A 71,575-nucleotide genomic window follows, 5' to 3' on the forward strand; every position below is an offset into this window, starting at 1 on the left:
GAAGGGAAAGAATCTTTCCAGCTCAGCAACAGCAAGTGGAGTCATAAAAATTAAACTCAAGTAAATAATTTTTATAAATGTTAACAATTAATATTAAATAGTTTTAAATATCACAGTAAACACATTCTCAATTCAACTACCAGTTATTGCACTCTTGAACAAAAAACCGAAAGCACATGGCTTCAGCCATGTTTACAATTTACATCAATTATAAAGCAATATATTTAACTAAATCTATATAATTATCAATTGAATATTACTTCCAATGTTATAATATTATTATTGTAATAACAGTTTACACCTTTTTATAGGAATTTATAAAGTAAAGAGGCAGATGGAAACAGATTAGAAAAATGGCCATACCTGAGAAGGGAAAGAATGTTTCCAGCTCAGCAACAGCAAGTGGAGTGAGGAGGAAAACAGGTGGCCAAAGGATGTAAGGTCAGAGGACACAATAGCCAATTAGAAAGTAGGTAGCACATCAAAGGAAGTCTTTGATGTGACCTATTAATAGAAAAGGGAAAATCCCAAAGAATGGGTTACCTGGCTAAGAATAGAGAAGAAGTGAAGGGAAATCCTTGTTGACAAGGGTACATGAAACAGAAGGAAAAGGTGAAGATGTACAGAGGCTGCATTCAACGGCAAGACTCGGACAACATGGAACAAATGAACATTTAACATTTGATGATATTTATGAAACATGATGAAATGAATTGTGATGTGATTCAGCACTAAAATAAAAGCACTGCTACATATATAAAGGCTGGTTGTTGAGTTGCCTGACACACAGACTTTCACATGACTGGATTTACATACATCTGTCTGCCATCATTAAGCTGATCAACGTGTGCTTGTCTATTGAACTGCTGACATTGTAAACAACCTTCAGTCAGTATATCTGCTCTCACTGTAATTGTCAAGACTCTGGTCAGTTAATATTTAATATTTGTGACCCAATAGTTAAGATTTGTGACTCAATTGCATCGTACTAGAATACTGTATTGTCATTCATTGTAGTTTGCTCATTGTTTATTCAATATATTATTGAATATTTTAGACGTGTCTGTGTTCTATTTTGCTGGCACAACGGGGACTCTTAAACCTTTTGTCACGGCAAATTATTAAGGTATCTAAGAGATCTAAGAACCACCTTTCAGACATTGCAGCCCTGACAAAGGGAATTCAATATCCCTTACTCCACAACACATGTGAATCCACATCGACTGTTTCAGGTGACCAATAGTCATCAGAACTCCTGTCAGGGCCCAAATCTCATCTTCATTCGTTTCTTTCTAGACACTTTCTTCTGTGCCCCTTTCTCTCATAGCTCTCTTCTCCTCTGTGTTCGTAAAAGAAACTATCTTTTTAATCATGTCGTCAGTCACAAACAGTTTGAACATAGCATCCTTAGAGAAGATCCGCATTTGACCACCCGATGCAGTGGACCTCGTAGATGTTTTGGATAGGTGTTTTGCCTGGTGGCAATTGAGTTGTTGACCATCTACTGCCATCTTTTCCAACTATAAACCTTTGTCCAGGTTCATGACTATGAGCAGTGTTTTCCTGCTCTGTATCACTGGATAATGTGCCATCACTGGAAGTGGACGGCACAAAACTGCTGTCTGATCCACTGTCTTCTGTGAAAAGTGGTTCTGCTTCATAATCGGCCTCATAGTTGCTTAAACTGGCCAATATCTCATTCAAACCTTCGTGGTCCTTCCTTCGTTATCTCATATTGATGCAACAAAAACCCACAGTCAGCTAGGTACCTGGCTAGCTATTCTCGAAACGTTCGTAGCCCTACGAACTTCTTAAGCCCATTCTCAACACATTGGCTACGAGCAAAGTTAAGAATTCTTAGGGCGACGAACGTTTCGAGAATAAGGGCCCTGGACTGTTTGGATGTAGCCCACAAGACCTTTAGCAATATCCCCGGGCCTGTCAGGCCCATGTATACACTTAACGTGGGTAAAAACTAACAATGACCAAAAAACATTAATTAGTAATTAAGTGTTGACGAAAACCTGTTTGGGACAAGTATTCACAGAACTTTAGGAATACATAAAATTTTAGCTAAAAGTTCTCATTCGTTTCTGAGATATAGGACCGGAAACACGCTCCCGGACCTCTCAGGCCCCAGGATACAAGGTAAGGGTTAATCACCTTTACACAGAAGGAGGGTTACTCTCGGTAACATTTACGCATATTTCTAATAGACCACACATGACATTTGTTGTAAATGACAGTGACACGTAAGTGCAAATGAGTGTGTGTGAGTGATGAGGTCTTTTGGTTTGATGTCGTTCTTTTCCACACCATCAAATAATATATATCTCAAGGCGGGGGTTCAAACCCATACACAGATGGGATGTGGCCACGTTGCCTTGTCAAAGCAAACAGTACATTCCATGAAATTTCACAAAATTTACTTACAAGTTCATGATGATATTAAACTATGGTATAAAAAAGTATATTATGAAGTCTCACTGCAAATTGTATTGATTCAGTCTACAAAACATACATTTTGAAATATAGTTTTGTTCTTAAAATCTAGATTTGAATTTGCCACTGTATCAGTCAGGTGGCCAGAAGAGGTGCGTTTCATAGCAACCATTTTGCACGTGGGCAAAGGTTCCATACAGGATTTCATATTTCACAAGCAGAGAATACGTTGTAGTGTGTCTGTCGGAAAGTGTATGGAAGCTCTGGCCTTATTTCAAGTAACATAATCTACCCAGTACGTCACGATATGTCATAAGGTAATGTAGCCATGTACCTTTCTACCTTGAAGTTCTTCAACATCTGGTTTAGAAACCACATGAGACATCATCCAAACCGAAAGTACTCAGTACCTTGGGAAGAACTAAGAGAGAGCTATGAGAACTGTTTCAAAATTCTGAAGAGCAGGAACTTCCGAAACCGGTGACTTGAGCAATGAAAGAAATGACAATACCATTTTTATAAAGCGAGACGGAACTATCTCAGATCTACAAATTCAATGAGTATTTTCTGTAACCCCAAGTTCACTTCTTTTCGATATAACAGCAAAACAAGTGAGTAGCAAAGATTTTATTATAAACTTAGCTGGAACCTATGGGAATGTGTGGCTTAAAATTCATGGACTCGGATAATCGATAATCGCTCTTTTCGCCATTTCGAATTATTAATACTACATATATTCAACTATGACCATAAGTGCAGAAATAGGTGCATTTTGACGGTGGATGAAGGTGGTGAAGAACGTGTCCCAGGAGGGATATGGTGCTGGGAAACTTCCAATCGAGGTTTGAGCAGCGCCTATAATTAATGATAGATGCGCATTGCTTTCAAGGCCATGCCCAGCTGCGTCTTTCATGAGATAATCTTTTTGGTCATGTTGACATATACAGTCTTTATAATACATAATCTTTGACAATACTCCAGCATAAAGACATGTAGTTTTAAAACAAGGAAAACCATCACAAACGAAAACAAAGACATTATTGGTTACAACCCGTTATAATAATTCGAAGTCAAACCTTCGGCGCTGTGAGCCAACGTGTACACCAAAAGGTTACTTGAAGCAATAGTTCTGAGTCTTTGAGTGGAACATTGAGTATTTCAGTTGTGCAGTTGTCGTAGTTGAGGCAACAGTTTTTCAAAATAGTTCCATGAAAACTGTTACACCAATGCGTTGACTCCTCACGGATGTGAATATAACCTCTTCCTGTTACTTTGTCGGAATCCGTGTTCCATCGAACGTGATACATTCGTCCCAGTCTGGCCAGTACGTAGCCTTCATCCGGTCACAGTAGGCACAGATGCGAGGGTAGCGATCTGAGGGCAAGTGATGACAAACAGAGGTAATGAAGGGTCTGATGATGAAACTGCAGACTGTCAACTTAAAGCGGGAAATTTATGGATGTCCACTTCTGTATTAGGAGAAAAAGTATTTTGTGGGTAGAGTCTTACTCGTAGATTCGTTACCAGGTGGATGACCTAATCCAGAAGTCAACATCCATAAATGTTCTCCATTTATGTGTTTCACTAATACATGCCACTCAAAGAGATTTTTAGTTCAACTTAATCTCTCTTTTCTTTACTTTACGTCGACTCCTTAAACTACTAAATGAACAAAGAATTGTTAGCACTTGCGTCACTTGGCGGCGAGAAAGAGATACTGCTGTGATGAACCTAATATACTCAAAGGCAAAAGTTCGTGTGATCAACACATTTGTTTATAGGAATGAGATTTCTTTTTATATTTCGTTCTTTCAAGAAGTCCGTGGAAAATAGGCATAAAGCGTGCAATTTGAAACGTGTGGCACTAAACCTGGAATCATTGTCACCCAAATCATTGTTTAGACGTCGATGGGTTAGAAAAAAACACACTTTTGGAAGGATCTGCTTGCCACGGCTAACCGAAAATGACAGATGGCGTGTCTTTGGAATGCTTGAACACCACAGCGCAAAGTTGCACGGCAGTTTAACGTGCACAGGATCACCATATGCCGCTTGTGTAGACGTTACCAACAAAATGCTGACGTTGCAGACAGTCCCCGAAAAGGCAGTCCATCTGTAACCACGCCACGTAACGACCATTGGATTCGACCGCACGGGATACGTGCTAGACGTCTTGCCAGACAGCAATTGTTCACATTACGTCACCAACGTCTACGACTGCAGCGGTGCAGACAACACCTGCGATGGAGAGCACGTGTGTAGAGTGTAGAGTCTCTTCACTGACGTTTGATTGGCTCTATGAGGCGCAGGTGTCAAACATGCATCAATGTTCAAAGTGGAGTGAGGGAGTTTGGTTTTACGCAGCTTTTAGCAATATTCCAGCAACATCACGACGGGGGACACCAGAAATGGGCTTCACACATTGTATCCATGTGGGGATTCGAACCCGGGACCTCGACGTGACGAGCGAACGTTTTAGCCACTAGTCTACCCCATGGTGGACATACACGTTCTCTCACTGTGACTTCATTAGCATGTGACCGCCATAAAAGTTAAAAATGTGTCATTTGCAATCTGATTGCGGAATGGTTTTCTTGCAATATTCAAGAAGTCTCATAATTGAAATATCAATTGTTAATTCACATATGAAGCCCTAACTACAAGTCAGTCACAATAATGAACTTTTGCCTCTGAGTATATATACGATCCCGCGAGGGAGCTCAAGATGGATTCAAGGACCTTTCTTGAGTCTACCCCTTCCCAGTATAAACACACTGACCCACCTTCAACAAGACGGACTCCTTCCTCTCCCAAACCAGGCATATTCCATCGTACCTGCGACAGCATACCGAAAACAGCACAGTCCACTTCCGTCGCTTTCTCGCCCATTAGGAAGGGCTTGTCGCCTGGTAAGAGATTGCACAAAACATTGCATTACAAGATTAGCAGTATGGTATAACAATCACACACCGTACATGCATGTATGGGTAGCATGCATTCGAGGTTCAATAACGATAGAACAATTTACATAATGAGAGATTCGTAAGAAACTGTTGCACATTGGAATTTCGAATTTTGTGTCCTCTCAAGTAGAAGGTCGGTGGTTATACCAGAAAATGTTGAAAATTGTTGTACCTGCTGTGAGTTTCGAAATTGTGGCATTGTATGTCAATGGGCAAATACTTTAAACCAGGCAAGTACCGGAGCGCAGACACAGATACTGACACATACACGCACGCACGCACACACACACTCACAATGATACACATCCGCGCGCTGCATTACATTAGTGAAATCATCTCAACCATAAACCACATATCAGCTCATCACTTCACTTCACGTAATCAATATATATCGTAGTGTTTATCGGTCGTACGAGGTGTCAAGTACTCTCTGTGAAACATACTCAACTCTTCGTTGTAAATATCTAAGGAATGTACATTACATTTAACCTTAAGGTAATATTCTTAAGTTAAACATGTAATGCAAGAAAGCATGTTTCACTTAACACTTTCTAACACCAGTTAGTTTTCCTTGTTTCACCTTACATTCACATCAATATTTTCCAGAGGAGACAGCCTGAACCTTGAGAGATGTCACCTGTTTATAGCTTTGCCCTCGCGGCTCATATACTCACGTCTGAATCGGAGTTACAGTTATTAGCTATTTTCTGTGCATTATTAGTATACTGTCTATGCAAAATCCGTACGTTACAATATCAGTACAATATTACCCAGGTAATATCCGTACGTTATTTTCTATTCAATATCCGTGCGTTAATATATATGCAATATCCGTACGCTATTATGTGCAATGTCAGTACACTACTATATATGTCATATCCGCATGTTATTATCTGTGCAATATCCGTACGCATTTTTTTCTACGGAATATCAGCATGTTATCTATACAATATTAACATCTACCTGTGACATATCAGCACGTTACTATATACCAATAACCATTATTTAATATCTATGAAAAACTAATACCTTATTCTCTATCCCGTGTCTTATACGTAATTATCTGTACAGTATCGTATCCTTGGATACTAACTGAACTCAGTTGAAGTCCTTTGACATGTGTTCGCATACGACACGTTTCAGAAAATGTGGTCATTTTGACCAACTTGTGAACACCCTAACAACAAAACGAAGCGAGCTGTGACCTTTCACGTAAGCCGCTAAAAACAATGTCATTTGATGTTTCCAGCTAAGAAATTCTTTGACTCCGGTTCACTTGCATTGAATGGAATTGTTATGGAAGACAAGATCGATACACGAGACTCGGTAGCGATTAATTGCCCTCGAAAGTTGTTTCCTTCTTTAGCTGATCCTATCTTTGTCAACTTGAAACATTAACATATGATTTATTAATGTATGCATAGTAAAGCATAGTTAGGTCTTTACAATGCATATCTGTGTTTATGAACTGAAAAGAAATTAACTAGTATTTGACAGCATTTGTAGGCTATATGGCCTTCAGGTTTACCCATAAAATCCGATATTGCTTGCAGATCATCGTGCATTATTTCCAGCATCTCTTCCAATGAATGCCTTCCCATGCCTTGAGCCCAGGCATACTTCGTCATTTTTCTGCTGATAAACCACGTGACCAGCCTATAGGGCATTCCCATCGCCCGGGTCATCAAAGACAGATCGAAATAGTGATTCCACCGTAGGCTCACCCCTACCCTGCAACAATGAACAAGTACTGTCTGATGAAATGAATGTCGAAACAGATCAGTATTACCAATAAAAACATAATATTAACAAACTGTTGGATTGTTATATGTCGGTAAGTACCAATTAAAATCCGGGTAAGAATCGGTCTTCAGAATATCCTACTTGTCGTAAGAGAGGTATAGGGGATTGAGTGGTCAGGCTCAAAGAGTGAGTGAGGTTTTACGTCACGTTTAGTATTCCAGCAATATCACAGCGAGGGACACCAAAAATGGGCTTCACACACGGTACAAATGTGGGGAATCGAACCCGGGTCTTCAGCGTGACGAGCGGACGCTTTAACCATTAGGCTAACCCACCGCCCCCAGGCTCAAGGTAAGTATGGCGTAACGCCGTCCCAGGCTCAAAGTGAGTATGGCGTAACGCCGTCCCAGGCTCAAAGTGAGACTGGCGTGACGCCGTCCCAGGCTCAAAGTGTGTATGGCGTAACGCCGTCCCAGGCTCAAAGTGAGTATGGCGTAACGCCGTCCCAGGCTCAAAGTGAGAATGGCGTGACGCCGTCCCAGGCTCAAAGTGAGTATGGCGTAACGCCGTCCCAGGCTCAAAGTGAGTATGGCGTAACGCCGTCCCAGGCTCAAAGTGAGTATGGCGTAACGCCGTCCCAGGCTCAAACACTTGGCTGTGGTTAATCGAATGCTCGTGAAATCTCTCGATCACTTGATTGTCTGGTCAAGACTATTTTTACCGACCGCCGTCATAGAGCTGAAAAATGGTTGAGTACGGCGTTAACCAACAACACCTAGAGCCAGTATGTGGTATTATAGACATGCTCACCAGTATAAATGTTCCTCTATCATCTTCTGCATGGCTCTTGCAATCGCCCTTTGTTCAGGGGTCAGATCCTTGTTAAGGTCGATATCAAACTTCTTGTTGAGGTATTTGATTATCATGGAGGAGTCTCCAAGCACGGTGCCATTATACTCGATCCATGGAAATTTGCCTGTACCCGGACAAGGCGTCAGTCCATACTTCCCTGGAATTGACTTCATCAGTTAGGGAACAGAGTTTTGCAGTTACCATGGATACCGCTACATACGGTTGGCAGTACATTCTTGCGCCAGACCAACCAGTGGTTAACAGCATGAACACCAATTCACATCCTGAGTTTATGTACGTCTGTTCACGCAACTACAGTGGATGTGACAGCATAATATCCAAAGTCAGACATCAGTGACTTTGTGACATTCGTGAAGCGTGATTGAGTGTATTGGGTTTGCCAGTGAGTGAGTCACATCGGTAGGATTTCAGCCATACTGTGACTAAAAGATGTTATACATTGATAATCAATGAAGTTAGATTGTGAAATATGTCTTCAAAGTTCGGTAAAACAACTAGAACATCACATATAAAACTAACATGTGACGTTAACTGTGTATCACGATGCATGGCCATACCATATAAACACGGGTTGTTGATCGCTAGCGACTAAAGGCAGGTCACCATACTAGGGACACTATCTGCATAGACCCTAGCTGGATTTATATCATTCCTTCAGGTGTTGGCGATTGTAAAGAGCTATTCTGAGGGGTATTCCAGAGAGATCACGACGCATCAACTTGCTTCGGCTGCGCCTGAGGAAATACAGAATTTACAAGAGCTTTACAGTCCCGTACACCCTTTCAAAACACCGTGTGACGAATTTGTTGCTCTTAAGATCTTTTTATGTTAGCTTGTCTTTGAAAACCAACATGCAGTCTTTTAGCAGACTCAAAACGTTTTGCCATGATTTTTCCTGAACGGTCATAAAGGGAGATAACTCGTGATGGCTTAGTTTATGATAAAACGATCAAATTTGAGGTTTTGTTAAACGACAAGTGAAAAATACGGAAACATTTAATTTTTTAAATATTTTTATTGACACAAACCACAACTAATAGTATTACCCCACCTCTCCAACATGACATGTTTTTAAACCATAGGTGTTATGGTCCTGTGGCTACACCATTCGTTGAATACCACGTGAAGATCCGGTAAGAATTGATCTTCAGCAACTCATACTTGTCGAAAGAGCGACTAAAGGGATTGGGTGATCAGACACGCTGACTTGCTTGATAAACCCTGTTCAAATGGTGTAGATCGATGCCCATGATGTCACTCACTGGATTGTCTGATGCAGTCACCATTAGTTACAGACCGCCACCATATAGCTGGAATATTACTGAGTGCGGCGTTAAACAACAAATATAACAAACATTATTTCTTGAATAACATTCAACAACATTCAGCTGATTCTAGTAATAAATTTGGAACATCACAACCAAACATTAATACGAACGGTGACCTAATGTGACATACGTAAAAATATAGATTAGTAAATGTTACACAACCTGATATGATATTTTTGTCATTCTGAAGTATGTCTCCAATTTCACAGCAAATGGTATCATACTGGGCGTCCACGGTCCCCTTCCTGGGTGGTGAAAGATGACAACATCACTGGGGGGACGCTTTTCCTGGCTTAACCTGGAAGTGGTCAGAAATGATGGAGGAATACCTCTCTGGAGTATAGAAGACACAGTACAGTTTTTAGCAAATTCGTGAGCTCTCCATGGTCATTGTCACCTGCAGTATAAAATGTCTCCGATAATTATAACTGAGGGAACTCATAATGTAGACAAATGTCCTTTCAAAATAACAGGGGGGCGGTGGGGTAGCCTAGTGGTTAAAGCGTTGGCTCGTCACGCCGAAGACCCGGGTTCGAATCCCCACATGGGTACAATGTGTGAAGCCCATTTCTGGTTTCCCCCGCCCTGATGTTGCTGGAATATTGCTAAAAGCGGCGTAAAACCAAACTCAGTCAGTCAGTCAAAATAACAGATCCGTTCGCTTTTCTTTGTGATACGGCCGTATACTACTACGCAACATGTGTTTCCGTGGAATACCGCTTTCCGCTGTGTCGCCAACAACGGTTTCTGCCATCTATGAAACGGAGCTAAAACTCTGTTTTTCTGTATACCTATTGTAATGCCATATTTCACACGTATCTTCGTCAAACCCACCCTTTACGGGGCGGGCTGCCTATTGTTAGGCCTCCTTTCACAAAGCACTAAAGTGATCGTAAATCACTAAGGTAACCTTAGTGCAATGTTAAAGGACGGGAGTTTAGGTTAAACCAAGTAAAGGTTGCTTGACTCATTACGAAAGCCGGTGAAAACTAAGTATGGACACATACAAACTATCGTGAAGCAGCCCGCGATACCCAAAGCATCTAATTGTGAATGTGAAACATATCGATCAGTTGAGGATAACTCGCGTCCTCCCCCAGCAGCTATCTGCGTGTAATTTCCCTATATTTGGTGTCCTTGTCGTAACGCAGCGCTATAGAGTTGTTGACCAGCTACATGCACAGTCTATGTTAAATATTATATGTGGTCAAGGGGGAAGTACAGACGTGTCCTTACCATTGACCCATTTTCTCTGTGCCTTCCGCCTCCGGGTTTCCGAATGTGCATAAACAATGGAAGGGAGGTAACTCTATATTGACACCACACAGTGACATGCGAGATGTTGGAAAATCGATCTCGCCTTTGTGCCCAAGTATGAAAAAGGTGTTTTATCTCACCCCTCTCGCTTGTCTACATGCAGTTCATTTATATACTATAAAGTAGTACATAGTTTTTCCTTTAGGAAATGTACTATTTTGAACAAAACAAAAATTAACATTAATCTTCTCAGAAATTCCCATCAATACGGATTATGAAAGAAAGCGATTGGTTTTATCTTTCTTTTTCACTCTGTGCCACGAGTATAGAAATATGCTCATGATATAGTCGGAATCATAAAGTCGTTTCGTGATGGTGAATGTCGAGCATGCCCACTTATAGCCGAGGACCGCGTCGTGGCTCTCGGCTAACCCACTTATGGCTATAAGATGTGCGCTCATTACACAACACACTAACATGTCTGTTTACATTGGTAGAGGATATTTATCAACGAACATAAATTATTCACCAACGACCACACAATACTGCGCTTATGTGTCTACGACAACGTGGCAGGACCAGAGAGTCGACATTACGATGAATACAAGGTATAGGATTGAACTTTCGACATCTGCGGTGCCTGCCCCCAAATTCTGGATGAAGCCGCCCCATCTTTCCATTGTGCACAGGTACATATATCAGTGCGTATGCTGTCAGTCTGTCCCGGTGATCTGAACCACCTACAGTGATACTGCAGCCTCCTTTCAGTTTTAGGCTTCACTGATCCAGCAGCTTCACGCCCCTTACCAACCAGTTACACTTCATGTTTATCCATGTTCATTGACGGGCTAATAGGCATGACATCACCTGCCCGACTTTTCCATCACCTGATATCCGGGTAATACAGCTTTGAGTTGAAACCTTGTTTAGAACCAGGTGATGTGTTCGGCGCTTATAGACCAATTTTGTAATCCTTGTTTTCAACCAGGTGATGTGTTCGGCGCTTATAGATCCATTATGTGATCCTTGTTTTCAACCAGGTGATGTGTTCGGCGCTTATAGACCCATTATGTAATCCCTGTTCAAAACCAGGTGATGTGTTCGGCGCTTATAGACCCATTATGTAATCCCTGTTCACAACCAGGTGATGTGTTCGGCGCTTATAGACCCATTATGTAATCCCTGTTCACAACCAGGTGATGTGTTCGGCGCTTATAGATCCATTATGTGATCCTTGTGTTCAACCAGGTGATGTGTTTGGCGCTTATAGATCCATTATGTAATCCCTGTTCACAACCAGGTGATGTGTTCGGCGCATATAGACCCATTATGTGATCCTTGTGTTCAACCAGGTGATGTGTTCGGCGCTTATAGACCCATTATGTAATCCCTGTTCAAAACCAGGTGATGTGTTCGGCGCTTATAGACCCATTATGTAATCCCTGTTCACAACCAGGTGATGTGTTCGGCGCTTATAGATCCATTATGTGATCCTTGTTTTCAACCAGGTGATGTGTTCGGCGCTTATAGAGCAATTATGTAATCCTTGTGTTCAACCAGGTGATGTGTATGGAGCTGATGGACCCATGATGTGATCCTTGTGTTCAACCAGGTGATGTGTATGGAGCTGATGGACCCATGATGTGATCCTTGTTTTTAACCAGGTGATGTGCCCGGTGCTTATAGACCCATTATGTAATCCCTTTTCACAACCAGGTGATGTGTCCGGCGCTTATAGATCCATTATGTAATCCCTTTTCACAACCAGGTGATGTGTCCGGCGCTTATAGATCCATTTATATTGTGTGACCCTATCGGTCACCAGCTAACCAACAGTAACTATGGTTATCAGTACCTGAGATCGACACCTGCCAACGCTCAGGTAAGCTATGCAACGCTTCACGAGTTTGAAGCAAATGCACGTGTTCTATAAATTAAAGTACGTTGTTTGTGAATCAACATAGAATATGCACATGGTTAACATTTTTACAATCGATAATATACATCTACAATTCTCACCTCATGTTTTAAGACACGCTATTCACGGCTTGTGTGTATATATATACCTGGTACCACAACTGCAGTAACACCAACCACTACCACTAACAGTCTACAGCTGTACAATTGTCATACACGTCATAAAAGTCCACGTTGCCTTGAAAGAAACTATAAGTAACTATATATCTTTGTTCATTTTATTCACAAAATGGTAGGAACATACAATAATATATGAAAACACTAACAAGAGACATAACAATATTCAAACAATGAACAAATAAAAGTACAGAGTAACGACAGTGTTGATGGAATAATCACGAGATTCCTGCAGGGATAACGAACGTACTTCATACAAGCTTAAGGCCGAACAGTTACAATGTTTCTCGTATTGACAGGCTCAAGTGACAATGTCTGTGAACAAATGTGTCTGCAACTTTGAAGGGCTAATTAGAAAGTCCTGCGGGTCGTCATATACGTTTCGAATGAAGTTAAAGATATATGCAGTAAAATCTGGAGACACGTTTGACCGTTATGAGGAGATTCCAATGTGCTCCATATCTAAGTATCTGAGAGGGTGTATTTTGACTGTATGTGTGTTCACTTCGAACTGATGCTAGAGGGAAGGATATCATTACTATGGTATTCACTGAAGACAATCGTAACATTTGGTTGAGTTATCTCTTTTATGCAAGATGTTGTACTGGCGCCAGACCATTAATGGGGTGATAGTGCAGTTGGTACTGTCTTTGAACTCAACACCTCCTCGTGGACACTATCATGTACATAGATGCACTTCCTGCTGACTACTCAGAATACTGACACCAATGTCTTCACTGGTGAAAGTCTATTTCGTTTCAATACTGAGATTCGAAATCACAGCTTCAGGGAAGTACAATGTGATTCAACTGAAATCTTAGTTTTCGTTGCCGGGAAACACGGATCTGACGCCATCCAAATACAGGTCACGTTAGAACGACCTTTCGCAAACTTTGACCGACCAATGAAATGACCAACATGAAGTCGACATTATCCCACAGAAAGAAGCTGTATCGGGCGTGTTATACAGCGCAATCTTCTAACTGGCGATTTCCATTTGAGACAACGTTTGGAGAAATTTAGAAATTAACACAACATTCTGTAATGTCGCCTAGATGAAATTCCGTACTTTCTATCGACGCTCCGTTTGTAGGCCGTTTTAATGTGACCATTTAGATCTATTTTAATGGAATTTCCAACCATTTATAAGATTTTATAATGTACTTAAAAGAACAAATCAGATAACTGTGCACTGTAATACTGAAGGGACTGACGAACAATACGTTAGCCTTATAAAAGTTAACTTGGATTTATGGCCCTGGTCAATTAGTCGAGCAGTGACATCTTTCCTATTTTAATGTTGGTGAACAGAATGCCTAAAATGGTACAAACACTAGCTTTTACTGAAAGGCAGAATATTGAGGCCAGTTGAAGGATATCAATCTATCATATATAACATCCCCAAAAATAAAAACATTTTCAGAATTTTAAAAATATATTCGTTATAACATATGTTATTACACATCAGTATAGAGTAATTTTGTCTTCGTATGTTTTGGTTTACAAGTAACTAAGTTCCGGACTTAAGTATAAGTGAATATGACGGAAACAATACTTGTTTCGGCCTTTGCTCATCATGATGCCATTCCGTCCCTCGACAAACAGTACGAATATGTACATTAACGACATCTGTGCACAACCAACAAGATCGACCACACGGAGTATTGTGGAGGGATCCTTAGTACGCGCGTAGTCGCCCCAAACGATTTCTACCATGAGGTAGGTCTCGAAGTCAGTCACACTGAATAACTTTCGTGGAACAACATTAGGCTGCTAGCGTCGAGTATGACTGTTAATAAGTTAAAGGTTATTATGCACATATATGTACATCACCAGCAACTGAGAGCTGCACCACGCAGCTCGGAGTCGAAGCATAACTCACAACATGTACACCAACACAATCACGCGAATACAAATGTCACAAAATCATGAGTGTCTGACTTAATGTACGAGTAAAGACTGCATTCCCGAAACAATCACTCGGAAACATTAATCTTTGGCTTCTTCAAATGGATACATCATGCATACGGCATCTACATTTAACCGAGTCATTCTCACACAGTTTATGTACTGAATTATTTTCATATCGTAACAAGTTGGTTAGGAACAGGCCGATCACCTGGAAAACCGTCAACCATCATTACGTATCATTGTTTAAGCTCTACTCTGATAAATACTTTTTGTTTCGAGTTAAGTTCAGTGTAATCAGTCTAACATAAATGTATTTATCTATTATTTACCTATTACTGTTTGTTCAGTGACTCTGGCAAACAAGCCTGACTTCGCATACGTCGAAATGGCCCGTAATCAGAGTCCTTTCTAACTTGATAGTGAAACTTGAAAACGACGGTACAATAACTTATTTCGCTGTGCCTATGTAAATATTCAAATATCCTGTATGCCCGTTTGACGATACAATTCGAGGCATAGTGTTTAGGATGCGATATGACTGGTTGGGTGATCCTCCGACTAACACTAACTTCAGACTTCTCATGAATCCAAACAACATGCGGAGAACTACATTCTCCTTCAGGCGGAAACTCTCATGTTCATAGCATATGCCCAATACAAGTGTTACATAAGATAATGCCTCTGATCCTCGGCACTCTCGTTTTACAAAGATCTCCTTACTCTGGACGGACAAGTGTTCTAACTTACATTGGTCTGATGGTTCCATATCCCCATGTATATGTCAATGATTGAGCAGTCTACATGACCGAACTAAAGTAAGACTGTCCATGTCAACACAATACCACGACTTTCACAGCAACAGTTTGTGAAACAAGCTGCTTAACTAATCTCCATGACAAAACTACAAACAACCTCTTAACCTATCAGTTGGGAATGTAAAAGGACAATCAAGATTAGAATTCGGCCAGTTCATGACTTTGTGGACTATTTTGAAGATAAAACCAAACTTTGGTACCATGCTACAAATATACTGTATCCATGATGGGAACTCATATAATGATCTTTGTGACATTCTGGTGGCTTCTAGACTATCACGTGCAAAACAAACCAATTGTTTGGTTAAACATATGTTTTCAACTGACATGATCAAATGGTGATCTTCCCCAAGAGCCAACAGAAGGCAGTGATGTTGTTAGAACTAAATAGCCTGTAGAAGTCAGTGAGCTAAAGACCCGTTTCCCTTTTTTTTCTTTCGCCCTTTCTTCTTTTTGACAACATTTTCTTTGGCTTTAGGATCTTTACATGCACACTCCGAGGTACAGGTTTTGGCAAACGGCATGACTGGGCCGCCAACAGTGGAGGGACAACAGTCACCGCCATCCCAGTCGCAGTGCTCCCGATTGTCCCGGCCGTCACACCATCCGTCGGACATGGACGCCTAGTTAAAAGAACAACAGTAACTGTTTAATGTCACAGAAATAATTTATGGTTTCCGTTAAGCTATGGTCTGTAAAATAGCCTGCTTGCCATACTGTAAGTTCAACTGGCCTAAGCTTATAAGAAACAATTGTCAACGATAACAATTTCAACCACCTTCAGTTTATGGAGTTATATGGCATAAATATATACAGTACAGGCAAACCAAAAAAGGCGTACCTTTTAGAGAACACTTTGTATAGACCAGTATTCTAAGAACACGTTTATAAATGAAGGATTTGGCCAAGCCAAACCTCTGAAATCAAGAAAACTTTCGTCACGGTCAGTGGCATTGTCTGTAAACATGGCAACTATATGTAACACCCACTTATTGTCATTATTGCCACCTTAGCTCTACCTGTGCTGACTTTAATGGTTCAACTGGGCAACATGATCACCGTAATAATGCCTATTTTCCCAAATGTAAACATTTTAATCCTCACAAAAAAGGTAATAATCAATATATCCTAATAATAATCCGAAGAAAATGAAGAATTTAAAACTGTTAAAGCGTCCGTTAAGAAAACGCGCATTAACGACGCGACGGATGATAAGGACAATGATTAGTTTTCAAATCATAAGGTCAGAACTGTTTGCTTAAGAGCTTAATCACACAAATAGAAAGATGTTTTGTCACCAAATATTTTCTTTTCAGAATAGGGCCCTGCTATGAAAAGGTTTCAATCAATATTAGAAAATAGCCGACGTCATCTTTAAGGTTTTCATAAATCATTGACATCAACAGTTTCTCTACTAACCTTACACATGTGAAACAACTGCTGTCAAATCAGACTCCACAGGGAGTACGTATGTGAAAAGTTAAGTTTACTGTAGAAAGAAAATGTACCATTGACTTAACTTTAAACGACTTTCTGACCTAGTTATCGCATTGCGTACGCTTACTTCAAAATCGGAGAAAACATTATGCATTCTTTATTCGAAAATCGAAAGTGCCACATGTCACGATAGCGGATGTCAATTATGGACATCATGCCGTCATATAACCTCCATTGAACTCGTGTAGATTACATATCTAGAGAGAGAGAGACAAACGGTAATTCTGTGATCCAGATATTTATATGCATAGATTACAGTTAATCCTAGTATGGGAGAACATTCTTAATATCAATGATAAGTTATGTATATACAAAAGATGTCAACATTTCCAGTGTAAAATGTGCAACATTAACGCAAGATCACAAACTACAGGACACTTACGACGCTGCACTTCTCTACGCATTTGACGTGCCTCGGGTTCGGGAACCAGTGAGAAGATCCCGTGCATGTAAAATTTGTGATGATCTGTCCAGTTGTTGGCACATTGAGGACATGTGTCTTCCTTCGAGCCGTCTTACCCATGTACACTGGTTCGTGGATAGAAAATCGGCATCGCACCCTGCAAGTGGCCCCTGGACGGACACACAAGATGCAAATTGTTGATACGTCTACCAGCTGTTTATACATATCATGGCTACCGTACCATCAGTAATTATCATATGTTGCGACTGAGGGGAGAAAGAAATATACACGGGTATTATCCGAACGTTTACATTTGATAGAAATAACACAAATATGTAATCCTACCAAAGTCATAGTTCCCATTAGGGCAGTCGATGACTTGATCTTGGAGGTGCGATGGCGGCTCGCATTTGGCAGCAAGATGTGAACGACAGGGCTTGAACTCTCCAGACCACATACCGTTAGACTTGCATATGATTTTCTGTTTGGGCTGGAAGGAATTAGACAGTGTAGTGGTTCTCGATCACATCGATGGGAAAAAGTGCATTTTGTATTTTGTCACAGTGAGCAATATTCCAGCTACATCGTGGTAGTTCAAAATAATCAATCCCGTGCTAGGTACACTTGATTTCGATTCTTCATTTGTGAGTTGGTTCCTCTGGATTCCCAACAGTTCCCATCTGGAAACTTCATGCGAATATTATGTATTAAAATATATGGATTACATATGCAAACACTTAGAAATTACCCGGACGTGTGTGCCTTTACCTGACTATCGTCTTTACATCTGAGAACACAGCGGCTCCGTGCTTTGTTACTGCACTTAAAGAGACCAGCGAGGGCTAGAGGTAAGGAAGGGCACTGAATCCTCACACATCGCGGTCCATTCCACTCTCCCTGGTCCCCACAGGTCAGCTGGTACGCTCGCCTGGAACCAGAATCCACAAAGCAGTTAATATAGGGGCACACTGAACCGAAGGACACCAGTGTATATACAGCCACACATGTTCACTAAAACCAAGGACACCAGTGTATATACAGCCACACATGGACACTGAAACATGCACGGTGGTATATCTAGAGGCATAGGCACACCTAAACCATACACACCAGTTTCTATTGAGTCGCACTGAATCCATAAAAAGTAGTTACTATACAGAAGTATAATTATTGGAACCCAAAGAAAAGTTTGCATTACAACATATAAAGGCACATAGCTACGATAGGTAGTTTATAAAGAGATAACAGCGGAGAAATTAACAGGCGATCTGCTTTAGTGTGCTCTGGGGACTAAGAGAAGTAAACAATCAAAAGACATTGTGCTGCAGATACTAGATTTGTCATATCTCGTTCTATGTTCGATGACCTACAATACATTGAGCGGACGCTGAACAACCTTATAACAAGATGTTGTATATATTTATTCATTTGAAAACACATAGTTTTCAACAGTTCACATTACACAGGTTCGACAACGGAAACATTAATTATGATACATGTAAGTGTTGCCTCAGAAACGAGGTTCAACCTTGCTGCAAAATATTATAAAGATGCACATGAAAACTGTGTCTGGAATGGCTGGCCATGTTAGTTGAGAAAACACTTTACGCCCTCACCTTTTGAATTTCTGTTTCTCCACGTGATATCCTTTCTTGCATTTAAATTTACAAGTTGTAGAAAGCGGTTTACGACCTCGCTTACACTGCTTGGTGATAAGTTTGGCGTGTGGGACCTGCAGAGGAGGGTAACACCGGATGTGGCACGAGGATGTGGGAGCCGACCACAACCCGTCAGCCTCACATCGTATGGTGTTGCCGAAACCTACAACAAAATCAATTGTTACATCTCATAACTAGAATGAAATGAGCCGTTTATTTTTCAGCTGTCGAAGCCGCCTGCTACCAATTTGTAGATCAATACGTTGTGGGGAACCTCTTTGTCTTACATATTAACCTTCCGTTCCATACAAATTACCAGTGAGTGAGTTTAGTTTTACGCCGCACTCAGCAATATTCCAGCTATATGGCGGCGGTCTGTAGATAATCGAGTTTGGACCAGACAATCCAGTGATCAACAGCATGAGCATCGCTCTACGCAATAGGGATACGACATGTTTCAACCAAGTCAGCGAGCCTGATCACCCGATCCCGTTAGTCGCCCCTAACGACAAGCACGGGTTACTGAAGATCGGTTCTAACCCGGATCTTCAAGAGTATATAAATTACCATACCATAAGTAAAACGTATGTGGGTCAAGTCTTGTACCTACCTTGCTGCCGAGCCGGTGGGTTGCACTTGAATGTACAATTGTTTCCGTGAGTTGTACCTGACGGACAGGCGGTGGATGCAAATGGAACAGCCGGTACCCCACAGTCTACAGGTACACAGGCCATGTGTGCCGCCGTCAACCACCTCCCGCTGGCGCACAGCGCGCGGTCACTGTCACCCTCCAGACGGTACCTTAAGTCAGATAATGTTCATAAACACCATATAAACATGATTCGATCATATAATCATACAATCTTCTTTCAATCAGTACTGTTTGTCAACCACACAATTAAATATCGATTGTTATTAAGATATTGCCCATACATTATGTATGAGCTGTCAAGTTCCTAGAATCGTCAGATGACATTTTTACAGCAGAGGTGTGCTTTCCCTGTTACAGGTGTTCATAACCTTTGTCATATTTGGGATTGCATTTTCTCAGTAAAGTGCAGTTTCTAGGTCTGTGGGGGTTGAGTCCCATTCGGGATTAGGAACCACGCCGTCAGAGTGAGGCACCTAATCGCCAGCACCCATAGTCAGCCCTCTAACCCACACAGCCACCGTGGTTTCGAGTGTGAGTGAGTGAGTGAGTTTAGTTTTACGCCACTTTTAGCAATATTCCAGTACTGCCACGGCGGGGGACACCAGAAATGGGCTTCCATGTGGGGAATCGAACCCGGGTATTCTGCGTGACGAGCGAACGCTTTAACCACCGCCCCTCCGCAGCTTGGACAAAAAGAGATGTCTGACAACGGGTAGTCTCCATCACGTACGTTCTGTACCCTTCTAATCAGTGAAATTGGCAGGGCTTCCATGGCCAGACGTTATAAACATACTCGGGTACTGTGGGTTTGAATCCCAGATGCAACTGGGAAGTACTGGGAAAGTATAACCCCAAACATAAAAATGTTACATCTGACACATTTCTAAAGGCCATTGTGTGTTCAATGTGATATTTGTCAGCTTATGTAGACGCTGGTTATGTTTATGATGCCTTTCATTAAACAAGAGCCAGTCCATTTCACAAACACAATGCTAATTACACACTCTATTATGCTACGTTGAGGGTATGAATCGTGCTACATTGAATCCTGGAATGTTAGCACCCTACCGAGCTGGTTTGTTTCACCAAAGTGCTTCATGACTTCAGACTTTCACCGCTTTGGACTCTATGGCATTAAGCAAACACAATGTGAAATAGCTTAAGTACTGTTCTGACAGCGTTTCGCCCAAAGCATTCAAGTAACATGACATCAGTGGACGTCCTTCCATACTGTGTCCCTAATGACTGACCCCTCCACGCAGTGTATGGTACAGGTGTGTCCCTCGGTGTGACCAGAGCACTGTGGCTGAGCATGTTGCAGAAGGAAAGGGGGGCACGTTGTGGAACAGTTCTGGGCCATGCAGCTTCCTGATCGCGGACTGTACACTTCCTGCCGGCCACATGTCGCTATCGTGACAGGGTCCAAGAGCAAGGACGATCGTAGCTTCACAGCACGGAAACTGATTCTGTAGAAGTTAAAGCTCAGCCGAATACCTGCAAGAAAATCACACATGAACACATCTGACAGCGACATATAATTCGGAGGCACTGCGTTATACTAGATCAATTGCATTACTTGTTGTACAAACGTCTGAAATATAGTACCCAAAGGGATTTAAAGCAAATGAAATTAAACAATAAAAACATTTTTAGTGAGAGTGAGTTTAGTTTTACGCCCCTTTTAACAATATTACAGCAACATCACGACGGGGGAAACCAGAAATGGGCATCACATATTGTCCCCAAGTGGGGAATAGAACCCGGGGCTTTGGCGTGACGAGCGAACGCTTTAACCACTAGGCTACCCCACCTCCCCAAACTCACAACTCTTTGAAAAAGAAACATGAACATGAGCCTATGGCAAAGTTTCGTCATATTACATGATGAATGTTTTCTCTAAACTGGTCTTAGCACGTCGTCCCTGGAGAATCATATATCCATCACATGTACTTAACGAGATCTGACAAGTCGAATGTATGACTGTCCTTAGAAGTTGATAGCTATTGTTGCACTTAAATGAGTACCTTTTTTGTATTTCAATAAGGTAACAAGATTGTGATCAATGCAAAAAGGGTCCTACCCAAATACATACACATTGCATTCGACGAGGGTTCAAGAAGAAAAAAGGTCTACATCCCAACATTTACGTAATTTTACCACTAATGAGTCGAACTGATATCACCACCGTCCTAAACAACTCCACCACTGCTATTAGTCCTCAAGGTAGGCCAAATAAGATTGCAAATTTTTAAATCAAACATTGACGCTGCTTTTTATTCGTTACTTTCACATTAGTTTGTAGTCCCAGTACAGTACAGTAAGTAGAAACACTCATTTTAATTCGTTACTTATTATAAGGCATTTGGCTTCTAGATGAAGCTCAGTATTTTCAAGGTCAATGCCAAGGTTTCTTTCCGCCGACATTTCGCTGCAGCTGCTTGAAACCATGGGTCTAACTCGGCATCCGTGTGTTCAAAATCCAAACGTCCCTATTTGCCTTCTCGGTCCGCTTCAATAACCTTTACCTTGTTCCAATATTCCTAATATCAGATTATAAGTTGGATCTCATGAAAGACGAAAACGCTATGTAACATAAAAAGTGTGCAGAAACTTCATTATGGCATATTTTCGTCAATAATTGAAAATTAGCAGCAAGAAAGGACCAAAACAATATACCTATGGAGTGAAAGAACGCCTGAGACAGATCATGCATCACGGATATGCTGGTAATAGGTTTGGAGCAATCAAGAGTTGTCGCCCGTGACGAGAGGGAAACTGAATCATTGTTGGACTTGATCAGCTCAATTGTCATATTCTTAGGAGTTGGGTCGTGATCGGACCTGCCGTCAGAGCCTATGTACACCAACACCTCAGTAGCCACGACAGGTTCCAGGAAATACAGCTGAATAACAAACACATGTTGCACGTACAGAAATTGGCATGGTGTATGTAATATCATATTTCAGTTGTCAATCAAAAACAGTTTAGATAATAGGTTGAAGAAGATAACCCTTCATTACATTATGTTTGTTAAGCATGGTTCGTTTTCACGTAACAGGAACATTTGGTGCATGTACCTCGATCCAGAAGTTTCCATTGTAGGAGTGACTACCACAAGGAAACCAGGACTGACCCGGTTCAAAGTCCATCCCACATACCTGAAAAGACAAGTTCATTATGTAGGCGGGAGTTAGATCAAGGCATAAAAAATATATTTGTAAAACAGTGACTTGCCGCACTTAGCAATATTCCAGCATTATAAGGGTGGTCTGTAAATGATCCTGTTTGGACCAGACCATCCAATGATTGACATCATGAGCATCGATCTTCGCAATTGGGATACGATGGCATGCATTATGCATGTCAGCGAAGCTTACTACTCCATCTCCTTTAGACCCCCTTTACGATACTCATAGGTATATTGCTATTGGCGAATTATATCCGATATCTTTAGCTTGTAGGTGTGAAGACCCACAGGGTCAGGACGAAACACAATTAACTGTGTTCAGCTTCAAAATCTAAACCGCAAATGGTTAAAAAACCCTGAACTTTCCAACTTTTCAAAGAGACGTTGCCTAGTTTCTATTTATAGAACATTGCACGAGGTTTACTAATAGCGCACACTGGATTTATCCGGCGGCCCAGTTACAACTGTCTCTGGACACATGGGTAGCTGGAACAGCGGGTTGGCCACCGCTACACGCGCCCACTGGTCCCTGTAGCCAGGAGGAGTGTAGAAGCCACAGTCGGACACACTGGAGGCCACCTCGAAGTCCTCACACACACCGTCACCTTCATGCCGGTAACACAAGCTGGGGGAACCTGGCAGAAAACATACATGGTTGGCCTTGAAAACACACAACATGGTAGCAAACATGAATGCATATCTACTCTAATATGCGCATCCTCAGGAGCACAAATCAAGTTATCCCTTAATGATTTATCTTAAAGGTAATTTGTTCCACGTTCTATGTAATAATTATGAAAGTTGAATGAGTTTATTTAATAATAGTAATAATGTGTCCATTTATGTAGCGCCAAACTCCACACTAGGTATGCTCATATCGCTAACAATCAAGCACAGCACATTATTACCCCGGATAACCCAAGCTGCCTGTTAGGCGCTAGAAGGTTATAGTCATATGACTTTTTTTTATTTGTAATGTTGCTACTGGATGTGTAATGACTAATTGTACACAGTGTATATGTAATCATTTGTCTAAACACATGATTCAATCAATATAAAGAAGAATCCAAAAACAGTGAAAAGATCTACACCTCGTGTTCAGCGTTAAAACAAACGTAATTTACATACTTTACTGGCAGTTAATGTAAAGGTGAAAACAATACAAGTGTATGCAACAGAAATCAGGTGCAAATAATGACATTTCACCAAAACGAATACCGAATATATACATTTATGTACATCTTTACCTTTGCAATGAAAAAACTCCTCAATTTTACAATCGACATTACATCCATCCCCGTCCATAGCATTATTATCGTCACACTCCTCTTGACTCTGGCTGAAATAAACGACAGAAGGACTCAAGATGGGTCACAGGGAAAACCCAATCATACATACATCCCCTTCTCCGAAATCACTGTTTTATAACTGTCTTGTCATGTCATACTGAAACAATTAATCAACGTTCTCGACTCTTTGTTCACGATGTTATAAATAAATGTAAGAAGACAATAAAATGTGTCCAGGGAATCGACATAAGATGATGTACGTTGTAGTTTGACGTCTTGATTGTTTTCTCATGACTTTACAGAGAGACATTGGATATCCTTGAAAGAAGTTCCTAGTTATTTACACAAAGATGTTCCTGTTTAAGGAACCGTGTTACGGCTATTTGTTTTGGTGCATTTGTTCGTGATATTTGAAGATACTACAAATAGAAGCTGATATTGCAACATAATGGTCTTTAAATGTAAGGAACTAACAAGAATTTTCACTTTACTGTTTTGATGTTATCTATAAAGTTCATGATAATTACTTTCTTTGAAATATGTTTGAACACATGTAATGCACATATTAAGTTGCTTTAGTTATCATGAAATGTCAAAAGGACAATACAAAAACCAAATGGCCCTAACATTCTTCCGTAGCTGTTGGATCGCATAATAACGAAAAGTAATAATGTTGACTCAGAAGAATGACCACCTCTCTAAATGCCCATCGCCGCAGTAGTGCTGCCCGTGTGTATAGATGAGAGGTGGAGACAAGGCGCTGGATGCTGCACCCACCACCAAGGCAACCCAGTACGTGTAGGTCTTCGACTTCTCAACTTCGCTGGAAGTTATTATCAGGGAAAGAATACACAATATCACGTACAGTTGTAGGTCTCATTGTACCCTTATATCATAGTTGAATGTATATTTTACCACCAGTTACAGGAATATTAAAACTAAATGTGGCATACCTTAACTATAAACTACTAGATGTGCAAAACGAGTTACTCTGAGAAGTTACATTTTCCGTACACGTGATTTCCAACGTGATAATTTCATTATGTTTTGAGTTTCTTCCAGACTATGGTGATGATTTTTAATCAACTTTCAAACTCATATCCTGTCACTTACTCGTTGAACTTACAGATCAGAGAATCTGAGGTCACTTGAGTATCGAAAGTCGCCGTCGGTGAAAGGAGGCGACCTGGTGACCTTGTACTTGATTGCACTGCACGCCGAGCAGTAGTGGTCAGAAGGTTGGGACAGTATCTCTATGGCGTCGATGGCGACGTACGGTGACCTGGTATATATGCGAATCTACAAGTGAATCAGATCATGGTATGTCATTAACCAGATTCATATGTTGGTGTATAGTAAAATACGGATGTGAACTTTTTATAGCTGGATTCGCGTTTCATTAATACCATTCACACAACACTTATTTACTGCGCTTTCAGTGTCAATGTAGTTTTTGCTTGTTTTATAGAGTGAAATGGTCAGCGTCGGCTTGAATTACTTTGGAGACATGGAATGAGTAGAAATGATTATTAGTGGAATTGACTGGATGTTTGGTACCATCAAAAACTTGGTGCTAGTTACCAAAACAGGAACGTCGAAAAAAGGTTCCCATGACATATGGAACTACAGCCAACGTTGTGAGAAACGTTGAATTTGCCGTAAACTCAATAGTGAGCTGCCTCACAACAACCAGGGAGACTGCTCCATATTCACCATCACTGTGTGAATCTTGCGTCATGCGAGACAAATTGAACTTATTTAAGATTTTTGGGAAAACGTAATCTTCACTTTGTCACGTTGTTGTTGATTACTCCTGATTTATCAAGACCAGCGTCAAACGAATGCATTGAGATCAGCGTGGCTCCGCGTTTAGGCGCGATCTCTCGTTTCAACAAAATCCCACTATCTTTTGAGGAATGATACTGATTTTATATAGAAATATGTAATACTTAATTGTTTCATAATTAAAAATAAGCTAATTATTCAAATGATTGGAAGAGGTGATAGTGGAAACCATCGTTGGAAATTTAATTGAAAGAATAATATTTAAATGAAATCTGATAAAATCAGGTGCAAGGTATGATATATCGCAATTAGTTTCAAAACACACACCTTACATCCCTGATACATATGTTTGAACGTGAGATTTTATGATATTTACGATTTTACGAAACTGGCAGTGAATAGTGGTATTGCATACGTCTGAATTTTGCCAGAGCTTGTATTTATACGTTTCGAAAATTAGCTAATTGCGATATTCAAGCTTGTGCAACCAGAGAACCATAATATTTTTGCTGTCCGCATTCCAGACAAAAGAAGCATACTGAAGTTCTGGTTCAATGTTGTTCAGTGGTATACCTGTTACTCAAGATTTGTTTCTGGAGAGAATAATATTTTCTTCTATATACGTAACAGTTAAGAAACAAGTATGATAGGTTCCACAGGCCTAATTCCCAGGAGGTTAACTATTTGATCATCTGTGACTGTGACTAAATAGTTTGGGGATTAACATAAACCATCCTCAACTCAGTTTAAATGTTTATCAGGTGAAGACTTTACTTTATGGAATACGCACAGTCTATCAACACTGTCATAAATATCTGCTATATCGTTAATATTGACCAGAAACGGTAATGGACCAAGCATAGAACCTTGTGGAACACCAGCCGTTAACGTCTGGGCTGTGTAGTACTCTCCATTGACGAAGACCCTTTGCTTCCTTTCTGAAATATAGTCAGATAACCACAAAAGTTTTCCTTGAGTACCATACTTTTGTAATTTGTTAATGTGGCCTGCATACTGACACATTGAAGTCATCTTGAGATTGTTAAAAACAGGGCTGTTCTTATATTATGAGGTGCAGATACCATGATAAAGTTCAAATGATTGATAAACTGTGTTGTGACCCTCTTGGACTGATATTATTTAAATATGTAATTGTTGGAGTCAAAACATGAGGGTCCAGTAAACAGTGATCATTTTAAAAAGTCGCATACGTTCGCTAACTTATTGTACTACATATACAAGAACACAATATTATTTAAAATAAATCCGGTGCAGATAAATTCCGTGATGGATGGAAGGTTAAATCAAACCGAATCGATTGTATTCTGATCGTGTTGCATTTAGATCTTGTTATGTGCTGGTGTTGCATTTTTCTACATATATAACAAAATTAATCTAGTTTACAAAATAGGTTTCTGAACACTGTGGGTCTCAGTTTTATTGTCGGTGCTGTGATCACATGTCTGTCTCAGAAGATTTTCATGAGGACGGTCTACAAACCTATTTAACATATGAATTCTCCAATCATCCAAACTATTCGAAATAAAATTTAGTTAAATTAGCTGTATCCTTGTCGATATCGCGTGCCAATGTTATTACTTATTTACTTTATACTTATTTATTTGCTATTTACTTTATAGTTTACTAGCTTTCTAATATCCACCGTGTTCCGATACAATCTAAATTCAAATATAGATACGAAGAATTTTCTGACTAATTAGAAATTATCTGAAGATGTGCGCCTTGATCTCCTACACATGGTGCTCCATATGCTATTCATGAGACTGGCGTTGTATACGTATACTCTGCTTTGCTAATATATGTTGGCAAAGGTGTACACTGATCAACGATTGCAGGTTCCCATCTCTAGGCATCTATAACCTTTATGTTCTATTCATCATCAGATTTACCTTTCTCAGTTTCCGGTCTCCCGCCAGCCTGGTAGTGAAGGGGATGTTGCAGAACGTATCAACCTCCGTCAGGGTACGTACAGTACGGTCCGTATAGTACAACCGTATCTTGTTCAGTCCCCGATGGGCATTCCATGTCACCCACAATGTCAAGCTATTGTCAGAAGAAATTTGAATGAATTACAGCTTGTTCAGCTTGACCTGAGCTACTCTACATATGCATGATCCAGGAGGTCAAATGGCACAAACGGCAGGTCGAGTTCACCTCATTAAATAGGGTATTAAATATGTAATTTTTGTAGGCATACCGAAGGGCCATTCAGGGGAGGTAACTCTACTTGCCTTATTATGAGTCTTCCACATGCACACTGATTTCTGCATTAACAGCAAAAATATCTATAGAATAACTGGGATCTGAAATGGTTTAACCGGTAAAGACGCGTTGCCATGTCACATATGTCGATTGCCACTGTCCACAAGACGAAAAGACTGACAATTAAGAGAGCAATTACATTTTTCCTGGAGCCTCCGTTTGACCAGAAGTGTACTTGTGATGACGTAACAGACCATTAAAAGAACACAGCTTTTTCCCAGTTGGTGTGTATCTTCAGTTATTTTATTTTTAGGTTTCACTCTATTTCTCGACATGACAGTGGGCGTACATAAGATTTAGTGTTAGTACATGAAAGGGTTGAGGAGACCACGATGGTGCGGTAGTTCTACTACCTTGCCGGTTTGACGGGCCACCTGAGGGAGAGGTCGATATAACACTGTTGATGTTTACAGGTGTTGACATCCGGCATCCACACCCGTGTACTGGCGTCACATGTCACGGCGTCCGGCGGCCCTGCAGATCATCATGCCTCAGTCAGCACCAGAGGTATACTACACACACCACTCAAGATATATAACATTTGACAGTGAAACCTTTTAACCAACAGGTGAGCATTTTATCTGAATAGGTCTCGTAGGACTGAATAGTTGGTCGTATGATGAAAGAATCATTACACGTCAGTGCACAGGGAATGAAACCAACCATATGAGCATTTTTTATCACGTTCTTCAAACATTAGGTCCATTACTTCCTTTTAGGACCGCCTCCGTGGTGTAGTGGTTAGAGTAAAATATGGTACTTGTTAGTCCCTGCCTAGCGCTCGACATTAATGGGTACAACAAGGTCAGTATAATGTGTCTGAGTGGGGTATTCATGCTTCACTGCGACATGGTATCTCAGTGGGCTAGCACTATAAAACCAGCATTAGTCTGGGCTAGTACAAGCAGCCGCACATACACATACACACGCAAGCACGTCGTCATATGAGCGAAACATTCTCAAGCACGACGTTAAACCCAATTTCACCTCACCTCACTTCCTTTTAGCAATAGCTTTTGTTTGTTTGTTCTTTAACGTCACACAGCCATATTCCAGGTATATGACGGCGATCGGTAAACAATCGAGTCTGGAGCTGACAATCCAGTGATCGACATCATGAGCATAAACTGATAGGATACGATGACATGCATTATCCATGTCAGCGAGTCTGACCACCTGACCCCGTTAGGCGCCTTTAACGACAAGCATATGTCTTGAAGACCAATTCTAACCCTGATGTTGTCACTTGTCTTTTAGCTTGAGAAAACTCCATTTGCATTCAAACACATATGGTTGCTATGAATTTCAGAGTTAAGCGATGGTAAGAAGCTTGTACATCCCACGAAAGGATACAACTTACGTTAGCGTATACCTCACCTGTTGCTTCTACAGGTGCCCACTCCCCACTCGCATCTTGGTGATTCGGGGAACTTGCATCATCAGCGTATTGAAACAGGGCGCCATCCTGAGTACACATGCTGCAAATACTATCAGGGTCATCGCTGCTTATACTGAACGGGGAGATCCAGCCAAGCGTCGTTGACGACTCATCTGACGACAGGACCTAGAGTGTTAAATCATTAGCCTATAATAATGTAGGGTTGAATGGAAATCATTAGGCGGAAGTATACCAGGGTAGGCGGAAAGTAATTCCCCATATTGGAAAACAAGTGTTTTAAAGGACGTTTTTCAGAATATATGGAGAAGCTACAGTATCAATTAATAGAGTTTGTGACATGTCATGACTTTCTTCAACTAAACCAGCGGCGCTTGTCACAACGAGCATGTGGTCCTGAAGAGCAATTATAAACCGAATCTTCGAGGGTTACACTTAAAGTGCAGACGTTTTTGTTGCTGCTGTTGTTTCCTCGAATACTTTAAACACCTCAGGTAAACATACCTTGGGTGGCAGAGGTACTGGTGAGGGTATCTTTGCTGTTATCCACGGCTTGTACACCAGGTCAAGATAGCAGTGCATCCGGGCAACCTGGTTCTGACTGAAGTGGTCAGTACAGTTGTCATCTGGAAGAAAAAGAGAGTGCATGATGTTTTAAGCACAAACAGCAAAGTAAATATTACATGAAGGCTGAGCTAAAGAAATTGGCATCCCTGGACAAGCCACGGACGACGTACTCACTGTGTTACCATCCGACCCCTACTTGAATCGCATCGTACGACAAGCATCTTCTGTGTGCTAAGTACTTTTAAGAAATTCAAGCAAGGTATTCAAGCAATAGTTATAAACCGCGTCGAATATCATTTCAGAAGAGTGAGTTGACTTAACGCCGCCTTCAACAATATTCCAGTTATGTCCCGGAGCATCAACTATGAGTGAGTGCGTTTAGTTTTACGCCACTTTTAGCAATATTCCAGCAATATCACAGCGGGGACACCAGAAATGGGCTTCACACATTGTGCCCATGTGGGGAATCGAACCCGGGTCTTCGACGTGACAAGCGAACGCTTTAACCTCTAGGCTACCCCACCACCCATTAACTATGAGGAGAACACCTGAGGTAATGCTGGACGTTCACCGGGACGAACCGAGATTCTAATCCAGAACCATTAGTCACTGGCGTCCACACCTTAGATGACAAGGTCGCCCGTGTCTCCATTTCATAAGAACACAAGCTCTCACGCCCTAACGGTACCTGCATTGCTCATGTAGTTTCTGTATGGTGTGTCTTTGTAGGCGTCAAACAGTCCGCATCTGGAATCAGAAGGGTCGGGGTCGTGGCAGTGCATGTTCTCTGGCGTCGGGGTAGTGTCGGCGCACAAGTCCCCGTGCTCCAGCGAAGGATACGTCTCGGCACATGGGTCATCACACTCCATCTCGGACACCCCGTGGTGCACGTGCCACAGTCCAAGGTTGTGACCAATCTCATGTACAAGACTATTCGTCTGACCAGGACGACGAAACATCTTTGACTGGACAACGATACCACCTACAAAGAGACGATATGAATGGCTTTATCCAATGTTATCAATGCACAGGGGCACATGGCCATACACAACTCCAAAGTCTCTAAAAGAGACCATTTAACAAACGTATGTTTAAAATGTCATTTAAGTATGTAATAGTTAGGCAGTTCTAGATCTCTTCAGTATCTTAAAATGAGATTTCTGTGCACTTTGTAAGACAATTTAGAAACAATGAACCTAAGAGATAGATAGTCTTTACCAATTCTGTAAATTGTGAATATACATGTACAGTCAATCAATTCAGTAATGTTCAATAAACCATCCGCTGGTACTGCAAAGTCGGTGGGTTTGATTTCAGTGACGGCGCTAAAATTACACGAAGCAAGTGTTTTGTTTCAACATCATGTAGAAATCGAATCACTGGATTGTCGGTCCAGACTCGATTAGTTACAGACCGCCGCCATATAGATGAAATATTGCTGAGTGCGGCGGAAAACTAAACTCACTCACTCACTCGTAGAAATCTTAAAAACCTTATCTACTCGATTGCCACGGTGGTACATTCAGGTGTGTTTATAAGGTAACTTTTACAACTCGATTCACATTGAGACAATTGTTAAAGATACAATATGTATTCCTCTGCGACCTCTGTGATCACGAATGACGAATGGCACACGTATGACAAGGGAAGAGTTCCAGCACACCGATCGCGCGTGCAGCAATAATTCTACTGATCTAAAATGACGTGGGGCGGGGGACAAATGAAGACGGGGATAAATTAATACACCCCCTCATGGATTTGTTGTACAGCCCCACTACAGTAAAACATACATCATTGAACGATATTGCTATAACACACTCATTTATATTTGTCAGTTGGTGCCTTCTCAGCGATTGGATTTGCAGTTGTCTTTAATGTTTTAATGAAGTATTCTCTGTTTTCTGATGAGACTGCGTCGGTGTTGGTGTTGGGTTCCACCCACTCAGCTGCAGCTCATCAACAGTCGAGGATTCTCCCCGTGCCCTTTCATCGAGCCAGCTATATACCATTGATTAAGTGGGATCTTTGTCAAGCAGTCACTCCAGTACGCACAGGTCTACTCCCCCGCAACACTTGGCCATCAATGGGAGGAATATTTCTTCCCACCAAGCATTGTTTTATGGTCTTTGTCTGTGTAGAAACCATCGACGGAAACAATATGAATAACTTGTACCATTTGCTGAGCACTGACACAAATGTTCCACTCAGAACTGTTTTCACAGTTTAATAACAACTTTCATTCTTAAGTCTACTGTGCACCATGACACTTCGGGTGCGCTTTGAACATTTTTAAAGTTAGACATGTCATGGGAACGAATACATGGGTGGATAGCCCACAGTAATGCAGGTTGTTATAGAGTATAAATCTGCAATGGGATTTAAACGGTGCTGACAAAACAAGGATCGTTGCCAGAGTGAATCTGGGCATGGAAGACACGATCACTCGGCGTTCGATACTGACGTCGGTCCTCAAGCCCGAAACCGTCTTAAAACCAGACCCACAGTATTTGTTATCTGCTGGTCATTATGGCCGACATCTTTTTCATCCCAAGTAACTAAGAGCATTATTTTCATGTTAACATATAGGGCTTACATATTCTGATCAGCACCCACAATTGTTTATGGTTCTGGGTCCTTAGGGCCTGCAGCTTTTCAGGGTTAAGGGCAAACACTTCGATCACAGGATCCTGTACAGCCAGAATCTGTACAGCCAGTCGTAGCGCTGGGTCAGACGTGCCCCGTAGAGTTATCGAACTGTGGTTTTAGATGCTATTGGCGTTAGTAAAAACTTCGATATCCTCCCATCGGGTGATTTACCTATCGAGACAAACGTGTATCTTTAAGCTGGGTTCAAGAAGTATACGTGTTCCACTTGTCTGTGCTGTGTGTGGTTCTGGCGGTAACTACAACCACCTGTACAGAGCCCGCGCAACCTGTGCCAGATGGATGCTCAGACAGTCACTGAATGGAGATGAACTCACCCAGACAGACACACGTACTTTGGCCGCCGTTAGCATTACACGCCTTGTGGTGTAAACACTGCGTCTAGGGCACACTCCGGGGTCGGGGTTACACACATGGTGTCGGCTGGGGATAGTCATTACAATCAGGTGATGATGGCACACTCCGGGGTCGAGGTTACACACATGGTGTCGAGGGGGCTGAAAATCATTACAATGAGTGCCTCTTCCACACAGCGATCGTAGGGCTGAGACTGTCTAAGTCAATGCTAAAGTGTGTGAGAGTGTGTGAGCATGCTTTTACGGCTCTTTTAGCAATTTTTCAACAATATCGCGGAGGAGGATATCAGAAACCTGCTGCACACACTGTACCCATGTAGAAAATTGAAACCGAGTCTTCCGCGTGACAAGCGAACACTTTAACCACTAGACTATCCGGCCCTACTGTATATTAAAGGATGTAATTACAATCATGTGGTGACGACACAGTCCGGGGTGCGGAGTAAAGCACATGGTGTCTGGGAGGTTGGGACGTTGCAGATGCTTTAAAGTTCCCTCCGTTTTATCAAGATGAATATAAACTGCCGTTGCAAACAGAAGGTGGGTTATATTAGTTATAAGAACTTGTCCCTGCTTCTTTTTACTTTGAGAATAAAATATGTTTAAACTAAACTAACATGCCATTGTGTATCCATAAACTAACAGAGGACTGTTTGTTGTAAAGACACATACTTAGAAAGACACAAAGTAGGGAAACAAAGAAAGCAGTTATATCTCACAAAACAATTAACGCATTTTTCTCAAAGCGACGTGAAACTCTCATGATACACACTATTCCAACCACCTAAATGCCAGTTAAAAACTGTCAAAAATTTAAACTCGGAGACATGTCTCAGGAACCCTGCAGCCCAGTCAGATGTCATATCATAGGTAACATTCCTTACATAATTTTGAAGTTAATTATCCCGCCTTGTCATTCACACAAAGACATGAAAGAAAGCTTTCCTGTTCAATCAGGTCAGGGCCAAAATTCCGTCTCCTCTGTAAACATTTTCAAATCCATCAATGTCGATGATTAGCTTCCTTAATTGTCAATCATGGAGGTTCTGGTGTCATTCAGGCAACATAGGGTAACGTGGGGACTACTGGCGTCATCTGGTATGTATGATGATATATGGTGGGCTGGTTTCATAAAATGCATGTAGCTCTACCTGGAGATGCACCGTGTATCATTTTACAAGTGAGTGAGTGAGTATGGTTTTACAAGCTGTATCATTTAACTGTGCATATAAATTGTGAAAGTTGTTAGCAGCTGTGCCAATATTGTGTATATCTTCCTATCAGGTGACACACAGTTTTACAAAGAGATTATTACACGAGCAAGTGTGCCATACGACTTAAACGAGTGTGAAATTTTGTATTGCCCGAACGAGAGCGAGAGCAATACATAATTCGTATAAGTCTAATAATAATTTCGTATAAGTCATGTGACACTTGCTCGAGTGTAATAATTTCTTTATTACCCATTTTATTCATATACATTTGTGCAGTAAAACACGGTAAGCAAGTGTGACGGCCCTCTTCGTTGACGTCACATTCAATTGCATGATGACGTCACAGGCGACGAAATACAGAAACAATGGTTGCTAGGCAAAGTGATATGTGCACATGTGCATATATGATATATATGATACTGGTTATGTTTCACCATATGGGTATTAATACATTGATGGGTAATGATACATTGCGTTCACAGTCGTATAGTTGTACCATGTGTTTGAAGTCGTATATGATAAATGTGCATTCAGACGTACCATGAGATACATTGTGTATACTGTGGTACCAAGTAATGAATTGTGTATGAAGTCGTACCATGTGATACATTATGAATCCAGTTGTACCACGCGATACATCGTGTATAGTCGTACCATGTGATACGTTTTGCATACCATGTGATACGTTTTGCATACTACGGTACATGTAATACATTGTGTATACATACGTACCATATGATACATTGTTTATAGTTGTACCATGTGATACATGGTGTATAGTTGTACCACGTGATACTTTGTGTATACCGTTGTACCATATGACTTAGTGTATATGCCATGTGACAAATTAGCTGTGGTGTTACATTGTGTGACAATATGTGTATTGAGTTGCTCCATGTGGGACGGGACAATTTGTAAATGGGGGTTGTAATATGTGACATGTTATGTATAACTGGCAGACCTTTAATACTCTATGATGAGTATATCATTTTGTAATTTCACAGGATGGTCGTGATCTACGATCTTGACAACATACATGTATAGTGGCAGAACACATTTGCAGACGCACACAAAAGAGCTGGATGACGAGTCCGTGTTCCAGTAATTTAAACACTTAGTAAAAACATGGATCGAAACGAAAATGAATACCACCCCAGTGAGAACATACCATTAATAATGTTATGGCAACGTGAGATACCATAACATAACTGGCCTTACCTAGCCCCGGCAGCTCCTTGCCCGGAGCATGTGTGTCGGCAGTGACCGCTTTCTTGGAGTCGACGGCAAATCTAGCACAGGTCCAGACTACATCGGCCAGCCACTAGCTGTGTCAGAGGTCGGGGGTCAAAACCATGTCAACAAGACATGATGGTGTGAGTCATATCCAAACAAGGGGAATTTACATCAGATCTTCCAGACATATAAATATGTCTGTAGGATTCTCTTCACACAACAAACGTAATTTTCTCAGCTTTGGAGATTCATCAGTCGTAACTGCATGTGACATTGAGCTATTACTACGCAATTCCCCCAGCACTTCTTTGCATGCTCTGTAAATGAGATATTATTCTATTGCAGTTTCATCGAGGCTGCACGGCTGAGCCTGTTCTGTACGGTCAAAGAAACCAAGGGTAGCAAATTATAGTACTGCAAGAGCCACTATATCCATGTAAACATTTGTGGGGACCTATTGACAGACAATAGAGATGGAATAAATACTTATGAAATAACCAGTGCCCCAAACAAGTTAGGGGATAACATGACCAGATCTGCTCTCCAGAAATCGTTCAGTGATTTACTGGATACGGGTCTCGGATGTGCATAGCAAGTGAACATTCGATGCTTAATGGAATATGTTAAATAAACCCTTTCGTATTTCCCAACTGTGAATGCTTTTAACGTTTCATGTTTCTGAGAGGATTGCAAGTTCTGCCATATTATTACAATGAAATATGGTTCGGAACTAAGGGTCACACCAAAGATCGAAAACAAAATCCATTCGACATTATGTACGCAATTTGTATCTCTTAGTCATAACTGAGGAGGCGTCCATCTGAAATGAAGACTTGGGTTCTGAATAAGGTATCCCCATATGATGTCGTAAACGAACGCCCCCTCCTTCTCTCCCACGACACACTCGTGTTGTAATCGCAGCAAACACTGTCCAACCGTTTGGAGCAGAGTCTGCTGAGACCAAGAATGAATGGGAGTCCCGATGAGATAAAACCAAATAATGACATGACGCCGATAACATTTCCCCTCCCCAATCTTGACTAGAACAACTATCATACCAGTGAGTCATATGAGTCAGCAGAGACACGATTCTTATACAGAAAGACAATGAGTGGGAAGAGTGTGGCCTCTACGTGTGATGGTGTCTCATGGCTTGTACGACAGACCCGTTTCGCGCTTCAGCTGTGTACAGTTGTTACATTTAAACATCACTTAAGATAACAGAAGAGACATTTTCGCTTTAAACTTTGTTATCCAGAACTCAATTACATTCTTTACAAGAGAGCGGAGAAGCAGGCGTAAATTAACATACCATTTGGGAGGTATTTTTTATTAATTCAAAACGTAGCTGAACAGTATTGTATTGTACTTCACGAAACACAACATGCATATGAGTTGTCAGTTCAAGCCTTTCTTTGATACATGCTATTGACGTTTCCAATAATGTTGAAGGTAGGGAGTGCAGCAGAGTCTATCATGGTCCATTTTAACTACTATTTGCAACTTTTGGATTGGACAACACATCATATGCCCTAATACAGTTGATGAGAGTGGTATAGGTGAACAGTCCATCATGTCCCTGGCAGGACCACGGAGCTTACCTTGATGGGTGTACACGTGTGTCTCCCAGGGGAATGTAGCCAACCCGACTAATTTATCCGTGGTGGTGGAGGCTAGAAACACGTTGAGGTGGGAAGTAGCTGGGATCCGTAGTGCATCTTTGTACTCTTCAATACCGAGGAAACCCCTGATAAAAAGCCAAAAGGCAGAAGTAACATCCGCATATGTATAAGTCATTTGCAAGTGAGAACCATTTCTTCAATCATGATACAAAACTGACCATTCTTTCAGTAAGTAATGTATTTTTGTAGATGATAAATGAAACTGATTGTAGAGTGGGGCGTGTTTTATAAGGGAAGGAATTTTCACGGAGGACATTAAATCACTGAGGGAATGTGAGAGACATACTACAAGAGATATAACTCCAGACAGTCATGATGTCATCAACTTTATGTCGGGAAGTACTATTAGAGCCCATCATTCCCACTGACTTGCTTACTTTAAAATAACACAGAGTTATGGGGCCGAAATTGTTCTAAGGTCAATCTACTCAAAATATCGTTTCTACTTTCAGTGGCAGGGAAAATCAACGTTATGTGCTGTGGAAACTATAATGACATCGCATGTCTCGTACGAGCATACCATCCGTGCAGGGAGCACATTTACACGTCAGGGCAAATAGACCAATTTGTATATCGTCAAGTGAGCCCTAACCTGCCCTGTCTTACTTGGCTGCTTAAGATCATATGATCGATTTCCATACAGGCAGAACTCAGCTTCGTAGTAAATGTAAGCGTAAAGAGTCGTTTGTATGACTCAGACACACAACAAGCAGCGACCAGTGATTGTGTGCTACATTAGAATGATTGCAGATTTGAGGTTGTACGTCAGTTTTTGTGTTGGGGATGAGATCAATACAGCTTGTGTACACCTTGTGCTCCACCTCACAAGCAATGACCTTCACCTCCATATCGGGTGCCTTCAGTAGACAATACACTCATCTGAATTGCCAATAGTTTTCTCACTTCATTGGACACGGGGAAGTTGAATTGTTGGCATTTCAAAAGATCAACATTACTCAGTCCCCAAGGAGAGACAGGGAATTGAATTGGATTAGACGCTTTTAGTCAAACACGTCGGTTTTTTCTATGGCCATTTAAGATGTTATAATAGCTCATTGATGAAGTAATGTTATACAAGCGTTGTGATTATGTTAACTGAATGACGTCAGTGTGTGTGAGTGTGTGTGTGTGTGTGTGTGTGTGTGTGTGTGTGTGTGAGTGTGAGTGTGAGTGTGAGTGTGAGTGTGTGTGAGTGTGAGTGTGAGAGTGTGAGTGAGTGAGTGAGTGAGTGAGTGAGTGAGTGAGTGAGTGAGTGAGTGAGTGAGTGAGTGAGTGAGTGAGTGAGTGAGTGAGTGAGTGAGTGAGTGAGTGAGTGAGTGAGTGAGTGAGTGAGTGAGTGTGTGTGTGTGTGTGTGTGTGTGTGTGTGTGTGTGTGTGTGTGTGTGTGTGTGTGTGTGTGTGTGTGTGTGTGTGTGTGTGTGTGTGTGTGTGTGTGTGTGTAACAAATTTATACAGTAGTATTTAGTCGTCCCACCATTGGACAAACGGTATTTATGCTCTTCCCAATAATAATAGTAATAAATAACAATATGTGTATTCATTTAACTGACTATTCAGAAACATTTGGGCACCACACGTATTTCATTTTCGCTTTTTACAGTGCTTCTCTGAAACGTAAGAACCTGTACATTCCATGGCCACTCATCACTCATGTAAGACAATACATTCAGATACTACACACATAAAACCGGCCGTACATATTACATAATGTATACTTAATGAGCATATTCAAAAGTGGTTTCACTATAAGTTGGTACAGCTAGCACTACTATGAATGAAAGTTTTATTTTAGTCTTAACACATTATTGAACTTAGCGGGAATACATGATGGAGGCACACACATGATGGGATAAATGTGTCAGGCAGTATTTGACTGTTGTCAGTCGTATCTCAGTAGGATACTCACCGCCATGGAGATGTATAGTTGTAGCATGTGTAGTGGGTGTCGGGGCCGGGGAGGCAGCAGTCGTTCCAGTCCCAGTCGTGGTACGCCTTGTTACATTCAAAGTCACACTTTCCGTTACCTTTCTTACTCGGGTTGCACTTCACCTTCACAGAATCACAGTCGCCTCCGTCGTAGCCAGTCCTTGGATGTTGGCATTCAGCTTGGCAGTTGCCGTCACCCACGTTTATGGGATCACATGCTATCATTATGAGATGTTTTCGTAATGATGAATTCCTTATATTTTCTATACTCAAGTCAAATGTGATATTGTACTGTTCAAATGCAGTCTTTAATGCTTCATGTTGCACGATGATCTGTTGGTTAGTAACAATAGGATTTGACCCGTCATCATCCATCAAATTAACAACTCTGTACTGGATTACCTTTTCATGGCGCATTTGCCAAGTGTTTGTGTAACTTTGGACTACTTTCGGGTCATCACATACTGTTTCGCCACATGGTGGCACAGACACAGACATGTCATGACTCTGATATGGAATGTTTGAATGGATAATTTCTAGACTATGTCCTGTGATCAATTTCCAGTTTGTAACGTCATTAAAATCATCCCCAAACACTAAACCCTCTGCGTCCTTCAACGCTTTTGTTGCAACGAACATATTTTGTTTAATATTTATATGTTTCAATGGCAACTGCCATAGCCTTAATTCATCGACACTACCTCTAAAGAAATGTCCATTGGAGATGTTTCCTCCCAAATGAATTTCTTTGCACGCAGAAGAGGAGAGGCTGGAAATATTTCCTTTCTGGTCTGGTGCCACTGTGATCCTTGCACTGTTGATATACAAAACCATCATGGTTCCGTCGTATGATGCCACAATGTGGATCCACTTGTTAGGTTCATACTGTTTATGTGTGAAGATGGCGGTTGGTTTTGATGATCTCTGGGTTTGTAATGAAAAAAACATCCGTGAGTCCGCTGCCCCGTCTCCCCTAAATGTCTGGAGTCCGAGAGACCAGTGCCCGGATGTCAAGAATCCGTCGCATGTGTCATAGAGCTCTGCAAAAGATACATAACAAATTCAGAAAGTAAATGGGTAAATGGGTTTTCCCGTTATCATACTATATTTATTTCCTTAATCATTCTTTTTAATCCTCCCACTTTGCCTCACTATTACGATTGTCTTCTCAAACAATCTTGGTGAATATACACCAAATTTAATCTTTTCATTGTGCAGGACTAACCCAAATATCGGATAGAAAATATTTGGTTTATATTATTCTACTTGTCTAATAGCGATTCTGTAAGTCACACTTTAGTATTTTGTTCATCCTTTGGTTCATCGGTATACCACCTCAGCCTAACGAGTGGGTTTTTAACCGTATCATATCACGAGGTGTCAAGCTTCGCGTTGGAAGAAATGGATTCAGGTCAAACCCATTTGGTGAAAGCCATTAGCAGGGATAAGGAGCTGACCAACCAAAAATCAAAGTTTAAACCTAAATCGAATGTGAACTCTAGGTCAGTGAATCTTCGGCCCATGAGTGGATCATCATTGAAAGAGCAGCGATGTCTACTTCTGTGTGAAACATTACTTGTAACATGTGACATGTTTGACATAGGTATCGAAGGAAGATGGACACAACTTATTTACCATGAGAAACACAACGTTTCGGAGCATATACTTTCTCCTTCATCAGGTGATGAAGGATGTAAGTATATATACCAAATGAAAGAGTAAGTATATACTCCAGCGTTGTGTTCCTAATAGTAAACAAGCTGACATCCATAAAACTCTCTTCCATATCTGTATCACTTTAAAATGAGATTCAAAGACCTGATAGGCATCGAAATTAAACAAAAGAAACCAAGTACAACAGTTCTAGAGAAACGTCCACAACAAACGTGATGTTGCAGCGACATCGTTACCCATCTAGCAATAACAGCGTGGTTGTGCAATAGCTGGCGTAAGAGCTAACTAATCTCAGTCTAACATCGATATTACTATTTGTTATTCAAAGAAATAGTATATCAAATTTTAATTTTGATATTTAAGCCAAAAGGAAATCTAAGATATCCTCCTGAAGCTTCAGATTCTTACTTGGGCGGTTTAAAAAGTGAAGTAGTTTTGGTGCACAGAACTGATGAACTAAAAGGTTTTAAGAGTACTGGCCTTGATGTAGCAATGACCTAGCAGAGGCAGAAGTCCTTCCGCTTTACTGATATTGCTGATGCTATCAGTTATCGCTTGTCTTCCCCACATTAAACCATATTTCTAACAACTGCTCGTAACGGGCAGTCGGGTGTCTATTTGAACACGTGTAGCATCTACACATAACAAGCGATCGTTAATCCATTTTCCAGTCGTGTACGTTCACACCTGTATTAATCAACAAATCAGCAGTAATGATCACAGACATGTGAAGTGTGTGAACATACCGATGAATACAAAACACGAACGGATACTCTAAATACAACATCGGGAGAAAATGTGGACAAACACATAAAGAGGTGGTAGGGAGCTGACTTAGTGGAACGTTGACATTATCATCCTCAGCCATAGCCGTGTCAAAGTTTCTTCTGTCAAACACTGCTTTCACATTAAATGGTTTTAATGTGAAATCAAAGAGATTATCAAACTGTCATTCAGGTACGATACCATACAGTGTACCCGTTTTACCCAAGATCTCTGAAAGCTAAAAACGTGTTTTATGGCAAAATAGAACAAAAGGAATGTATTGCTTACAGTGCTTCAGTGAAGCACAATCCTGAAATGTCTTTCAGCACTGGCTTTACAGGTTTACTATGAAGCCCACCAAAGGCGCAAGACAAATTCAAGAACTGGTGTTTATTTCTATACAAGTGTAGGCAGCCAGTGAAAGAAATCCGATGTAACCGCCTTTTACTATAGATTGTCAATGCTAAAACATCTCCTTTTGACGGCACTGAAGGCAGCAAGTGCAGTCGGGGTAGTCCAACAATGGCAAACGTTCTTCTGTTACCGTAAACCTAACAGCTTAACACAGCCTTCCATTTGTATCGTCTCACTACCCACAACTGTACACTGGGGTGGCCGCGCTCACTGGCTGCGTGACGTCATAAGACTCCCGCCCATAGAAAAGCAGTATCTTTACGAATGTTCTGTGGTCGAATATACCTCTTCCATGCTGTTGTGTTCATCTGGCTTTGCGCTACCCGTTCAAGAATGTAAACAGACCACCATGGTGGCTTTTGATTACGGGCCTACGAGAAGAATGTCGCTTTATTTTCCTCGTCGATCTGCGTTGTGCACTGGGAGCTACCACTGCAGATTCATCAGGAAGGCGATGGACTCCCAGCGCGTACCCTTTAGAAGTCCCTTTGATACTGGGATTTGGCACATTATCTAGGAGCACAGACGGTGAAATCTCATTGTCGCGGACAGTAGCCACCCCAGAGCTTGGGCTGGTGCACCTTGCCTTGTTTTGACTGGTGATAAAACGCCACGACCCACACGGCAAGACTGGCATGGCGGAATGTATCGCGTCGTCAGAGCAACAGCTTAGAGGTATAACATACTACTCTGTTATTCACAGATCTAGGTAACATAAATAATTGAGGAAATGTAGAAGGACATTATTTTGTTCATTTTTGTATAATACTTACACTGCAATATCTTAATTTGAACAACTTTTTTTATTGTTTCGTTATAATTGTAAAATAGTGTTACAGTATTATTTTCAAGCTATCCATAGTGCGTTTTGATTAAGAATTAGGTGAAAACCTTCTTACGAAATTTCTTTGAAACGGTTTGAATGGTCGGCATTCCATGATTAGGCACACATAATATCTTGCCTCTGTTTTAATAAATGATATTTTAAAATATTTTCTCTGTCTACTTATCTTTAGAGTAACTAGAGCTATGGAGTATGGTATCATCCAAGTTGGACAAAATACGTTTGTCAAAGGTCTATGTTGCTGTTCTTCACAGTGAGTTACCCAGCAAACAAAATCCACAAGCCAAAGTGCGTTCATTCACAGAAAATATCAAAAAGTGATAAACTCAGTGTAATACTGCTCGACACTGGGTCGCAAAGTGTTTTAAATGTGGTGTTTGTAGTTGCCAACCCCCGTGGACAGAATGCGTCTACAAGGGGATGCTGACTGGATAAGTCGTTTATCATCTGTCATACCCGGGGGGATTACCTCTGCATGGCGCATTCACCTTGGCGGGACACGCTCCAAGAAAGCATTTATCACTTACAGGTAAAGAATAGTCACTAGCGTCGTGGTAGGTCCTTCAACAAATTCAGAGTTACTTCCCTTCATTTGTTTCACGCAAGAACAGAGGGCATGTTTGTGCAAATACACTGTCCTAAACCGTGGAAAGCCGAGATAATACACCCATCTATGTGTGGATGTTGAATACATGTATATCCTATATTAAGTGTCATGAAGTATGAAAAGAGGTCATTCAAACAGATGCTCATAAATCGTTAAGCATGAATTTTAAATACGTGTTTTGTAACAAATGCTAATCATTGAACGTCCGAACCAAAGCTGCCCTACCCGTTTCTTTCTTAAGTGAATGTGTTCAGCCATATATACAAACGTTTTCTTTGGAAAAACGTGTAAGAATGAATGCTTAGTTTCCTAAATCTTCAGAAACAGACACTGACAGGGATATTCTCAGATCAGGTTGGAGTGATACTAGTTCTTAATCTTATGGAATGTTTGACCCAGACAGATTCCCCCGCCGCCGTGAAATGCTTGAATATTGATGACTGTGGTGTTAAAACAACATTCACTCTCTCTCCCATCGCTTGACGTCTGAATCATCTGGACACATTCGCGATGTGACTGAATTATATTGATGACATTTTCTTCTTGTTTGTATATATTACTATCGGCGTTAAAGGAATATATCTCCTGGGCAGTGATAGAATTGAGTGATATGTAAGAGTTGTTACATGTAGGTATAAATATAGCAATCTGTATAAGGGTTGTTTCGTGGCACACATGACTTGAAATTCCTGATGCGCTTTAAAACTAATTTCTTCTCCACAGCAATACATGTGAATCAGATGTTCGAAATTATGGGTTCTGGGTTCGCTGGTGCTATGTACGATCACCGGTGCTTGCGAAACAACATTTGATAGGTCCAGGTAATGCAGCAGAATGATGCTTTACACATATACCATAACAAGAACAGTAAGTATTCCATGTAACGGAATATGAGGAATCATGAGTTTCATCAACAGCTGAAAGGAATTCCAGTTAGGCATTACTGTGGACTATCTAAATAATCCACTCAATGAAGAGACTATAATACTTGAGACTGATTGATCACGCTATAGCTGTGTTCTGCCGGGACAAGGGTTCGTGCTTCCTACCGTCCTCACAGCCGGACGATGCACAGTTACACAACTTCTATCGTGTCATCACGTGTCACGGCCAAGTTTTACTCTGACCCGAAAGAGAAGGCTACTTCACGTCGTCTCGACCGCCAGCCACAAGATAACTTCACAATCTCAGGCAGACACAACCAAATCAATGTGTAAGCAATGCCGCCTTTTGCCGTTGTAATTTTAAGATGGCGACTTCTATCGTCTGGTGACACCACTGGGATTATCTCAATAATATATAGGGACACACTGCTCAGTCTCGTGGGGATAATAAAGCAAGTAAATTGACCAGGTTTCTAAAACTTTTCCTTAATCACTCTCTGGCGGTACTAGTATCGTAATGAAAGTGACCACGTGTTGCAGATCCATAGCTAAGATGATACGTGTATCTTGGCTCGGACACACCACCCTGGGGAGCGTATCTCATCTGACCTGGCTGCATGACTCACCAGCCATCGCTTGACCTAGACACGGGATAGGTCGGCCAACCGACTGACCGTGTCTGGCCGGAGTGGTCAGACGCCGAGAGAGAGATCGCCTCTACTGGACAGCCCAGTATGTCGATAGGTTGTTCATTGCTATTCGACAATGGTTCGTTTGAATTAAGACTGTACAATCTTGCTGCAGAAGAGAAGCTTTGTCATGATTGTTTACGCCATTTACCCACAGAAGCTGACTTAACAACACAGATACCAGCATTACACTTGTCAATATTTTCTATATTCCCCCTGCTGGTTTACGGTTGTTAATGATTTTTCATCACATATATTATAAGTTACTATGACAGGAAACATCTATTGTAGGGAGGTATCAATATCGTAGTGACGATGAACGCGAAAATATTGCGTAAAGACACACTGGTCAACTCCAATGTTTTGAGTAGGTGAATTGAAGATACCAGCTTAATCGACTGTAAACAAAGCATGACGCTGTAGCTTAACAAATATCGGTTATGTAGCTACTTTAGTCCAGTTATGTCCACGTCAGAATGTCACACATACCTTAAATATTCAAGATACCTCTCAACATTTCATGTTATAACCTACATGCGTTAATATCAATATTTCAAGCAGCTTACCGACCGTAAGTTGAGAAAGAAACCCTTTCATATAAATCATGGAATGCGCAATAAGATATACACATGACAGGCTATAAGTATCTCTCTAATCGACTCATCATAATCAAGTTGAACATGGTAGAATGTTTTATGGCTACATTGGGCAGCACTATCAGCGGGTAAGCAAGTTATCAGGCGAACGAATCCTATTTTATTGAGGGCGCATCATCTGATTAGCATCATGGCTTATATACAAAACAGATGACATGAATGAAAAGAAACATATCGTCCAACCACGACATGCATATTTTAGAAACAACGGTAATGATTTAGATTAGGAAACATTCGAAAGTTGTGAGATGGAAGTACCAGCAGAAGTACTGCAACAATGCTTAAGTCATTTCATGGGTGAAACACTGCGCTCTTGACCATTGTTCTTTTACTTTCAACGTCAGTGTGCCAATAACTCAAAATGGCATCTCGCCGTTGTTAGAGGACTCCAAATCGAATGACGTACACAACATTTGGTGACGTAATCCATTAGTTATTCTGTTTCAGTTTTTCTAAGCCAGTGCTGCATTCTGTTGAGTTCTTAGTTCTTATGTTTCAGGGCATTACCAGTACCAGAAGCCCTGCTCAACACCCTGGATTTTCCAATTGATATTCCCACGAATGTGGCGTTTCCCTTTGTTAGCATACCGTTTGTACGATGCCATTATCAGGGTGCACCTGTCTTGTATCTCACCCTCGATGCAAGTATCAGGAGCAGTTAGTTGTCTTGCATCTCACGCTCGCTGCCATTATCCGGGTGCCGCTGCCTTGGATCTCACCCTCGATAGCATTATCCTCGTGTCGCTCTCCTCCATCTCACGTGACTCACTCAGGACAACCCAGTGGATGATCGGGAGTTTGGAAACAATTCTACTTCAATCATACATTGTGTAATATTATGTGGAAGCAGTACATGATATACTTCCACGAAGCAAGTACATTTCACAATGTCGGCAAGCTGCTTCAGCACAACCAAAATCTGTAGTGACATCAAATTCATCTCTTTCGAGGATCTGGTGTATGCTGTCATGAACAATATACCCACATGTTTACTGAAACTACGTCACCAGTAGATGTAAATGTGCTAATACGAAATATATGTACATCCCACTTAACGCTGGTGCTCTGGTGCTGATCAGATCTGCTTGACAGCGGTACAAGAATCTGTATCGAAACGTCGCACTGACGAAATAAAGAAGTTGTTATCCATAAAATTGTCTATCTTGTATTTTGTCAATGACACATGATTAACTAGGTTCACACCTAAAAGCATATATTGTCGTATATGCATATATCGCAGATGAAGTAAAGGTATCTGAATCGACATTATCAGCCCTGTATCTCAGTTGACATGAAATTACCTCTGAGCTAACTCACTCTCGCTGCCATTACCCGGGTGTCCTTCTAGCTAGCTCACTCTCGCTGCCATTACCCGGGTGTCCTTCTAGCTATCTCACTCTTGCTGCCATTACCCGGGTGTCCTTCTAGCTAGCTCACACTCGCTGTCATTACCCGGGTGTCCTTCTAGTTACTCTTGCTGCCATTACCCGGGTGTCCTTCTAGCTATCTCACTCTCGCTGCCATTACCCGAGTGTCCTTCTAGCTACCTCACTTTTGCTGCCATTACCCGGGTGTCCTTCTAGCTACCTCACTCTCGCTGCCATTACCCGGGTGTCCTTCTAGCTATCTCACTCTTGCTGCCATTACCCGGGTGTCCTTCTAGCTAGCTCACTCTCGCTGCCAGTATCCGAGTGTCCTTCTAGCTATCTCACTCTTGCTGCCATTACCCGGGTGTCCTTCTAGCTATTTCACTCTTGCTGCCATTACCCGGGTGTCCTTCTAGCTATCTCACTCTTGCTGCCATTACCCGGGTGTCCTTCTAGCTATCTCACTCTTGCTGCCATTACCCGGGTATCCTTCTAGCTATCTCACTCTTGCTGCCATTACCCGGGCGTCCTTCTAGCTATCTCACTCTTGCTGCCATTACCCGGGTGTCCTTCTAGCTAGCTCACTCTCGCTGCCATTATCCGAGTGTCCTTCTAGCTATCTCACTCTTGCTGCCATTACCTGGGTGTCCTTCTGATGAACTTCACTCTCGCTACCATTATCTGGGTGTCGTTGTGATGTACTTCACTCTCGCTACCATTATCTGGGTGTCGTTCTGATGTACCTCACTGTCGCTGCCATTATCCGAGTGTCGTTCTGATGTACCTCACTCTCGCTACCATTATCTGGGTGTCGTTCTGATGTACTTCACTCTCGCTGCCATTATCTGGGTGTCGTTCTCATGTACTTCACTCTCGCTACCATTATCTGGGTGTCGTTCTGATGTACTTCACTCTCGCTACCATTATCCGAGTGTCGTTCTGATGTACCTCACTCTCGCTACCATTATCTGGGTGTCGTTCTGATGTACTTCACTCGCTGCCATTATCTGGGTGTCGTTCTGATGTACTTTCTCTCGCTGCCATTATCTGGGTGTCGTTCTGATGTACTTCACTCACTCGCTACCATTATCTGGGTGTCGTTCTCATGTACCTCACTCTCGCTGCCATTATCTGGGTGTCGTTCTGATGTACTTCACTCTCGCTGCCATTATCTGGGTGTCGTTCTGATGTACTTCACTCTCGCTGCCATTATCTGGGTGTCGTTCTGATGTACTTCACTCTCGCTACCATTATCTGGGTGTCGTTCTGATGTACTTCTCTCTCGCTGCCATTATCTGGGTGTCGTTCTGATGTACTTCACTCTCGCTACCATTATCTGGGTGTCGTTCTGATGTACTTCACTCTCGCTACCATTATCTGGGTGTCGTTCTGATGAACTTCACTCTCGCTGCCATTATCTGGGTGTCGTTCTGATGAACTTTACTCTCGCTGCCATTATCTGGGTGTCGTTCTGATGTACCTCACTCTCGCTGCCATTATCCGAGTGTCGTTCTGATGTACCTCACTCTCGCTACCATTATCCGGGTGTCGTTCTGATGTACCTCACTCTCGCTACCATTATCTGGGTGTCGTTCTGATGAACTTCACTCTCGCTACCATTATCTGGGTGTCGTTCTGATGTACTTCACTCTCGCTGCCATTATCTGGGTGTCGTTCTGATGTACTTCACTCTCGCTACCATTATCTGGGTGTCGTTCTGATGTACCTCACTCTCGCTACCATTATCTGAGTGTCGTTCTGATGTACTTCACTCTCGCTGCCATTATCTGGGTGTCGTTCTGATGAACTTCACTCTCGATACCATTATCTGGGTGTCGTTCTGATGTACTTCACTCTCGCTGCCATTATCCGAGTGTCGTTCTGATGTACTTCACTCGCTGCCATTATCCGAGTGTCGTTCTGATGCCATTATTATCCGAGTGTCGTTCTGATGAACTTCACTCTCGCTGCCATTATCTGGGTGTCGTTCTGATGTACTTCACTCTCGCTACCAATATCTGGGTGTCGTTCTGATGTACTTTACTCTCGCTGCCATTATCTGGGTGTCGTTCTGATGTACTTCACTCTCGCTGCCATTATCTGGGTGTCGTTCTGATGTACTTCTCTCTCGCTGCCATTATCTGGGTGTCGTTCCTCACTCTCGCTACCATTATCTGGGTGTCGTTCTGATGTACTTCCTCTACTCGCTACCATTATCTGAGTGTCGTTCTGATGTACCTCACTCGCTACCATTATCCGAGTGTCGTTCTGATGTACCTCACTCTCGCTGCCATTATCCGAGTGTCGTTCTGATGTACTTCACTCTCGCTGCCATTATCCGAGTGTCGTTCTGATGAACTTCACTCTCGCTACCATTATCCGAGTGTCCTTCTGATGTACCTCACTCTCGATACCATTATCCGAGCGTCGTTCTGATGTACCTCACTCTCGCTGCCAGTATCCGAGTGTCGTTCTGATGTACCTCACTCTCGCTACCATTATCCGGGTGTCGTTCCGATGTACCTCACTCTCGCTGCCATTATACGGGTGTCGTTCCGATCAAGTACACGACGCCTAAATGACCAACACGACGAGTACGAAAGTGCCTTCACTGATCTTTTAAACATTTTTTGTTTACTGCTGAATTGGAAAGTGATTATATATTTGTGTCGATAATGTGCCGAGGTATTGGTTCAACGATAACTGCAGAATAATTCTGCATATGAAATATACGCATACAGTAGACGTGTCTAATATGCAATGTTGTTAGTGTTGATTGGTCGAGTCAAGCGTATTCCGTGACAGTCATGCAATCAAAGACGTCAGTGAACGCAAACAAACATAGAACACCATTACCCACTGTCGTATGCCTAAATTGCCATTTCCTGTTCAGGTCATTTAACAAATATCGTGTTTGTCCCTTCGTTCGTTCGTTTGTTAACGATGGAGGTCTGTAAATAACCAAGTCTGGGCCAGACAATCCAATGACTGACATCATGAGCATCGATCTGTTGGGATACGATGACATTCATCAACCAAGTGAGTAAGTCTGACGACCCGGTTCCCTTGGTTGCCTCTTACAACAAGCATGGGAAAACCAACTAGCTGAAGACCAATTCTAACCCGGATCTTCACGGGTCTGAAACACGTACGAACGTTACTATTTACATATTTATACTTTCGCGGTCGTATAAATGATCTCAAAAGGATATATGGAGTGACACATTCAGTTATCTAGGAATGCTATGAAAAATATGTACCTTTGATAATAACTTTAATTATGTGGGTACTCCTGCGGTGTATATTTGCGTCTTTTACTGTGTTGACAAGCCTGCGATGTACATACTGTATTGTCTAGGTGACCGTGGGATGTACATGTTATAATTCGGACACATCTAGGAAGTTCTTTTCTTATTGCGGACGCCTCTTAAAGTTTTTCTTCATAATACGGACACCTTTTGGTGGTTTCATTTCATAATACGGGCACCCCTATGATGTATCTTTCGCCGAATAGTTCTTTATGCTAGCAAATACACTACTTTTTAAACAGTTCGTGATGGAAAATAATCCTCAATAAAAATATTATCCTATATACAGTTATTTAACTGAGAATACGACTCTTCGGATAAATTCGGGTGTTTCAACTTTCAGTGAAACGATCAACAACCGATTTAAACAAAATATGCAAGCAACCGGCGACTCCGCCATGCTATTCTTAAATCTTTCTCACGAAATCGATTTTAACTCCAACCTTGAAGTTTCAATCAAATGGCATGTCTGGAGATCTCTTATCAAAGGCTAGATGATGTATAAGGAATAACTTTAACTGTTTGTTGAAGGGACTTTCAGGCGAACATAGGATTTTAGATTTACCATTTTATCATCTATAGGCAGTAACAGTCCTTTACAGTGGGGAAATATCATGATTCATAAATTCCGTGCTTTTGTTTTCTCCCATACGTGTGTCTACTGTAAAGTCAGTGACACGTTAAGCTACTAGGACAAGGTATTATACACATTATCGGTATAAATGGTACCACATAAAGCACACTAACAGCTTGATAGGTAGTCATGGTGTTCCTGAGAGAGAAATGTTCTTCCTTCACCATCACGTTGTCAGCACCATGCCTCAGATCACAGACTTCACCAAACTGCCAAATGTCTCCAACCTGCATCACTTAGAGCTTGTATTCCATGTCCAGATGACACTCGGTAATAAAGCCGAATACTTCTCAAAGCGGCGTTAAGTTCAACTCACTCACCAACTCACGTTTGATCAAATGGTTATCCTTTAGAAAAGACACTTTAATTACAAAAGCGAAACCGGAATATTTAGCTTTATATGTAAAATGTCGAACAATAAATAGTCTGTCCAATGGTTGACTGTGTTATCGTGATAGATTTCAAGAGGGGTTAGGCCACACACATTGCACAATTCTTCTTAAAAAGCCTTAATCGCAATCCTAATTCTGCTATTGTAGAGCGATGTGGTCACGCCGGCATTCATGCGGTAAACTAGACGGCGTTATAGGCACAATGAGCAAAACACACAGAACATTAAGCTTTTAAAATTGAGATTAGATATTCTTGTCAGTCTCAAGGTGAACACAGATTCGTTCTTTCACGTTAACATTTCACTAACCACCACTTCACACGCTTTCAACAGTGACTGAGCAAAGCAACGACAACCACATGCTCGGCGTTACATACGTTATGTCGTTTCAATGATCATTAATAATGAGAAATCTCATCAGAAATGACTTACCTAAAAATGTGACAGGGTCTGCCTGACCCCCCTCGGGCCGCACCCAAAGTTCGACAGTAAACTGTTCCATAGGGATACGAGTTGTAAACGAGTGTTGAGAGGGGGTAAGGTTTAGCACCTGTCGCCCAGAAAAGTACACAGCGTTACCGAACTTTGATCGCCTTTCGCCCCAACCCCCTTGCACATCCCGGGGGTACCTCGACGGCACGTGCACGTTCTGCCCACCCCCAGTAACACTATAGGAAGTTTTGAGTTTGTCCTCTCTGTTTTTTGTTTCTTTTGCCACTTTATCCTTTTTTCTTTCAGTGTGTGCAAAGTGCCGGTTGATTTTCTGTTCAAATGCCTGAGATAAGAGAATAAAAAACACGAGTAAAACTCCGATCCTGTGTGAGGAGTTGATGGGATGTCTGGGAAGTAGGGGAGGCATGGTGGATTCGGCGGCAGTGAGGACATCGCACATTCAGTGACATGAGAACACGAGGTAAATTCACGTTTACACAAACTGATTTCTCTCAGTGTGACAGAAGGGTCACGTGACGACCCGTCAAGCCAGCAGTAAGAGATGGGTTTAGAGAGCGCCGCTATAACACTGCTGTGGGGGACTATCGGGTCTGAAGCGCCACCCTCCGCCCTAACATCATCTACTGAACTCCCTGTTCGTCATTGATTTCATATGCACAATACAAGGCTGCACCCATCGGCGGCGGTGGCGGCGGAGCACGGTACCAGCTACCACTGTCACTTTCCAAGTATCTGTTACGCTCATCTTGAGAGAGTGACACAAGTGTTAAAACAGAAGTGTTCATCGCTTCTGACACTGTATGGAAATCAAGTAATCTGATGTAATTGGGCATAGGGATATAGCGATGGGGGAAAGGTAGGGCGAGTTGAGGATGTCGATGTACGCTATCCCCTTCATACATCACTGCGCACCTGATTCAGACGGACAAAACTCTTATTGCGTGTAAATATTTGCACTGAAACATGCTATGCCCTCGTCGAAAGCTGTTATTATTTGGTCGTCATGTCTCAAGTTTTTATTTATTGGAACAGACTATGCATTCATTATATGTATGAATGTGAGTGTTATGATCCGCAGCGTGTAGAATGTTTACTTGATAACTCTGTACTATTACCAGAACGACACATTAACGTTGTTATCCTATCAGCTGATAAAGAGAGATACCTACTACTTCCACTATAAAACTTAGAATTAATATGATGACTAAGCATGGTGACGGCGAAGCTCTGTGGGCAGGCTTGTATCTCCTCCTCACTGAGCCGCGACACGGAGACTGACGGTGTCCGGCTGGACCAGTGAGTGGGGCGCTGACCAGTGCGGAGTGAAATGCCATGTCTACGGGGACTGGACACAGACATAATTAGACTGGTATCGATGTGATGGTCTTAACTTGTGACATATCGCTATGCTACAGCTCGTCCAAATTAAAAGTCCCTACAATGTACAGCATACGAGGGTCTCACATACGGATGATGGATTGGTATGACTGTACTACAGTGTCTTCTCCTGTAAGACTGTATCAAATAGCACGGAATCGATATGGTGTTTAAGAAGATACACAACGTTTAAAATGTAAAAGCTGCTGATCTGTATTGTTTCTGGGGAAGAGATGACTCATCGATATTACTGCTATAGCAAGGGCATTGGTTACACTGGTGTAGCCACGTGAACTGGCTTGACCGCCTAGCTTAAAGTACATATTGGCAAGTCTGCCCACAACATTCTCCAGGCTGACAAACTGGCTTAACTGCCAGTGAGCATACGTACCCTACAACACGGAATACACAGAGCTCACATCTCACAACAGGGCAGTATACATAACGTACGTACATGTTTACTCTTAACTTACATCACAAGAACAAAAATAATCCGCCTACAGGATACTGAAGACATAAATTATATTTCATTCTTGGTTTTTAAAGGATGTTTCTACATGAAAGTTACAATAACAACCGTCTTGACATGTTAAGGAATAAAATCTAAATGCCCTGCGGCACGTTCAACAGGTGCTGAAAGATTGATTAGAGACGGTTGTGGTATTTGTTATTGACAAGGGCGAGAGGGGTGCGGCAGTACATATTGATAACACATTGTGTACTACACCCCTATTGTGTAGCATCAATATTGTAAGTGTCACCCTGTATGTATTGTGGTGTACATCTTCTATACAGAGTATAGGACCGCCATTAGTTCTGCTACTCATTCCTGGAATGCCAAGTGGACAGCATCACAACACTCAGTAATGGTGTAGGATCAGTCCACACTTGAGGTTTCTCCTCGAAGGTCTGTTATAACGTCTAGTTGCGTATAGTTTCGTATTATCTAAAAATAAGACCTGGATCTGATACTGAGACAAAACTGATCGGTGTTGTACGGAGCTGGCGCCACGTCAGTGCTATTAATATAAACTGGCATCAGACTCTGAACTCTAGACGGGTTGGCTGTTGATGATGATGTGGCAAGTACGACTTTCAACGGGAATAGGATTTACCTATGATCAGATCCATAGCCTTAAAAGCGGAACATTAATGCACTGCTTTGATAGTCAGCTTCCTATAAAATAAATAAATAATACCATTTTTGTCTGTGAATGTCTATGTTCCGCCCCTAAACACGTGTAGTATATTTAAGGCAATATGAGCGATATGTGCCAAGTGGAAGATTCAAAGACACAAGCCCTATGAAAAAGTCGTGGTCTGTGCAGGCCTTCACACGAACATAGCCACTCCGAAACTACTGTTGTATGTGATCGTATTGAAGTAATGCCAGTCTTAGTTCACTGTATGCATGGTCCTTCTGGTCTGAAATTTCCTCGTTACATGCGAGTGGTCGTACGTTGCCTGCAGTTTAAAACAGTACACCATGTTGAGCGTGGGGCAGAGGAGGATATTGACCTCTCGCCAATAGATGTTATCGTAATAAAGTTTTCTGCAATATTACAGGTGGATATCAAAGGCATTGATGGGACAACTGTAAACCTTCGAACCACGAGGCATACCAGTGGTTGACTGCATGAGCCACCATTCTCGTCCTCAGGGCACCATAACACGGTCCATATGATTCAGCGGAACCCAAATATTGCAATGTGCTCTGATTGGGTGTTGGTTAGGGGACGTATTCTGCTTTGTAATTGCGAGCTTGCATAATAGCTATTAAGGTGGTGCGTGGCCCTGTGCCAGGTCACAAATCAGTTGAAGTTAAGCAACGTTGAGCAGGGAGAGGTATCGGATGGGTGACCGTGTTTGGCAGCTTGGCTCCTGAGAGTTGCTTGGACTTAAGTCCTCCGGCAAGCGAGTTTGTTCAAAATTGCCTCTGTTTACCCAGCAGAAAATGGGTACCAGTGGGATAAGTCATGTGACTATTAACCTTATAGCGCCTGGGTAGTAATTTGCCGTGCTTTCATTGTTAGCGTTATGAGCATTCACCTAGTGAATGGAGTTTAGCGCATTATAAATGCTCTTATTATGTAAGAAAAGATTCCATCCTTACGAAGGATGAGAAGACAGGTACTTATTACGATCTACCTTCGTTACTACATTTTCTAAGATGTTTATGCAAAGTCCCATTCTTCCTAATGTTATGCCATGAATGAACAGTCTCTATATCAGTGTGTTTCAAGTGAAAGACATACATGTAATGTGTAATATGTGCCGACTACAATGATCGATACATGTATACACCGCTCTGACACAATAACAGTGTGAGGTATGACTAAGTCTGGGTCATATGGGGTGCGTTACCTGTCTGCTACATCCAGCGATACCGCGCTCTGTACAGACACACAGCGTTTATCTGAAGCAAGCGATGACAAGCAGGAAGATAATTACTTCCAAAAGATTTCATTCACTAAACAAAAACACTATCGACGTCAGACTTTCTTTTCTTACCTGTGGGGCAGTCAAGTAAATTTAACTAAGTTTATCTAAACACACACGAATGAGAATTAATTACGAGCTGTCTGCGGTTTCTAGTGATAACCTGACTTGTTACAGATAGGTATTTTGAGCCACACTTTTTTATTTTTGTCGTCGTTTGGGCATGTTTATTGCCGCTATCTTGTACAGACTTGTAAAGGCGCAACGGTAGCAGCAGCTCTTGTAAATTGGTTGCATTTCTCCGTGTATTGTGTAGCCAGCGATAGATTTATTACGGAAGCCCTGCTAAAGTAGTCATGCGAATACAACCGTTGTATTTAAAATGTTTGTACTCATCCCACAATGAATTATTCCACCTTTTAACTTACAGTTGCTAGCTGAATGTCCTACCCAGACACATTTAGCCTTAACACCAAAAGTGAATTCAAACGTATTCACACCCAAACTACAGCAAGAAAGGTGGCGACTACACTGCTTCCTGACTGCCTCCACCGTATGATGACTACACTGCCTGCTGACTGAATCCACAGTATGATGACTACACTGCCTGCTGACTGCCTCCAACGTATGATGACTACACTGCCTGCTGACTGAATCCACAGTATGATGACTACACTGCCTCCAGACTGCCTCCACCGTATGATGACTACACTGCCAGCTGACTGCCTCCTCAGTATGATGACTACACTGCCTGCTGACTGCCTCCACCATATGATGACTACACTGCCTGCTGACTGCCTCCAACGTATGATGACTACACTGCCTGCTGACTGAATCCACAGTATGATGACTACACTGCCTCCCGACTGCCTCCACCATATATGATGACTACACTGCCTGCTGACTGCCTCCTCAGTATGATGACTACACTGCCTGCTGACTGCCTCCACCATATGATGACTACACTGCCTGCTGACTGAATCCACAGTATGATGACTACACTGCCTGTTGACTGACGACAAAGTAAGATGACTACACTGCCTGCTGACTGCCTCCACCGTATGATGACTACACGGCCTGCTGACTGAATCCACAGTATGATGACTACACTGCCTGTTGACTGACGACAAAGTAAGATGACTACACTGACTGCTGACTGACTACACAGTATGATGACTACACTGCCTGCTGACTGAATCCACAGTATGATGACTACACTGCCTGCTGACTGAATCCACAGTATGATGACTACACTGCCTGTTGACTGAATTCACAGTATGATGGCTACACTGCCTGCTGACTGAATCCACAGTATGATGACTACACTGCCTGCTGACTGAATCCACAGTATGATGACTACACTGCCTGCTGACTGAATCCACAGTATGATGACTACATGACTACACAGCCTGATGACTACACTGACTGAATCCACAGTATGATGACTACACTGCCTGCTGACTGAATCCACAGTATGATGACTACACTGCCTGCTGACTGAATCCACAGTATGATGACTACACTGCCTGCTGACTGAATCCACAGTATGATGACTACACTGCCTGCTGACTGAATCCACAGTATGATGACTACACTGCCTGCTGACTGAATCCACAGTATGATGACTACACTGCCTCCCGACTGCCTCCACCGTATGATGACTACACTGCCTGCTGACTGCCTCCACCGTATGATGACTACACTGCCTCCCGACTACCTCCACAGTATGATGACTACACTGCCTGACTGCCTCCACCGTATGATGACTACACTGCCTCCTGACTGCCTCCACAGTATGATGACTACACTGCCTCCCGGATGACTCCACAGTATGATGACTACACTGCCTCCCGACTGCCTCCACCGTATGATGACTACACTGCCTGCTGACTGAATCCACCGTATGATGACTACACTGCCTCCCGACTACCTCCACCGTATGATGACTACACTGCCTCCTGACTGAATCCACAGTATGATGACTAAACTGTCTCCCGACTGCCTCCACAGTATGATGACTACACTGCCTGCTGACTGCCTCCACCGTATGATGACTACACTGCCTGCTGACTGAATCCACAGTATGATGACTACACTGCCTGTTGACTGACGACAAAGTATGATGACTACACTGCCTGTTGACTGACGACAAAGTATGATGACTACACTGCCTGTTGCCTGAATCCACAGTATGATGGCTAAACTGCCTGTTGACTGACGACAAAGTATGATGACTACACTGCCTGCTGACTGACTACACAGGATGATGACTACACTGTCTGCTGACTGAATCCACAGTATGATGACTACACTGTCTGCTGACTGAATCCACAGCATGATGACTACATTGCCTGCTGACTGAATCAACAGTATGATGACTACACTGCCTGCTGACTGAATTCACAGTATGATGACTACACAGCCTGCTGACTGCCTCCACAGTATGATGGCTACACTGCCTGCTGACTGAATCCACAGTATGATGACTACACTGCCTGCTGACTGAATCCACAGTATGATGACTACACTGCCTGCTGACTGAATCCACAGTATGATGACTACACTGCCTGCTGACTGAATCCACAGTATGATGACTACACTGCCTGCTGACTGAATCCAAAGTATGATGACTACACTGCTCCGCTGACTGAATCAACAGTATGATGACTACACTGCCTGCTGACTGAATCCACAGTATGATGACTACACTGCCTCCTGACTGATTCCACAGTATGATGACTACACTGCCTCCTGACTGAATCCACAGTATGATGACTACACTGCGTGCTTACTGAATCCACAGTATGACGACTACACTGCCTGTTGACTGACGACAAAGTATGATAACTGCATTGCCTTCTGACAGACGACAAAGTGTTTTGACTACACTGCCTGCTGACTGCCTACAAAGTATGATGACTACACTGCCTGTTGACTGACTACATAGTATAATGACTACACTGCCTGCTGACTGACTACAAAGTATGCTGACTACACTGCCTGCTGACTGAATCCACAGTATGATGACTATACCGCCTGCTGACTGAATCCACAGTATGAAGACTACACTGCGTGCTGACTGACTACGCAGTATGATGACTACACTGTTTGCTGACTGCCTTCAAAGTATGATGACTACACTGCCTTCTGACTGACTACACAGTATGATGACTACACTGCCTGCTGACTGACGACAAAGTATGATGACTACACTGCCTGCTGACTGAATCCACAGTATGATGACTACACTGCCACCCGACTGCCTTCACAGTATGATGAATACACTGCCTGCTGACTGAATCCACAGTATCATGACTACACTGCCTGTTGACTGACGACAATGTATGATGACTACACTGCCTGCTGACTGAATCCACAGTATGGTGACTACACTGCCTGCTGACTGACTACAAAGTATGATGACTACGCTGCCTGATGACAGACGACAAAGTGTGATAACTACATTGCCTTCTGACTGACGACAAAGTATTATGACTACACTGCCTGTTGACTGCCTACAAAGTATGATGACTACACTGCCTGCTGACTGACTACACAGTATCATGACTACACTGCCTGCTGACTGACTACAAAGTATGATGACTACACTGCCTGCTGACTGAATCCACAGTATGGTGACTACACTGTCACCCGACTGCCTCCACAGTATGATGACTACATTGCCTTCTGATTGACGACAAAGTATTATGACTACACTGGATGCTAAGTGCATACAAAGTATGATGACTACATTGCCTGCTGACTGACTACACAGTATGATGACTACACTGTCACCCGAATGCCTCCACAGTATGATGACTACACTGCCTGCTGACTGCCTACAAAGTATGCTGACTACACTGCCTGCTGACTGAATCCACATTATGATGACTACACTGCCTGCTGACTGAATCCACAGTATGATGACTACACTGCCTGCTGACTGCCTCCACAGTATGATGACTACACTGCCTGCTGGCTGAATCCACAGTATGATGACTACACTCCCTGCTGACTGAATCCACATTATGACGACTACACTGCCTGTTGACTGACGGCAAAGTATGATGACTACACTGCCTGCTGACTGAAAATCACAGTTTGATGACTACACTGCCTGCTGACTGAATCCACAGTATGATGACTACACTGCCTGCTGGCTGAATTCACAATATGATGACTACACTGCCACCCGACTGCCTCCACAGTATGATGACTACACTGCCTGCTGACTGAATACAAAATTTGATGAATACGCTGTCTGATGACTGACTAGAAAGTATGATAACTACATTGCTTTCTGACTGACGACAAAGTATTATGACTACACTGCCTGTTGACTGCCTACAAAGTATTATGAATACACTGCCTGCTGACTGACTACACAGTATCATGACTACACTGCCTGCTGACTGACTACACAGTATCATGACTACACTGCCTGCTGACTGAATCCACAGTATGATGACTACACTGTCACCCGACTACCTCCACAGCATGATGACTACACTGCCTGCTGACTGCCTACAAAGTATGCTGACTACACTCCCTGCTGACTGAATCCACATTTTGATGACTACACTGCCTGTTGACTGACGGCAAAGTATGATGACTACACTGCCTGCTGACTGAATCCACAGTATGATGACTACACTGCCTGCTGACTGCTGAATTCACAGTATGATGACTACACTGCCTCCCGACTGCCTCCACAGTATGAAGACTACACTGCCTGCTGACTGAATCCACAGTATGATGACTACACACCCTGCTGCCTGAATCCACAGTATGATGACTACACTGCCTGTTGACCGAATGCACCGTATGATGAATACACTTCCTGCTTACTGAATCCACAGTATGATGACTACACACCCTGCTGCCTGAATCCACAGTATTAGGAATACACTGCCTGCTGACTGAATCCACAGTATGATGACTACACCGCCTGCTGACTGTTGAAATCACAGTATGATGACTACACCGCCTGCTGACTGCTGAATTCACAGTATGATGACTACACTGCCTCCCGACTGCCTCCACAGTATGAAGACTACACTGCCTGCTGACTGAATCCACAGTATGATGACTACACTGCCTGCTGACTGACTACAAAGTATGATGACTACGCTGCCTGATGACAGACGACAAAGTATGATAACTACACTGCCTTCTGACTGACGACAAAGTATTATGACTACACTGCCCGCTGACTGTCTACAAAGTATGATGACTACACTGCCTGCTGACTGACTACACAGTATCATGACTACACTGCCTGCTGACTGAAGACAAAGTATGATGACTACACTGCATGCTGACCGAATCAACAGTATGATGACTACACTACCACCCGACTACCTCCTCAGTATGATGACTACACTGCCTGCTGACTGAATCCACAGTATGATGACTACACTGCCTGTTGACTGAAGACAATGTATGATGACTACACTGCCTGCTGACTGAATCCACAGTATGATGACTACACTGCCTGCTCACTGAATTCACAGTTTGATGACTACACTGCCTCCCGACTCCCTCCACAGTATGAAGACTACACTGCCTGCTGACTGAATCCACAGTATGATGACTACACTGCCTGCTGACTGACTACAAAGTATGATAACTACATTGCCTTTTGACTGACGACAAAGTATTATGACTACACTGCCTGCTGACTGCCTACAAAGTATGATGACTACACTTCCTGCTGACTGAATCCACAGTATGATGACTACACTGCCACCCGACTGCCTCCACAGTATGATGACTACACTGCCTGAGGACTGACTAGAAAGTATGATGACTACACTGCCTGCTGACTGAATACACAGTATGATGACTACACTGCCTGCTGACTGAATACACTGTCTGCTGACTGACTACACAGTATGATGACTGCACTGCCTCCCGACTGCCTTCACAGTATGGTGATTACACTGCCTGCTGACTGACTACAAAGTATGATGACTGCACTGCCTTCTGCCTGAATATACTCTCTGCTCAATGACTCCTCAGTATGATGAATACACTACCTGCTGACAGATTCCAAAGTATGATCATTACATTGTCTGCATACAAACTACAAAGTATGATGACTACACTGCCTGAGGACTGACTACAATGTCAGCTGACTGCCTACAAAGTATGATGACTAAACTGACTGATGACTGACTACAAAGTATGATGACTAAACTGACTGCTTACTGGAATTCACACTATGATGACTACACTGCACGCTGACTGACTAGAAAGTATGATGACTAAACTGCCTGCTGACTGACTACAAATTATGATGACTACACTGCCTGCTGACTGACTACAAAGTATGATGACTACACTGCCTGATGACTGACTACAAAGTATGATGACTACACTGCCTGTTGACTGACGACAAAGTATGATAACTGCATTGCCTTCTGACAGACGACAAAGTGTTTTGGCTACACTGCCTGCTGACTGCCTACAAAGTATGATGACTACACTGTCTGCTGACTGCCTACAAAGTATGATGAAAACACTACCTGCTGACTGACTACAGAGTATGATGACTCCACTCCGTGCTGACTGACTACGCAGTATGATGACTACACTGCCTGCTGACTGACTACAAAGTATGATGACTTCACTGCCTGCTTACTGAATACACAGTATGATGACTACACTGCCTGCTTACTGAATACACTGTCTGCTGACTGACTACACAGTATGATGACTGCACTGCCACCCGACTGCCTCCACAATTTGATGACTACACTGCCTGCTGACTGAATCCACAGTATGATGACGACACTGCCTGTTGACTGACGACAATGTATGATGACTACACTGCCTGCTGACTGAATACACAGTATGATGACTACTCTGCCTGCTGACTGACTACACTGTCTGCTGACTGACTACACAGTATGATGACTGCACTGCCTCCCGACTGCCTTCACAGTATGGTAATTACACTGCCTGCTGACTGAATACACAGTATGATGACTGCACTGCCTTCTGCCTGAATATACTCTCTGCTGAATGACTCCACAGTATGACGAATACACTACCTGCTGACAGATTCCAATGTATGATCACTACACTGTCTACAGACTAACTACAAAGTATGATGACTACACTGCCTGAGGACTGACTACAATGTCTGCTGACTACCTACAAAGTATGATGACTAAACTGACTGATGACTGACTAAAAAGTATGATGACTACACTGTCTGCTGACTGACTACAAAGTATGATGACTACACTGCCTGCTGACTGAAATTCACACTTTGATGACTACACTGCATGCTGACTGACTAGAAGGTATGATGACTAAATTGCTTGCTGACTGACTACAAATTATGATGACTACACTGCCTGCTGACTGACTAGAAAGTATGATCACTACACTGCCTGAGGACTGACTACAAAGTATAATGACTACACTGCCCGCTGACTGACAACAAATTATGATGACTACACTGTCTGCTGACTGCCTACAAAGTATGATGAAAACACTGTCTGCTGACTGACTACAGAGTATGATGACTGCACTCCGTGCTGACTGACTGTGCAGTATGATGACTACACTGCCTGCTGACTGACTACAAAGTATGATGACTTCACTGTCTGCTTACTGAATACACAGTATGATGACTACACTGCCTGCTGACTGAATACACTGTCTGCTGACTGACTACACAGTATGATGACTGCACTGCCTCCCGACTGCCTTCACAGTATGGTGATTACACTGCCTGCTGACTGAATACACAGTATGATGACTGCACTGCCCTCTGCCGAATATACTCTCTGCTGAATGACTCCACAGTATGATGAATACTCTACATGCTGACAGATTCCAAAGTATGATCACTACACTGTCTGCAGACTAACTACAAAGTATGATGACTACACTGCCTGAGCACTGACTACAATGTATGATGACTGCCTACAAAGTATGATTACTTAACTGCCTGATGACTGACTAAAAAGTATGATGACTACACTGTCTGCTGACTGACTACAAAGTATGATGACTACACTGCCTGCTTACTGGAATTCACAGTATGATGACTACACAGCCTGCTGACTGATTAGAAAGTATGATGATTACACTGCCTGATGACTGACTACAAAGTATGATGACTACACTGCCTGATGACTGACTACAAAGTATGATGACTACACTGCCTGCTGACTGCCTACAAAGTATTATGACTACACTGCCTGCTGACTGACTAGAAAGTATCATGACTACACTGCCTGCTGACTGACTACAAATTAGGGTGACTACACTGTCTGCTAACTGCCTACAAAGTATGATGACTACACTGCCTGCTGAATGAGTACAAAGTATGATAACTACACTACCTGCTGATTGCCTACAAAGAATGATGACTAGACTGCCTGCAGACTGAGTACAAAGTATGATGACTACACTGCCTGCTGGCTGACTACACTGTCTACTGACTGACTACACAGTATGATGACTGCACTGCGTGCTGACTGACTACGCAGTATGGTGACTACACTGCCTGCTGACTGACTGCAAAGTATGATGACTACACTGCCTGCTGACTGAATCCACAGTATGATGACTACACCGACTGCTGACTGAATTGACAGTTTTATGACTACACTGAGTCCCGACTGCCTCCACACTATGAAGACTACACTGCCTGCTGACTGACTACAAAGTATGATGACAACGCTACCTGTGAACTGACTACAAAGTATGATAACTACATTGCCTTCTGGCTGACGACAAAGTATTATGACTACACTGCCTGCTGACTGCCTACAAAGTATGATGACTACACTGCCTGCTGACTGACTACACAATATGATGACTACACTGCCTGCTGACTGACGACAAAGTATGATGACAACACTGCCTGATGACTGAATCCACAGTATGATGACTACACTGCCTGCTGACTGACTACACTGTCTGCTGACTGACTACACAGAATGATGACTGCATTGCGTGCTGACTGACTACGCAGTATGATGACTACACTGCGTAGTGACTGACGACAAAGTATGATGACAACACTGCCTGATGACTGAATCCACAGTATGATGACTACACTGCCTGATGACAGACTACACTGTCTCTGGCTGACTGACTACACAGAATGATGACTGCATTGCGTGCTTACTGACTACACTGTCTGCTGACTGTCTACAAAGGATGATGACTACACTACCTGATTACTCCCTACAAAGTATGTTGACTACACTGTCTGCTGACTGAATCCACAGTATGATGACTACACTGCCTGCTGACTGACTACACTGTCTGCTGACTGTCTACAAAGGATGATGACTACACTACCTGATTACTCCCTACAAAGTATGTTGACTACACTGCCTGCTGACTGAGTACAAAGTATGATGACTACACTGCCTGATGACTGACTACAAAGCATGATGACTACACTACCTGCTGACTGACTACAAAGTATGATGACTACACTGCCTGCTGACTGACGACAAAGTATGGTGACTACACTGCCTGCTCACTGACTAGAAAGTATGATGACTACACTGTCTGCTGACTGACTACACTGTCTGCTGACTGACTACACAGTATGATGACTGCACTGCCTCCCGACTGCTTTCACAGTATGGTGACTACACTGCCTGCTGACTAACTACACAGTATGATGACTGCACTGCCTTCTGACTGAATATACTCTCTGCTTACTGACTCCACAGAAGGATGACTACACTACCTGCTGACAGATTCCACAGTAGGATCACTACACTGTCTGAGGACTAACTACAAAGTATGATGACTACACTACCTGAGGACAGACTACAATGTCTGCTGACTGCCTACAAAGTATGATGACTACACTGCCTGCTGACTCCCTACAAAGTATGATGACTACACTGCCTGCTGACTGACTACAAAGTATGATCACTACACTGCCTGCTGACTGATTAGAAAGTATGATGACTACAATGTCTTCTGACTGAATCCACAGTATGACGACTACACTGCCTCCCGACTGCCTCCACGGTATGGTGACTACACTGCCTGCTGACTGAATATACAGTATGATGACTACACTGCCTGTTGACTGACTACAGAGTATGATGACTATACTGCCTGAGGACTGACTACAAAGTATGCTGACTACACTGCCTGCTCACTGACTAGAAAGTATGATAACTACACTGCCTGAGGACTGATTACAAATTATGATGACTACACTGTCTGCTGACTGACTACAAAGTATGATGACTACACTGCCTGCTGACTGACGACAAAGTATTATGACTACACTGCCTGCTCACTGACTAGAAAGTATGATGACTACACTGCCTGCTGAATGACTAGAAATAATGATGACTACACTGCCTGCAGACTGCCTACAAAGTATGCTGACTACACTGCCTGATGACTGACTAGAAATTATGATGACTACACTGTCTGCTGACTGACTACAAATTATGATGACTACACTGTCTGCTGACTGCCAGCAAAGTTTGTTGAAAACACTGCCTGATGACTGACTACAAAGTATGATGACTACACAGCCTGCTTACTGCCTACAAAGTACGATGACTACACTGCCTGCTGACTGAGCACAAAGTATGATGACTACACTGCCTGCTGAGTGACTACAAAGTATGATGACTACACTGCCTGCTGACTGATTACAAAGTATGATGACTACACTGTCTGCTGACTGACTACAAAGTATGATGACTACACTGCCTGCTGACTGCCTACAAAGTATGCTGACTACACTGCCTGCTGACTCACTAGAAAGTATGATGACTACACTGCCTGCTGACTGACTACACAGTATGATGACTGCACTGCCTTCTGACTGAATATACTCTCTGCTTCCTGACTCCACAGTAGGATGACTACACTACCTGCTGACAGATTCCACAGTATGATCACTACACTGTCTGCTGACTAACTACAAAGTATGATGACTACACTGCCTGAGGACTAACTACAAAGTATGATGACTACACTGCCTGCTGACTGACTACAAAGTATGATGACTACACTGCCTGCTGACTGACTACAAAGTATGCTAACTACACTGCCTGCTGACTCACTAGAAAGTATGATGACTACACTGCCTGCTGACTGACTACACAGTATGATGACTGCACTGCCTTCTGACTGAATATACTCTCTGTTTACTGACTCCACAGTAGGATGACTACACTATCTTCTGACAGATTCCACAGTTTGATAACTACACTGTCTGCTGACTAACTACAAAGTATGATGACTACACTGCCTGAGGACTGACTACAATGTCTGCTGACTGCCTACAAAGTATGATGACTACACTGCCTGAGGACTGACTACAAAGTATGATGACTACACTGCCTGCTGACTGATTAGAAAAGTATGATGACTACAATGTCTTCTGACTGAATCCACAGTATGATGACTACACTGCCTCCCGACTGCCTCCACAGTATGGTGACTACACTGCCTGCTGACTGAATATACAGTATGATGACTACACTGCCTGAGGACTGACTACAAAGTATGGTGACTGCACTGCCTTCTGACAGAATATACTCTCTGCTGACAGACTCCACAGTATGTTCACTACACTGTCTGCTGACTAACTACAAAGTATGATGACTACACTGTCTGATGACTGACTACAAAGCATGATGACTACACTGCCTGAGGACTGACTACAAATTATGATGACTACACTGCCTGCAGACTGCCTACAAAATTTGCTGACTACACTGCCTGATGACTGACTAGACATTATGATGACTACACTGCCTGCTGACTGACTACAAATTATGATGACTACACTGTCTGCTGACTGCCTACAAAGTTTGATGAAAACACTGCCTGCTGACTGAGTACAAAGTATGATGACTACACAGCCTGCTGACTGCCTACAAAGTATGATGACTACACTGCCTGCTGACTGAGTACAAAGTATGAGAGGACTACACTGTCTACTGACTGATTACACAGTATGATGACTGCACTCCGTGCTGACTAACTTCGCAGTATGATGACTACACTGTCTGCTGACTGAATAAACAGTATGATGACTACACTGCCTGCTGACTGACTACAAAGTATGATGACTACACTGCCTGCTGACTGGGTATAAAGTATGATGACTACCCTGCCTGCTGAATGACTAGAAAGTATGATGACTACACTGCCTGCTGACTGAATAAACAGTATGATGACTACACTGTCTGCTGACTGACTACAAAGTATGATGACTACACTGCCTGCTGACTGACGACAAAGTATTATGACTACACTGCCTGCTCACTGACTAGAAAGTATGATGACTACACTGCCTGCTGAATGACTAGAAATAATGATGACTACACTGCCTGCAGACTGCCTACAAAGTATGCTGACTACACTGCCTGATGACAGACTAGAAATTATGATGACTACACTGTCTGCTGACTGACTACAAATTATGATGACTACACTGTCTGCTGACTGCCTGCAAAGTTTGTTCAAAACACTGCCTGATGACTGACTACAAAGTATGATGACTACACTGCCTGCTGACTGCCTGGCACAAAGTATGATGACTACACTGCCTGCTGACTGATTACAAAGTATGATGACTACACTGTCTGCTGACTGACTACAAAGTATGATGACTACACTGTCTGCTGACTGACTACAAAGTATGATGACTACACTGCCTGCTGACTGCCTACAAAGTATGCTGACGACACTGCCTGCTGACTCACTACAAAGTATGCTGACTACACTGCCTGCTGACTCACTACAGAAAGTATGATGACTACACTGCCTGCTGACTGACTACACAGTATGATGACTGCACTGCCTTCTGACTGAATATACTCTCTGCTTCCTGACTCCACAGTGGGATGACTACACTACCTGCTGACAGATTCCACAGTATGATCACTACACTGTCTGCTGACTAACTACAAAGTATGATGACTACACTGCCTGAGGACTAACTACAAAGTATGATGACTACACTGCCTGCTGACTGACTACAAAGTATGATGACTACACTGCCTGCTGACTGACTACAAAGTATGCTAACTACACTGCCTGCTGACTCACTAGAAAGTATGATGACTACACTGCCTGCTGACTGACTACACAGTATGATGACTGCACTGCCTTCTGACTGAATATACTCTCTGTTTACTGACTCCACAGTAGGATGACTACACTATCTTCTGACAGATTCCACAGTTTGATAACTACACTGTCTGCTGACTAACTACAAAGTATGATGACTACACTGCCTGAGGACTGACTACAATGTCTGCTGACTGCCTACAAAGTATGATGACTACACTGCCTGAGGACTGACTACAAAGTATGATGACTACACTGCCTGCTGACTGATTAGAAAAGTATGATGACTACAATGTCTTCTGACTGAATCCACAGTATGACGACTACACTGCCTCCCGACTGCCTCCACGGTATGGTGACTACACTGCCTGCTGACTGAATATACAGTATGATGACTACACTGCCTGAGGACTGACTACAAAGTATGGTGACTGCACTGCCTTCTGACTGAATATACTCTCTGCTGACTGACTCTGACAGACTACAAAGTTGATGACTACACTGTCTGCTGACTGACTACAAAAGTATGATGATGACTACACTGTCTGATGACTGACTACAAAGCATGATGACTACACTGCCTGATGACTGACTACAAAAGTATGCTGACTACACTGCCTGCTCACTGATGACTAACTAGAAAGTATGATAACTACACTGCCTGAGGACTGACTACAAATTATGATGACTACACTGCCTGCAGACTGCCTACAAAATTTGCTGACTACACTGCCTGATGACTGACTAGACAGTATGATGACTACACTGCCTGCTGACTGACTACAAATTATGATGACTACACTGTCTGCTGACTGACTACAAAGTATGATGACTACACTGCCTGCTGACTGAGTACAAAGTATGATGACTACACAGCCTGCTGACTGACTACAAAGTATGATGACTACACTGCCTGCTGACTGACTACAAAGTATGATGACTACACTGCCTGCTGACTGAATAGAAAGTATGATGACTACACTGCCTGCTGACTGACTAGAAAGTATGATGACTACACTGCCTGCTGACTGAATAAACTACAAAGTACTACAAAGTATGATGACTACACTGCCTGCTGACTGACTACAAAGTATTATGTATGGTGACTACACTGCCTGCTGACTGACTACAGAAAGTATGATGACTACACTGCCTGCTGACTGACTACAAAGTATGATGACTACACTGCCTGATGACTGACTACAAAGCATGATGACTACACAAAAGTATGATGACTACACCTTACTGACTACAAAGTACACTGCACTGTCTGATGACTACACTGCCTGACTGATGCACAAAAGTATGATGACTACACTGCCTGCTGACTGACTGCCTGCTACAAAGTATGATGACTACACTGTCTGCTGACTGACTACAAAGTATGATGACTACACTGCCTGCTGACTGCCTACAAAGTATGCTGACGACACTGCCTGCTGACTCACTACAAAGTATGCTGACTACACTGCCTGCTGACTCACTAGAAAGTATGATGACTACACTGCCTGCTGACTGACTACACAGTATGATGACTGCACTGCCTTCTGACTGAATATACTCTCTGCTTCCTGACTCCACAGTAGGATGACTACACTACCTGCTGACAGATTCCACAGTATGATCACTACACTGTCTGCTGACTAACTACAAAGTATGATGACTACACTGCCTGAGGACTAACTACAAAGTATGATGACTACACTGCCTGCTGACTGACTACAAAGTATGATGACTACACTGCCTGCTGACTGACTACAAAGTATGCTAACTACACTGCCTGCTGACTCACTAGAAAGTATGATGACTACACTGCCTGCTGACTGACTACACAGTATGATGACTGCACTGCCTTCTGACTGAATATACTCTCTGTTTGCTGACTCCACAGTAGGATGACTACACTATCTTCTGACTGACAGATTCCACAGTTTGACTGAACTACACTGTCTGCTGACTACACTACAAAGTATGATGACTACACTGCCTGAGGACTGACTACAATGTCTGCTGACTGCCTACAAAGTATGATGACTACACTGCCTGAGGACTGACTACAAAGTATGATGACTACACTGCCTGCTGACTGATTAGAAAAGTATGATGACTACAATGTCTTCTGACTGAATCCACAAGTATGACGACTACACTGCCTCCTGACTGCCTCCACGGTATGGTGACTACACTGCCTGCTGACTGAATATACAGTATGATGACTACACTGCCTGAGGACTGACTACAAAGTATGGTGACTGCACTGCCTTCTGACTGAATATACTCTCTGCTGACATGACTCCACAGTATGATGACTACACTGTCTGCTGACTGACTACAAAGTATGATGAGCTACACTGCCTGCTGACTGACTACAAAGTATATGACTACACTGCCTGATGACACTACAATCTGATGACTGACTACAAAGTATGAGTGACTACACTGCCTGCTGACTGACTACAAAGTATGATGACTACACTGCCTGCTGACTGACTACAAAGTATGATGACTACACTGCCTGCACTGACTGCCTACAAACTGACTACAAAAGTATGATGACTACACTGCCTGCTGACTGACTACAAATTATGATGACTACACTGCCTGCTGACTGACTACAAAATTATGATGACTACACTGCCTGCTGACTGCCTACAAAGTATGATGACTACACTGCCTGCTGACTGACTACAAAGTATGATGACTACACTGCCTGCTGACTGCCTACAAAGTATGATGACTACACTGCCTGCTGACTGACTACAA

The 71,575-nt window shown here is 42.4% G+C and overlaps 2 protein-coding genes across 3 annotated transcripts; both read right to left on the bottom strand.

Moving 5' to 3' along the window:
* Positions 1 to 3,054: 3,054 nt before the first annotated feature.
* On the bottom strand, positions 3,055 to 10,646 carry LOC124259639 (failed axon connections homolog). Of its 2 annotated transcripts, none has more exons than XM_046693814.1 (6): positions 10,586 to 10,646; positions 9,511 to 9,647; positions 7,959 to 8,157; positions 6,934 to 7,136; positions 5,226 to 5,348; positions 3,055 to 3,816 (listed from the first exon to the last, which is right to left on the bottom strand). In XM_046693814.1, exons 1-6 carry the CDS (start codon positions 10,594 to 10,596, stop codon positions 3,710 to 3,712), a joined length of 780 nt encoding a protein of 259 aa, XP_046549770.1. In that variant the 5' UTR covers positions 10,597 to 10,646; the 3' UTR covers positions 3,055 to 3,709. The 2 variants fall into 2 exon arrangements, with proteins under 2 accessions (XP_046549770.1, XP_046549779.1); XM_046693823.1 differs by lacking the exon at positions 3,055 to 3,816 and adding an exon at positions 3,825 to 4,680.
* A 2,141-nt stretch (positions 10,647 to 12,787) lies between these two features.
* On the bottom strand, positions 12,788 to 54,769 carry LOC124259663 (pappalysin-1-like). The gene is made up of 23 exons (XM_046693843.1): positions 54,725 to 54,769; positions 53,557 to 53,673; positions 51,884 to 52,226; positions 39,199 to 40,258; positions 37,212 to 37,357; positions 30,832 to 31,125; positions 30,081 to 30,202; positions 29,558 to 29,744; positions 28,534 to 28,654; positions 27,808 to 27,961; positions 25,239 to 25,411; positions 24,807 to 24,935; positions 24,071 to 24,162; positions 23,259 to 23,458; positions 22,714 to 22,794; positions 22,313 to 22,538; positions 20,887 to 21,130; positions 19,595 to 19,785; positions 18,943 to 19,147; positions 18,095 to 18,254; positions 17,672 to 17,816; positions 17,306 to 17,496; positions 12,788 to 16,049 (listed from the first exon to the last, which is right to left on the bottom strand). Exons 1-23 carry the CDS (start codon positions 54,767 to 54,769, stop codon positions 15,828 to 15,830), a joined length of 4,848 nt encoding a protein of 1,615 aa, XP_046549799.1. The 3' UTR covers positions 12,788 to 15,827.
* Between the last annotated feature and the right edge of the window lie 16,806 nt (positions 54,770 to 71,575).

This window comes from Haliotis rubra, unplaced genomic scaffold, assembly GCF_003918875.1.
Source record: "Haliotis rubra isolate DU_JTF1 unplaced genomic scaffold, ASM391887v1 Scf1180, whole genome shotgun sequence".
NCBI classification, from domain to species: domain Eukaryota; kingdom Metazoa; phylum Mollusca; class Gastropoda; order Lepetellida; family Haliotidae; genus Haliotis; species Haliotis rubra.

Bases quoted from the DNA above. Each gene is read 5' to 3' on its own strand.
- LOC124259639 (XM_046693814.1), bottom strand. The intron at 8,158-9,510 runs TTGTGTAACATT...AGTCAATTCCAG, and splicing joins GACAAAAATATCATATCAGG to GGAAGTATGGACTGACGCCT. The intron at 5,349-6,933 runs GTAAACCTGAAG...ATCTCTTACCAG, and splicing joins AGCAATATCGGATTTTATGG to GCGACAAGCCCTTCCTAATG.
- LOC124259663 (XM_046693843.1), bottom strand. From the start codon at position 54,769: ATGGTGTACTGTTTTAAACTGCAGGCAACGTACGACCACTCGCAT. The intron at 24,936-25,238 runs GTAAGTTCAACG...AATAACTTCCAG, and splicing joins GACCTCAGATTCTCTGATCT to CGAAGTTGAGAAGTCGAAGA. The intron at 22,795-23,258 runs GTGCGCTATTAG...TTGTCTTTTCAG, and splicing joins GGCCGCCGGATAAATCCAGT to GTATGTGGGATGGACTTTGA.